At 47.6% G+C, this 61,776-nt stretch overlaps 6 protein-coding genes across 6 annotated transcripts; 5 read left to right on the forward strand and 1 right to left on the reverse strand.

Annotated features, from left to right (window-relative positions):
* Positions 1 to 10,168: 10,168 nt before the first annotated feature.
* On the forward strand, positions 10,169 to 11,155 carry PtA15_12A296 (uncharacterized protein; the record flags this gene model as incomplete). The annotated part of the gene is made up of 1 exon (XM_053161889.1): positions 10,169 to 11,155. The coding sequence occupies one exon, from the start codon at positions 10,169 to 10,171 to the stop codon at positions 11,153 to 11,155; it is 987 nt and encodes a 328-aa protein (XP_053025862.1).
* Positions 11,156 to 11,440: 285 nt separating this feature from the next.
* On the forward strand, positions 11,441 to 13,044 carry PtA15_12A297 (uncharacterized protein; the record flags this gene model as incomplete). The annotated part of the gene is made up of 8 exons (XM_053161890.1): positions 11,441 to 11,514; positions 11,607 to 11,665; positions 11,827 to 11,901; positions 11,978 to 12,131; positions 12,217 to 12,340; positions 12,493 to 12,561; positions 12,637 to 12,713; positions 12,789 to 13,044. 8 exons carry the CDS (start codon positions 11,441 to 11,443, stop codon positions 13,042 to 13,044), a joined length of 888 nt encoding a protein of 295 aa, XP_053025863.1.
* Positions 13,045 to 32,853: 19,809 nt separating this feature from the next.
* PtA15_12A298 (uncharacterized protein) lies at positions 32,854 to 33,739 on the reverse strand (the record flags this gene model as incomplete). The annotated part of the gene is made up of 3 exons (XM_053161891.1): positions 32,854 to 33,127; positions 33,187 to 33,292; positions 33,352 to 33,739. The coding sequence occupies 3 exons, from the start codon at positions 33,737 to 33,739 to the stop codon at positions 32,854 to 32,856; spliced, it is 768 nt and encodes a 255-aa protein (XP_053025864.1).
* A 64-nt stretch (positions 33,740 to 33,803) lies between these two features.
* Positions 33,804 to 35,852, forward strand: PtA15_12A299 (uncharacterized protein; the record flags this gene model as incomplete). The annotated part of the gene is made up of 4 exons (XM_053161892.1): positions 33,804 to 34,394; positions 34,599 to 34,817; positions 34,873 to 35,328; positions 35,394 to 35,852. 4 exons carry the CDS (start codon positions 33,804 to 33,806, stop codon positions 35,850 to 35,852), a joined length of 1,725 nt encoding a protein of 574 aa, XP_053025865.1.
* A 6,629-nt stretch (positions 35,853 to 42,481) lies between these two features.
* PtA15_12A300 (uncharacterized protein) lies at positions 42,482 to 43,100 on the forward strand (the record flags this gene model as incomplete). The annotated part of the gene is made up of 2 exons (XM_053161895.1): positions 42,482 to 42,503; positions 42,592 to 43,100. 2 exons carry the CDS (start codon positions 42,482 to 42,484, stop codon positions 43,098 to 43,100), a joined length of 531 nt encoding a protein of 176 aa, XP_053025866.1.
* Positions 43,101 to 57,096: 13,996 nt separating this feature from the next.
* Positions 57,097 to 58,802, forward strand: PtA15_12A301 (uncharacterized protein; the record flags this gene model as incomplete). Its single annotated transcript, XM_053161896.1, has 5 exons — positions 57,097 to 57,166; positions 57,282 to 57,596; positions 57,827 to 57,915; positions 58,056 to 58,344; positions 58,453 to 58,802. 5 exons carry the CDS (start codon positions 57,097 to 57,099, stop codon positions 58,800 to 58,802), a joined length of 1,113 nt encoding a protein of 370 aa, XP_053025867.1.
* Between the last annotated feature and the right edge of the window lie 2,974 nt (positions 58,803 to 61,776).

Genomic DNA, 61,776 nt, shown 5'->3' on the forward strand with positions numbered 1-61,776 from the left:
GTGGGGGGCTCAAACGCGCGCTTCGGTCGACGAAGGGGCCAGGTATTCTTGACTGCATTGAATTTTCTATGAAGAAGCAGCCGTCCGTCGCTAGAAATCAAATCAATGGCGTCAAAATTCCCGTTGACCCTGAAGCGTGCACCTGCTTGTTTGAAAGCTGCAATTGATAGAAGAGTCGACCTAGCTCGCTCACAGTAATAAACATTCTTAACAGCAATTGTTACCCCGTTCATCCCGCAGAATCTCAAAGTACCCGTGCCTGTGATGAATTTGCACGCGGTGTCAGTCGCTACTTTGACGGCAATAGGGTACTGAAGGGTTTTGAAGTCAAATAGGGCATACCTATCACCAGTCACGTTATCTGAGGCACCGGAGTCCCATATGACTTCTTGTCTGTCACGGTTGACAGTCATCTCGCGTAGGTTGAAGCAGTTGCCGGTGGGTTTGGCGGACAGGTTCTTGTTATTGAAAACGTATTCAGCTTCTTCAGTCTCTTCTGCAAATAAGTCGGCATTGATTTGTCTTGCGTCAACTTGTTTGGTGGTTTGGGGGGGGGGGGGGGTTGATGGTCTTTGGTTGGGACACGTGTGGCGGGCGATATGGTCCTGATGTTGTCTCAGTAGACCTGGAGTCTGGCTGTATTGGTTTGATATACGGTATCCTGTCAAAGTTGTAGGTGACAGAACAGGGTGGGAAGTTAGGCGTTGGAGCAGGACGTTGAGGAGGATAAATAGCGTTGGGGTTGTTTTTGGGTCAGCCTAAAGGCACCCCAAAAATTTACTTCATGTACACCAAAGTTTTGGTGTACCCACATGTGCACCCCAATATTACTGGGGTGTACTTCTAGAGTACCCCGATTTATTGGTGTGCAGACCTGCTTACCCCAAAAACATTGGGGTGAGGGTGTTGAAACCCCCAGACTGCTTCAATTTTTGGGGTGAAATTTAATGTACACCAAGTGAAATGGTGTACATCAGTTGCGCACCCCATCGAGGGGAGTTACTCCCCCACCCACCCGCCCGACTTGTTAGACCTGCACACATCGGTCATCAAGGGGAGCAGCACCCCTGGATGACCATTACAGACCGGTCATCAAGGGTGCTACTCCCCTTGATGACCAACAGAGACCAGTCATTGAGGGTGCTACTCCCCTGATGACCGGCACAATCCGTCATCAAGGGGAGTAGCACCCCTGGATGACCATTACAGACCGGTCATCAAGGGTGCTACTCCCCTTGATGACCAACAGAGACCAGTCATTGAGGGTGCTACTCCCCTGATGACCGGCACAATCCGTCATCAAGGGGAGTAGCACCCCTTGATGACCAACACAGACCGGTCATCAAGGGTGCTACTCCCCTCAATAACCGGCACAATCGCTCGTCGAGGGGAGCTACTCCCCTCAATGACCAACACAGACCGGTCATTGAGGGGGGTGCTGCTCCCCTCAATGTCCGGCACAATCGTTCATCTCCCCTCGATGTCCGGCACAATCATTCATCGAGGGGAGTAGCACCTCCCCACAATGGCCGGCACAGATTGGTCTTCAAGGGGAGGAATCAATGACCAATCTGTGCCGGCCATCGAGGGGAGGGAGAGTAGCTGCCCCCTTGATGACCGTTCTGTGTTGGTTATCAAGGGGAGGTGCTACTCCCCTCGATGAACAATTGTGCCGGTCATTGAGGGGAGCAGCACCCTTGATGACCGGTCTGTGTTGGTCATCAAGGGGTGCTACTCCCCTTGATGACCGATCTGTGCCGGTCATCAATGGGAGGTGCTATTCTACTTGAGGACCAATCTGTGCCGGTCATTGAGGAGAGTAGCACCCCCCTCAATGACTTGTCTGTGTTGGTCATCAAGGAGAGGTGCTACTACCCTTGATGAACGGTTGTGCCGGTCATTGAGGGAAGTAGCACCCTCAATGACCGGTCTGTGATGGTCATCAAGGGGTGCCACTCCCCTTGATGACTGTTGATAGCTGTTGATGTGTAGTCGGGCGGGTGGGTGCGGCACCCCAGATACATCTGGGGTGTTGAGTGGCTCACCCCTTTCACAGGGTGACATATTGGAGTACTGGGGGTTTGCACCTGTGAGAGTCCCGTTTGGACTCTTCACTAAAGGTTGTAAGGATGGCGCTGAGAACTCGTCTCGAGGTTTCTAGTGCCCAAGTAAGTGTGTTGCAGATGAAGGACTGGCTCAGAGAGAGAGGGGATCAGTTCTCTGCTAAGTACAACTGGAAGAAGAGAAGAGAAAAGAAGGACAAGAGAAGGAATGAAATGCTTACCTGGCTCAGAGAGAGAGGGGATCAGTTCTCTGCTGAGCCAAGGAAGGAAGAAGAACGGGCTATGTATCTATGTGTGACATGTCTTGTGGCCTTGTGAACCCCGAGGGAGGGAGGGGGTTTACAGCACCCCAGTATGATGGGGTGTTGTGGCTGTGTACACCACAGATTTCACTGGTTTTGGGGTACCCCGTGGCTCACCCCAAATTACCTGGGGTATGAGGTGCTGTACCCCATCTTCACAGGGGTGCGCAAAAGTACACCCCAAGTGGTTTGGGGTACATTTCAGCGGCACCCCTTTTTGGTGTACATGAAGTAAATTTTTGGGGTGCCTTTAGGCTGACCCTTGTTTTTCCGGCTTGTTGGACAGTTGGATGACATGTGGCCTAGCTTCTTGCAGATGTAGCAGCGGGGAATTTTGTTGAGTGCCATCACGGAGACCTCGCTTGTGTCTTGAGGTGAACTAGTTCCTGAAACGGGACCTGAAACGCTAGCATCAGCTCCGCTAGCTAGAGTCAAGTTCATTGCTGAGGCATCAGATCTTCCAGTCTCTTCCGCTAGTCTGTTTTCAATGAAGTCCGAGTCCCATAGTTGCAGCACGTTGGCGGAGGCGGCCAGTTGAAAATTTCTGGTCTCCATGAAAAGATTGACTTTTCTGTCAAGCGCGGCTCGGAGGTGGTCTTTGAGGTTTGACTGGAAGATCAGGGCAACAACGTTGTCCCAGGTAAACTCAATGCCTTGTTCAACAAAGGTTTTCGCGCACCGGTCAAAAGCTGATATCGCCTCGGCTGAGCTGCCGTAATCTGACGGGTTGATGTTCTTCAAAGTCTCCCAAGCTCGTAGGTGTTTGGCCCGGTTCACAACGCGGAATTTGACCAACAGATGATTGTACACTTCTGCGGAGCTTTTGAGCCGGATGAGTTCATACATAAGGTCGGGGTGGACTGATGAGTGGATGATCCCCCGCGCTATCTTCTCCTGATACGGATTGATGACTGCTTTTTCTTCTGGAGTATAGAAGAATTTGTCCTGGAACCGCTCAAATGCAATGACTCCAAGGGCCTCGTCCCATGCCTGGATATTTGATCCGTCGACGTTGAGGATCTGATCCGGTTTTAGCTTCTTCACAGCCGTGCTAACAATGGTTGAAATCTTTGCATCCTTGTCTAGGAGTGCCCGTTGATTAGTCCTGACGGTCTCTGTGTCACGGCGATTCATGAGTTCATTGTGTCTGGCTCGGTCCTCTTCACGTTGAAGTCGCATTTTGGCAATGAGGCTGGCCAACAGGTCAGATTGCATTGTTGGCGATCAAACTTCAGGGAGTGGGGCTTGTAATGTGGGAGAGGTTGGGAAATTCAGTTGAGGGGGGGGGGGTTCGGTTCGTCTCCAGTTTGCAGCTGAGGACCCAACCACTCAATCTTTGATCCTGGCTTGGAAGGTTGTCTCTTTGGGCAGTTCTTCTGAGAACGCTCGTCCTTTCCCTTTATCTACTTCAACCTGATTTGATGACCCCTCAGCTTTGCTGGTTGTTGAAGGTATGCGGCCCAAACAACACCAAAAATAGTCGTTGGAGGGAACTTGCGGGCCAAGAATTGTCTTCAGGGTTGTATTCTTTGGGGTTGTTTGGTCGATGGTCCGCAAAACTGGTAGTGAACCAAGTCTGTTGGCTGCTCTGGGGTTCGGAGGTGGAGCTGATTTATTGTCGGACATGGTAGGTGGTTTGGCGGGATGATTGTAGAACGGAAAGGGGAGAGAAAAGAAATACGGGGAAAAAAAAAAAAGAAAAACGGTGGAAGGGAAGATAGATGTTGAGAGATGTGGGGAAGGTTTAGAGTTTGTGGATAATTGGTCGATCCGGGTGCTTGAGGGACAAACTAACTCCACCCGTCTTTTCAGCCAATATTGCAAGACTTCAAGTTTTGTCAAACCTGGTTCTGTCTGTGTGGTTATGGGTAATTAGTCCAACCTAAACGCCTGCAGAGCGTTAGCCACACAGTACAGTCCTATGAGATTCTAGCTTTAGCCCCGCTCAGACTCTTAAGCGGTTATTACGGAGTAGGTTGACGTTGAAGATGAGGTTGGATCGGAATGATTGGAGAATGGTTGAGATAAAAGGAAAATGTGGAGGTTGTTGATTGATATGAAAACAATCGAGAGGAAAAGAAAAAAAATTGCTCGCCGGCCGACTACTGTTTCTTGCCCTGAAAGGACTACTGCTCGTCCAGAAGGGACTACTGGTGATTGACTTGTCGCTGTGCCAGTTACGTGTGGTGGTAAAAAAAAACGAGTTACCCTAGCAAGATAGGCTCATAACCTGTTGGAGTGGTAGCTCGCAGGAATGATGATTTTATTACTAATTAATAAAATCATAACTAAATACTATCTACAAAGTGTCTGTGACAGTTGTCTCTGTTGAGTACTACATACATGTCACAACATTGGGGGTATCATCCAGATTCATCAAGCAGCCCAGAATGGATTTCTTCTTGGCTAGCAGGTAAGCTCAAGCGTATTTGTTGGTGCAGGGCCAGGAATCAACATTTTGAAACATTAGATTCATTTCTTTTTTCTCTTGATCGACGGCAACCCACTTGGCTTGAATATTGTTGGCACGTTTAGCTTCTGCATTAGCATGTTTCGCTTCCATGGTATGCTTTGCCGACTGCTTCTCCAAGGAAACAAGCAGGTTCATTTTCTTCCACATGTATTCATCTTTGGTAAGTTTGCACTTGGCTCGGTGGATCCACAGAGTTCATTCCCAGTCTTTTGATCTTGGAGCTCCAGCAGCAACATTGGAGTTTAATTGCTCAGTTGGTGACAGGGTATCCATCCGGATACGTGAGAAGGCCAATCATTCTTAGCTTTGCCGCTGAGATTTTTGAATTTAGGAATGTCCTTCAGGAGGATCCACACTCAGTCGTCAGTGAAGTGCTTTTTTACTTGCTTGTGATATGTTCCTTGCACATTCATTATCCAATCATTGGGTGAGGTACCAGACGCTGGGCTCTTAGTGATTCAATTGTAAAGAGCCGAGAAATTGAGGCATGCCTCTTGCAAGGGTTTCCATCTGAGTGATGGGAGGGAAAGGGAGTGATTTGTAAATGAAGAAACTTGTTAATAAAAGAATCCAATGTGTTGGAGACAACATACCTAGTACATAAACCATCAGCATCTTGTTTGGGTCCGGGTGTAAATTGATTAAAGTCTTCCTGGACTCGGGCCCAAAAGTTGGCAGCTTTTTGATTGTTTGATGTGACTGCATCTTGAGATACTATGATCCAGCTCTTTGCGAGTTGCTCATCCTCCTAGGGGGTAAAGTTTGGGCCTCTGCACTTTGGAGGAGGTTCAGTTTGGGTTTAAGGCTGGGTCTGAGTTGCTGGGGTGGCTGGTGTCAAGTTGGAGTGTTGGGTGGTGGCTGTAGGTTGACGTGATTTTTGAGGTGGCATGTTGGAGCTGACAAGGTGTGTGGTGAAGGATGCTCCAGGGTTGTGCCGAGGGTTTGTGGATGGCTTACTGTTGAAAATTGCCTTGACTTGTGACATCTTTTGACAATCCGCGCACTCTGTACGTGCTATTACTTGCGCTCACAATCCTGCGCCACAACATGCGCAGCGATTTGCAGTTTCAATCTCATCAGTTGAAACCTACTCTTTGAACATGTCTCATGCCTCGAGATCTTTCTCACTTTCCTCATTGACTTCTCAACCTTATTCATCTGACTCAAGATTCAGCTCATCACCTTTTCAATCATCTCTGCGCCCCTCCTCACTCAAGATCAAGACGTCAAGAAATTCTCAAGAACTCGTCCACAAGTCTCCGCAAAGCTTTAGCTAGGACAGCCTTTTTAGCTTCCCACTTGGTGAGAAATGCGCCTTGCATTTACCAAATCATCTTATCATTTCTCTTCTCCTCAACCAACTAACACACTCAATCTTTCATCAGTCATTGTCTTCAGATCTTTGCGCTCTTCTTTTCTTAGTTTTATACTGTTGTCCTTATTCTATCCTCAGGGTTTGTTCTCTTTCTTCTTGTTTATCTTCCCTTAGGTTATCACAACTAATCCTTGATCTCAACAACTCATCACACCTTCAATTCTCAGTTGTTCTTTTACAGATAGCCATCTGTCTCAGGGTTTGTTTTCTTATCAAAATAGTTATCTTCTTCCTATCATGTTTTCTCATTCTTGTTCTTTTTAATTTTTGGCCTTTTTGCTCTGAAATTCAGTCCCAGGTTCTTTACTTACTTCCAGGATTAGCGGAGAGCAAAGTTACCCCTTGCTACTACTTTTCCTATTCCTAGGAGTAGTTACTCCAAGACTAACCTGACCCAATGCGGTTGAGGGGTCAGATTAGTTACGCTAATTGGAGCTAAAACCACAACCAATGCGGTTTCTCTTATGCGGTATTGGTGATTTGGGACAGGGAGCAATGCCAAAAACCACCATGCCCCACAAATTTTTCTATAGCTCCACAAACTCCCATGAATCCATCAATATTTCTTGATAATCTGAAAGCTGTGCATCTTTTCTAATTTTTGATGGACTAAAAGCAACATAGGTCCTCCTGCTTTGCTCAGAAGACTGTCTTGAAGATGGTGGACTACAAAAGCCAACCCTGAGCTCCAAGCATCTCATGAGGTTTTTTCTTACAACATGCCTTGTATCTTGAAAAAATGCACACACAGGTGGCAGGAGATAGCCAGGCTTCAGAATCTGATGAGTTTAAGTTCAAACGTGGAGGTTGATTACACAAAGAGGGCACTGCACGTGCAGGGGCCTTAGCATAAGAAACAAAGGACCATTGGCATTTCTCTCAAGTTTCACCAATAAGGCTCAAGTCCCTCCCAGGCTGACCAGCTTGGTTAAGTTAGGCCCCATTGGCCCCCCACGGCTAGCAACCCACCCGGCGCTGCCCTCCTTTATCTCTCTGTCATCAGTTTCTCATTGGAGAAGCTTCTGGGGGTCCCGGGGGAGCAGGAATTGCATGCCAAGTCCTTGTTCCTGGGCACATCCTCAAACACCTCATGGACTGATGCCCAGAGCAGCGCAGAACGCATTGTGGGCCATCAGCAGGGGGAGATCCTGTCACTGCAAAAAAAACTTGGACAACTGCTTGCAGTTGACAGGCAGGATACTCAAGCCAAGCTGCCATTGTAACTCCACACAAATGCACAAGTGTCTTTGTTGGCACAGTCAGTGTGCAAGGTGCACAGTGACTGTGCATTGAAGCTTGGGTTGAGTCAAACCTTGAGTAAGGCTGGTGTAACACCACAAGCTTCCTCAGAGTTACCGCATGTCAACTGCTCACAGTTGTCACATTTTTTTTTTGCAGTGTGTGGCCCGTGGGCCCAGCGCGGGAGCTTGGACTGTGGGGTGGAGGGCGTGCAGGACACGCTTGAGTGCTGGAATGGGGTCTCCATTAAAGCACAGCAGGAGGGTATAAGAGAAGCAGGGCATTGGAATGCATAGATTGGATGAGTCTGTGTATACAGCAGTAAGGAGGGGTGTTCAGAAGGACCTGTTGGGTTTGTCGAGGTGCTGGTGCTTTGGTTGCAGGCTGGTTTATGCATTATGCATATGTGTACACCACACGCAGGGGCTTGAGCTCCAGGTACACCACTGCTCAAAATTTTTTGAATCAGAGCGTGGGCTTGGCTGCGGGGTCAGGAACAGGTTTGGCATGACCTCTCCACCCTGCTTTTCACAACGGAGACGGTTTGACACCAGCAATGGGTCAGAACTACGTTGGTCTGCCCCATCCAACCCGCATGTCAAGCCAACACCGCCAACACAGTGTGTTGGCATGACAGCTGGGTTGATCAGGGGTCATGGATTGCCAGCCCTGCCAAGCAGGCCAACGGTGTCATTGGGTTGGGCATGCCCAATTGACTCCGTCAGCTTGATTGCCTGTCAAGTCCAAGTCCAGCAGGACTCAGCAGCAGACAAAGGCTTGTCTCATTGAGAAAGCCAACGCGGCCAGCTGGTTGGACCTGCGTTGAGCCTCAGCCATGATCAGCTGGCCGTCCGGGTTAGCTATTTTCCTTTGGTTGTTTTCGCCCGTTGTTGACACTGTGACCACGTGCGGAGCCCTCTCTGCCGGAGACAGGCCGTGCTGAATCTGGCAACATTCCAAATTACCAAAGTTCCAAACCGTCCTCTGCATCGACCATATTGCACGGCGAGGAATTTAATGACAAATCATGTGTTGCGACACCCAGACGAGCTCGTTGGGGTTGCATCCGCAGTGACTTTGCAGCTTCCGCAGTGACTGCGCGTGAATTCGTCTCGGTGTCGCACGGAAAAATCCGGCACTCAACTCTTCACCGTGTCGACTTGTCAGTTTTCACTACATACACCAAGAATCAATTCAACTTCATCTGCAACTTGGTCAGAATGTCTCGCTCTAACTCCACTCTGGCTCACACTCAAATCTAACGTTTTTCTCTTCAGCTACCCTTCTTCATCTTTCTCTCGGTCCCGAGTTCTCTACTTCTCGTATCAGTTTACTGGTAAGTGATTTCTTTCGATCTTCATCTGTCTTTCTTCCTTATTTCATTGATTTTTTCTTGTCTTCTTTTCTGACTTATTTCAAAAGCCCTCAGTCGGTCCACATGCACACTGTCATGATGGTACCTACGAGGATCTGGCTATCATTCCGGGACAGCCTCATCTGCGTTAAAACCGAAGGACTCGAGCTTGTTTATGACCTCGCGAGCGCGACAAGAACTAAATTACCGCGTTCATTGTGTGATGTCGACACATCGGACATCACCCTACATGTGGCCGAACATGCGGAGGCACTCAGTTCATACTCATCCCTTGCGGAACATGCTGAACAGCTATCACGTTGCGCCGACCCGGGGGCTCCTCTGATCGTGAAAGGTAAGCCTCCATCTTGTTTGCATCTAATATCAAACAGTTTGTCCCATTATTTGTCTCAAAACTGAGTGTTGCCCCGGAGACTCCCCTCATAGTGAAAGGTATTCCCCCGAGAATCATGCTATCGCTCAAGGGCCAGAAGATCAGCGTGCAAACAAAAGGACTCGAGCGTGTTGATGACCTCGCGCGCGCCGCAAAAAATAATTTCTCGCGTTCATTGTGTGATGTCGACACGTCGGATATTACCCTACATGTGGCCGAACACGCGGAGGCACTCAGTTCAGACTCACACCTTGCGGAACATGCTGAACAGCTATCTCGTTGCGCCGACCCGGGGACTCCTCTGATCGTAAAAGGTAAGCTTCTATCCCGTCCGCGTTTGAACTCTCGTGCCAGAAGCTCCAGGTTAAAGCTGTGCTTTTGTCCCACTCCCTGCTTGACTCTTGAACAAATAATGCGGGTAGTTCCAGTCAGCTGGAACGTTCTAGAGGACCTCGTACGCTTCTGGAAGGCTCTACCAGAAGCCACATTGGCTACCCACGGGGAGATCGAATATTTAGACCTCAAAGAAACATATATTCTCGGAGATAAAGAGCTCGGTACCCGCTTGCTTGTACGCCCAATTTACAAAGAGCTCTGCACACATTTTGAGCGTAATCGCTCTACCAAATTCAGATGGGTCGTTACCGGTACTCCCGGGATTGGAAAAACTTTTTTTTCTGCCTACTATTTGTGGATCGCTGCGTGCAACAAGAAAACTGTGGTGTGGCAGCCTTTCATAACAAAGGGTTCTGCTGTATTGACCTATTTGATGACACAAGACGGTGTTGAACGGTTATCTGAATACAGTCACAAGCTTCTCAAGGCTCACGCGGACTCCGAAACCATATACATACATCGCGGATGGCCAAGTTCCATCCCAGTCGAAAGCCTGGACTCTCCTCGTTACCTCTCCACAGGCCGACCGTTACAAACACCTTCTCAAGAATAGCGGCTCAGATCTATTGTATATGACACCTTGGAGCTACGATGAGATGAAACGTTGCAAAGCCATTCTCTATCCAGAAGAAGAAAAATTCCCCACGACGCTCATGAACCAGCTTTTCGATTGGTACGGCGGTGTGCCGCGAGATGTCTTCCAACTGACCTCTTCTGAATTCAACACCAACCCCGACGTGGACACTGTGGTGCAAAAGATGTCCAAGAAGCTGATTGACGTCATCCAATACGAAGGTCCAGTTTCCAATCTTATTCATGCACATCAGGCCAGAACTCGTGAAGAAGAATATTCGCATCGTGTGCTACACCTATGTACGCACCATACTGGAGATCTCGCTCAGTATTCCGTGGCATGGGCATCACCCCGAGTTGGGAGAGAAGTGTTTCGCTTATATGCAGAGGAAATCCGCAGAAACCTGAAAAGCTTCCGGGGTATCAACGGCTTTACGGATGGCAATGCGCGTGGAGCACAGTTTGAGGTATACGCTCACGAGTTGTTGCGAGAAGGCGGAACCTTTCAAGTCCGTCGACTTTGCGAAGATCTGTCGAGCGACCAGAACGCTGAGGTCACGTTTCCCGCAACCGAGCTTCGAGACTTCCGAACTTACGAAGACGTTGACCTGGGCACCGACGTTTATTGGCAGCTGCAAAGTAAAAATCTGGCATCAATCGATTCGTTGCGTGGACCAGCCAATTTTTTCCAAATGACAGTTTCGTCAACACATCCGATCAAGCATCATGGCCTCGCAAAAGCTCTAGACCTGGTGGACAAGTCCGAATCTCCCATAAAGCTTTACTTTGTCGTTCCATCCAATGTTTATTGGACCTTTAGATGCCAGCCACATCATAACCAAAAGGGGGCACTATTCAAGAAATCACTTGGTGAACGAGTCTGCGAAGTAGAGCAGTGGGCTTTGTTGATTCCAACTGGGTCCGAGGAGCCGGCGAGAGGCAAAGACAAGGAATACCATGCTGGAACAAAAAGGAAGTTTGTTTGAAAAGATGCACCCACCGAAAAAGATACTTGGGCTAACCCCCTCTTCCATGTGACTGCCGAGTTCTCTCGTCCTATTTCTAGCCCTAAAGGCAATCTTGTTCATCATCTGAATAAACTTATATCACTTATTTATATAATACAAGATCAAATATGAATTCCAATGCTATCTTGACACCATTCTTTAAACAGAGTGTTGTACTTTAGACAGAAAAGATTGGATCACATTTTTTTTTTCAGAAAATGATCTTTCTTTTTTTTTGTGTGAACTGCAACCAATGATAAGGCTATGACCGACCCGGGCTCATCGCACACAGTTCTTGAATCCAGGCGGGTCGATCAAGGACCGGATCGCTCTCCAAAGTACGTCCGTCCACCCATCACAGACCAGCGAGACGATGGGAGGGGAGGGAGACTGACTGCTGATGCGCTTTGCCTGCGCTTTGGTGGAAAAGTTGTGCGGGAGGCAGAGACGGCCGGGTGGAATGCGCCGGACACGACGCCCCGCTGTCGGGTGTTTGAAGGGACGAGCGGGCGCACGGGGATCAGTCTTGCCATGGTTGCCCGGGCGATGGGGTACGACGCAGGCAGGTGCTTTTCCTCTCCTCCACGCGTCCCACCCCCACACACCCACACATAAAGCTGAGCTTCGCTCTCTCGAGGGGGGACACACAGAGATCGCTTTGCCGGATGACACGGCGGTCGAGAAGGCGCAGTTGATCGAGAACATGGGCGCCACCGTCGTCAAAGGTTCGCCCCCTCCCCCCTCCTCATCGCGTCTCGCCTGATCCGTCCTGTTTTGCGAAACCCCTCCGAGGCATATTAGTCCGTCCAGTGAGCATCTCCAACCGGGCCCATTACGTGAATGTGGCGCGGGACCGGGCCCGGCAGTTTGCGGCCCAACAGGGAGAAGGAGGCGGGGCGCGGGGACTGTTCGCGGACCAATTCGAGAGCCCGATGAACTGGCGGACGCATTACCGGTGCCTCAGAGTCTCCTTTCTCCTCGCACGCTCTCCGTCGCTTATGTGCTGATGTTCGTGAGAATGTGGATGGACGAGATTGCAGGACGACGGGGCCGGAGATCTGGGCCCAGACGGCCGGAAGGGTTGTCGCCGGCGCCGGCACCGGCGGGACGATGGCCGGGGTCGGCAAGTTCCTGAAGACGAGGGACGAGCGGGTCCAGCTGGTCGTCGCGGACCCCCCCCCCCCCCCCCCCCCCCCCCCCCGGCTCTGGCCTCTTCAACAAGGTCTGTCCGCCCTCTCTCTCTCGCGGGCTCTCTGGGCCCGGACCAGCCTGCCCCTTTTGTTGATTTGTGTTCTCGCTGGCCGATGCCTGGATAGGTCAAGCATGGCGTCCTGTTCTCGGACACCGAAGTCGAAGGCAAACGGCGCCGACACCAGGTCGACACAGTTGAGCCCTCTTTCATGGCGCGTGTCTCGTATTTATATATTCATAAACCCTATCTGTTGGAAATGGAAATAAAGGTGGTTGAGGGGATCGGGTCGAACTGGATGACGGGGAACTTAGAGGAGATCATGGACGTAGTGGACGATGCGATCAAGTGAGCGGTTTTTGCTGGGCATGATCGCGGAAAGCCATGTGATTGAGCAGAGAGAGATGGCTGGGGACAACCCAGGGTGACGGACGCGGAAGCGATCTCGATGTCGCGCAAGATCCTAGAACAAGAGGGGCTCTTCCTCGGCTCGTCGTCGGAGGTGAACCTCGTGGCCAGTCACAAGCTCGCCCTGGCCCTGAACGCGGATCGAGAGGCGACCGGCGCCGAGACGCCCGGCTGGATCTGCGACTCCGGCCACCGCCATCTGTCGAAGTTCTGGAACGACCCGTTCTTGGCCCGCCACGGCTTCCTGGACTCCCCGCCGTCGCTCTCGTAGCTTCCGCTGTTTGGAGGCCAGCGGGCTCGTCGGCACGCATCGAGCCTCTAAGACTCTTGGGAGGACCCCGGCAAGCCTCTGCTGTGAACCGTCCCATGTAACCGGTAACAATACACCTTTTTTCCAAAATGATGCTCATGCACTGCAAGAAAACCTTGCGCAACTGGCTCCAGTTGCCATGCGAGTTTATCCTGTGTCACGGCTGTTGTTGCATTGGCCAAGAATTCACCAGTTGTTTTGCGCAGTCCACTGCACTGCCAGAATAATGGGCTGGGTTGAGGTTATCCCAGTTAAACTGGGATGAACTCAACCAATTTAAACTTGGTTGATCTCAACTGATGAAATATACCCCCCTTGGGTTTATATTTCATTGGATGAGATCAACCCATTTTGAATTGGTAGAGTGCATCCCAGTCAAACTGGGATGACTTCATCCCAGCCAAATATGCTGGCAGTGCTGTGCATTGAAGCTGGGTGATCAGCAACCATTGTTAAAGGCTTGCATCGCTCCAGAGGCTTCTTCAGAGCTCTTGCATGTCATCTGGTGTCAGTTGCACCAGTTTTTCTTGCAGTGATATGAACAATTTCAATTTGGTAGCAACTGGAGGACTTCCTGTCAACTTTGAATAGATCTGGAACTTCAGATTTTGCAGGGGAATCTGAGATTTGGAACTCTGGATCACTTTGGGGATCTTTGGGGACCTATGTGCATAAATTTCCTTGTGAAATCTGAAATTTGGCGGCTCAGATCTGACTTTCCAGATTGACAGGAAGTCTAAAAAACAGTAAATGGCTGGAAATCCTGCATTTTGTGGCGGGAGTGGGGATTGCATCTGTGAACATGCCCATGTAAAGTGTATCAAGGATGTGGTTTTCAAGCACAAACCCCAATTTTCCCTGCAGTAAACTTGGTTAATCTCAACTGATGAAATATACCCCCCTTGGGTTTATATTTCATTGGATGAGATCAACCCATTTTGAATTGGTAGAGTGCATCCCAGTCGAAGCCGTCTCCGCTCATTTCTCTCTAGCACACGTTTCCGGTCAGGAACTTTCTGCGGCAAGGCAATCAAGATTCCAAACTGTAGACCTCAATGGTCCCTACACCAGGGGAGAAAGTGTGGCACTCTCTAGAGTGTGCCAGGCTGTAACTTTATCATTCAAATGGTCTGAAGTCAGTTCAATGTCAGTGCACAACTTTTGTTTGATTGTTTTTATAACTCATTGGAAACTATTGCATGTAAGTATGATGAATTGATGGGTTGAATAGTTTGAACTCACAATTCACTCCTCATGAATTGTTGTTCAAATGTAGCCTATCTTACTCATAAGTCTAGATTTCATAATTCATTATCTTTCATATTGTGATCTGGCAGAACATGTCAATGACTAATGTTCAATTCACTCCCCATAAACATTGAATTTTTTCTGCCAACTGGGAGCATCTGTGATAATTACGTTCATATGGATATGTTGTGTGTTTAGGCCGTCTGGTGATCACTCATCCAAGCCATTTTGGGATGAAGTGTATATAAAGTTGTATGAAGGATTAAAGTCATGATAGTCTCTTATCTTCTTTTTTCTGGTGTGATTGGCTTTGCCCAAAAATTTTGCGGCAAAGTCTATGTGTAGTTTGAGGCATAGGAACTAGCCTGTTGGGAAGTGCAGCTCCTGCCAACAATTCTCCTGCACTGGTTTTTTGAGGAGAGTACAGCCATTCTTGAAAAGCTTGCGGGCTCGAGGCCAAAAAAAGATTTTTTTATTTCAGCCACAGGCCTGTACAGCTTCACTGTACAGGCAGTCAAAATCCCTTCGGGCGGCTGTTTGGCTTGATGAGGGTGCCGCGCTGGCCACAGGGCAGGGGAGGGGGATGCGGGGAAGGGTCCGATCAGTGTAAAATTGGTCCACAATTCCAATGGTGCAACCCTTGAGGCCCCAAAGTTAAAAACAAAGAAAGTAGTGATTTTCTTACAATCACATTACTGTATGCAGCCTGTCATACAGGGGCTATACAGGCTTTGAGGCTGAAAATAGCAGTCCAAAATTTGGGCCTACCCAACCGCAAGCTTTTTGAGAATGGCTGTAAGAACTCCTCTGGAAGACCTGTCTGTACGGGCTGGAGTTGTGACTCCCCTTGATGACTGGTACAGGTGGTCATCAAGGGAAGTAATGACTCCTCCTGATTACTGGTCTGTACCAGTCTTTGGGATGAGTTTTTAACTCCCCTCCATGACCTGTTTGAAGGGAGACTTGGAGTGATGACTGGTTTGTACCAGTAATCAGGGGTAATATAACTCCCCTTGACAACAATGGGCCTATACTATACTCTACAATAACTGGGCCTTTCTGTTATAGTATAGGTCTGGTTTTACCAACCTATACTAATAACTGTACTAGTATTGGCTCTTGGTCCAAGTGGCCCGTATAGTATTATGTTTTTTTTCTGAAACAGAAAATACAGGTATAGTAACTTTTTTTGCCCCTGGTTACCGCAATAATGCACTTAACCAGGTGTAAACATAAGGCAATGAAATGTGGGCTCCTGATGATTGTACAGGCAAACCATTCCACTTACCTGGTCCTTGTGTTAATAGCATGGGCTTATTGAGGAACACTGGGTAGCTCTTGTTCTCTGCGGCTGCAGATGTATGTGACTCCAGATGTGGTAGTTTGCTCCCTTCAACTACTTCACAATCCGTCAGCCGCCTTATGTGGCTTTGTGAGGATTTTCCCCTCTCAGGGGACTTTGCTGAGGCCAGAAAGGCTTTGGGTGCTCTGATCCCCAAGCCCAAGAAATAGATAGATTTTCATCCCTACAAAGTAGTGGTACTGGCCGCATCTGGCAAGTATAGTATTATATTTTTTTTTCTTCCCTCATTTGGATATAGTATTCTCCAAAAATAAAAAATCCTCATGTAATTGGATATAGTATTAAAAATCCATTACTGAAAATGGAAATAACAGTACTGTTATTGGACCAAAAAAAATACGATAACAATACTATACCAATATCTGTATAGTAAAGGCCCATTGTTGCCCTTGATGAACAGTACTGACCGGCCATCAAGGAGAGTTTACACCTCCCAATGACTGATCCAGCTGGTCATCAAGGAGTTGTGACTCCCTTTGATGGCCACCTGTACCGGTCATTGAGGTGGTTACACCTCCTCTTGATGACCGGTCTCGGCTGGTCATTGTCTACCCTTCCAGTTCCTCTCAATCAACGGTGGGTAGTTACAATACGCTACAATAAACGCCGTTATCTGTGTAGCGTAATGCTTGCCGTTACTGCGCTCAGGCGTTAGTGCTACTAGTAACAAGCTATTTTAACCATGAGCCCGTATTGTAACAGGCCTGATTTTTTTGGTGCGTTACTTGCGTTGCTAGTGTAACACGTTAACCGCTGGTTAACGAGATAAAGAGGGGCAAATGGCCCCCTCTGGCTAATAGATAGTCCAATATCTGCCCCTCTGTGCGGGCAGATATCATAACAGATGTCAAAAATTGAACTTCTTGGGTGTGCGACATTGTAACGCACTTCTGTTACGGTTAACGGTAATGGTAACAAGCAAAAAATTGTTACAATATTGCTACGTTACCAATAACTGTACCGTACCTACCCATTGTTGTCTCAATGACTGGTACAGACCGGTCATCAAGGCAAGGTGTAGCCCTTCTTGACGACCAGCCTGTGCTGTTTATTGGGGGGATTAACAACTCATCCAAAGGGCTGGTGCACACCAGTCATCAGGAGGAGTTGTGAATCTTCTTGATGTGGTAGAAGGAAAAGTGAAAAATCAAAAGTTTTTCCTCACACATATATTTACTCACCCTAGGCCTCAAGATACCACCAAATGGACCTCAGAAATGAATTCTATGGCCAATTTTACCCCTAGTCACCACTGGAAGCGTCACTGGAACCCCGCTGGATTGGAAGTTACACCTAGAGATGGCACTTGGGTACCCGTTTGCGGGTACCCGGCACCCGCCAGCAGGTACCCGGAACACCCGCTCAGCACCCGCCGGCGGGTGCCGAGTGCAGGTGCGGGTGTTCAGTTTTTGGGCAGGAAAAAAACGGGTACCCATGCGGGTACCCGCCCATCTTGGTGGGCCAGATGGATTGGAGGGATCTCTCCACTTGAAGAGGTGGGAGGTGTACATACCACCTCAAGCGGAGCGATCCCTCCGCCCAGAGGTGTGTACACCTCCTCAACCGGAGGGACTCCTTGACCAGAGGAGTCCCTCCGGTCAAAAAGCTTGTGCACCTCTTTGACTGGAGGGATCCCTCCGGTCAAGGAGGCACTATACCCCTGGGACTCCGGGAGATATCCCCGGGTCAGCAATTATATTGATGACCGGGAGGATTCCCTCCCGGTCATCAATATAATCAATGGCTGGGAGGACCCCTCCCAGTCATCAATATAATAAATGGCTTGATGGCTGGGAGGACTCCCTCCCAGTCATCAATATAATCGATGGCTCAATGGCTGGGAGGACTCCCTCCCGGCCATTGCGATGAGCTTGCTGAATGTGGTAATCCCTCCTGGTCAGCAAGTGTATGTATTGCTGACCGGGAGGGATTTCTCACCGGCAGTGAAGTGTATGTATTGCTGAACAGGAGGGATTTCTCACCGGCAGTGAGTGTATCAGAGCGGGTACCCGCCTCTGCACCCGGTACCCGGTATACCCGCCAAGCACACGCCGGCGGGTGCCGGGTGCGGGTGCGGGTGTTGAGATTTTGCAAAATTTCAGGCGGGTACCCGCACCCGCGGTGGGTACCCGGGTGCAAGAGGCCATCTCTAGTTACACCCTCTTGGACCCTCATGGACACGGCCAGCCCCAGTCATCAACCTGTCACACCCCTCAAGTTACCTTTCCCAAGTATATGTATACTCAGCCCCAGCCAAACACATACTCTTTTCTATCCCTCTTAAATCCACTGCATATGCAGGGGACCAACCCCATTTCCTCTGTATTTGACATGTCCCCCCTCATTTATGCACCCCTTGCAGCTGCATGCAGTCTTCTGACCCCATTTCTGCACTCCTTGCATTAGTCTGAAACCACTCATGCACCCCTTGCATGAGGTACCCCTGTATTTGACATTTCCCCGCTTTGTTTATGCACTCCTTGCATAGTATGACCTCATCTTTCATTTCTCACCCCACTTTTTGCCTGTATTTAGTATCTTCTGACACCACTTGTATGCAGCCCACCAGCTAAAATCCCTCATCCAGGGTCCCCCTTGTAGCTAAAATCCCTCACATTTGTCTATATAAGGAGCTCTCTCCTTCCCCCAGTTGTTTTTCTCTCAGTTCAGTACCCACCAGTTATACAGATATCACCCATTAGCCATTATCATCACCCTTACACTTTTATAACATACCATATCATCCCTCTTATCTGCAATAACCACTGAGCTCACTCTCATATTCTCATACTCTCATATCACTGGTTGCATATCACGCACCTGTCACAAATTACCCGGTTCCTGGTTCAACTCCCGACTAAGACATATACCCTTCTCAGTCCAGACACTCTTCTCAACTTTCTATACCACCCCCTCAAAAACCTGTGTTCAACCCCCACCGGAAGCATCGAGTCAACTTTCACCCTTTCCATCATCATAAACCCTCTCAACCCTCACATACCTGTCATCAAACAACTTCATCTGGAACTAGACCAGACCTATCACTTGATTAAAACTTGCGAAGCTTAGCTTGGTGGGTCTTGGTATCTGATAGTATAGAAGGGCAGAGTTTGCACCTCCATCATCCCCTTCTTCATTCAGCAAAAGGGTTTCACAACCACTTTTGAGTCTTACATCGATGACCTGCTGTGCCGGTTATTGAGGGGAGTTACAACTCACCCCAACAACCGGTAAAGTTGATCATTGAGAGGAGTTGTTACTCCGCTCAATGACCAGTACAGGAGTTCATTGAGGGCAGTTACAACTCTTCCCAATGGCTGGTCATCAAGATGAGTTGTAACTCCCTTTGATGAACTCCTGTGCTGGTCATTGGGGAGTTACACATCTTCTCAATGACCATTTGGCGCCAGACATTGAGGGGAGGGATAGCTGCTCTCAATGATTGTTCTGCACTGGTCATCAAGGGGAGTAACACCTCCTCTTGATGACCAACTGTACCGCTTGTCAGGATGAGTTCTAACTCCCCTTGATGAACGGTACTGACCATTCATTGAGAGGAGCTGTCACTTCCCTTGATTTCTGGAACCAAACGGTCATCAAGGGGTGCTAGTCTCTTGATGACTAGCACCTGTGCCCAGCCATTTGATTAACGTTACAGCTGGTCATTGAGATTTTCCATTCCCCTCAATGACCGGCCGTGATTGATACAATGCCATGTTGACTCTGATTTTCAGCCATGCATCAGGGTGTATGTACACCAGTTTGCAGCGGACCATGTTTGTGTCCACCCTAACATTGTGGTGGACATTTGGGTACACGCGTGGGGATCAAGATTCTATTGCGCGTGGCGCGCGCCGGAGGACATCAAGACTCAAGTTTTCAGTCCTCAAGAATTTCTCAGGTTCAATGGCGCGGCGTGGCGCAGGCTTCTTCCTTTCCCCTTCTTTTCCTTTGTTTCTGTGTTGGTGGTTTTGTTTCTCCTGTCAGTTTCTTTTCATCATGTTTTGTTTTGGCTTCTTCTTTTTCACTCTGCGCGCGTTGGTTAGGGTGTGGATGAGGAGGGTTGTTGTTTGTGTCCTTTTGTTTTGTTTTGTTTTGTTTCTGTTTCTTGTCTTGTTTGTAGCGCGCCCGTGCGCGCCAGGTTGTGATGAGCTGTCTGTTAGATGTCACCAACTCCAAGGTTTGATTTCAGTTCAAACCCAGGCTTTGGAGCGGCATGGACCCACTCTGAACCATATTTTTCAGTTTATCCATCAAAAATTCAAAGTTATTAGGCTTGGCATTTGTCTTCCCAAAGTCTCAGCTCTTTAAAGTTCATTGTCCCCGCAATGTCAATCTCCTCCAACTTCTGGTTTAGATCACATCTCCGCCGGCAGCATCCCCGGCTCCTCTCTCAACTCAAACACCGCCAACGCGCAATTCCAGCCGCCGTAAAATCATTTCCCCCAACGCTACACAACTCTCAGCTTTCCTTTTTTGACCAATCACCCCGGAGGGCATACAAATCTTTTTCCTTTTTCTTTTCCCATTCCCCTCCACCAACTGCCTACCGTCTGACACGGTAGGAGTTCCTCAACGTTTGGCCAAACATCACGGTGGACATGTCACACAAGTGACAGGGAAGTGATTCCCCTCAACAGCCCTTGAAAGCAAACTCACCAGGCTGTGTTACCCCAGGGTCCCCAGTAACAAGCAGACTGAGCACAGTCCACATCAGGTGATCAACAAGACCCTAAGGGGCTTCTAGATGGAGCTCTTCACCAAGACCCAAACACCAACCTCAATGAATACCTACATGCGCTAGTAGCACCAGGGGAGAAAGTGTGGCACTCTCTAGACAGTACCAGACCGTATGTTTCTTGACTAACCCAGACTGATGTCAGCTTTTGGAGCATGTGTAACTCAAGCTTAAATCCACATTGATGTGATGTTCAACTAAAGCTGATCTTATCTATAATTAAATATGGTTAAAAAACAGATTTTCACCTTGGCCAATTCACGACTCCAGTGCAAATCAACTTGAATTGTGTTTGAAGGATTAGTAGGCTCTAGGCTTGTGTCATGGGCTACTGTCACAAATTGTGGATGGGACAACCTTCATTCTTCTGCCGGATCCCATGAGGTAAGATCCCAAAATATAGCCACATAAGTGCCGCAGTAGACTGCAATTTGCACCAGTGCATACATTAGAATTCCAGGGAGGTTGAATTGAACCTCATAGATCCCAATATGTATTTAATAATTTCTCTTTAATGGCATCTCAAGACCTCCCAGGTTGTTGAGGCTGGCTCAATGGTGAATTCTGCCTGGAGCCAGATTGAATGGTGAAGTATGATGGTGGAAGCTTGTGGCTGTGGGCCCTGAGGCAAGAACATGTAATATTCTCTCTTGAGTCCTTGCTCTCTCACCAGCCCCTCGGTGCCATGCTCACGCAGGTGATACATCTGCTACCAACTGTTTATTTACAGTCCAGGTTAGCCCGGGGCTTGGAGGGCGGGCCTAAGGCCAGCCTCTTGGTGACTGATGAGGGCTCTCCTCCTGAGGCCAAGAGGAAATAAGGGCCTGCTGATAAAGCAGTGAGGAGATGGGGGGGTAGTGCTACACCGCCGCACTCCCCAATGGCAAACTGTCTCAACGCGCTCTAGGGGTGGGTGGGAGGTCCGAAAAATGAGGTAGTGCACGTTGAAAGTGCATGTTGATGCAGGCAATAGTATTGAGAATAGAAAGGAGGGCTATGCTGAGGTAAGAAGCTGGTGAATGCAGACAAGCTTCTAACTGGGGGGGGGGGGGGGGGGGAAGCAGGAGAGAAAGAGGCTCCTCCAGAATGGTTTGCGGCTTTGGGTCCCAGTCTTGCACCCAATATGGGTTGCTTTGCCCCCTGTCCTGCCTGGCTTCATCCGCTCGCGCGCTTGGACCAAGTCAACCTCACCTAGCGGTCCGGTCAACATCCATTAAACTGGGGTGACTTCATCCCAGCCAAATATGATGGCAGTGCTGTGCATTGAAGCTGGGTGATCAGCAACCATTTTCAAAGGCTTGCACAGCTCCACAGGCTTCTTTGGAGCTCTTGCATGTTATCTGGTGTCAGTTGCACCAGTTTTTCTTGCAGTGATATAAATAAAATTACAATTTGGTAGCAACTGGAGGACTTCCTGTCAGCTTTGAATAGATCTGGAACTTCAGATTTTGCAGGGAAATCTGAGATTTGGAACTCTGGATCACTTTGGGGATTTTTGGGGACCTATGTGCATAGATTTCCTTGTGAAATCTGAAATCTGGCAGCTCAGATCCAACTTTCCAGATTGACAGGAAGTCTAACAAACAGTAAATGGCTGGAAATCCTTCATTTTGTGGCGGGAGTGGGGATCACATCTGTGAACATGTCCATGTAAAGGGTATCAAGGATGTGGTTTTCAAGCACAAACCCCAATTTTCCCTGCAGCAAAAGCGCATCCTGGCTGAGAGCTGGTCCAACAATGAGTTGTGCTGGGGCCCTCTCCTGGGCCCTGTCGCAAACTTAACACCAGAGTGACTTATGCGGTATTGGTGATTTGGGACAGGGAGCAATGCCCAAAACCACCATGCCCCACAAATGTTGCTATAGATCCACAACCTCCCATGAAGCCATCAATATTTCTTGATAATCTGAAATCTGTGCATCTTTTCTAATTTTTGATGGACTAAAATCAACATGGTTCCTCCTGCTTTGCTCAGAATACTGTCTTGAAGATGGTGGACTGCAAAGGCCAATCCTGAGCTCCTTAAACAAGTATCTTGAGTGCAAATGTGTACCTTGCCTTGAGAAAAAAAATGACAAGACAGGTGCCTACAAAGGTGCAGGATGGTATGGATTTGCCCCAGTTTGATCCAAATCCCAAGGGAGCCCATTGAGCAAACAATGATGCCTTAGCCAGCATGAGGTTCTTTCTTACAACATGCCTTGTATCAGCTTGTATCTCTATCTCTAACAGAGAATCAACAAATTCCTGTTGTTTTTGGCCAGCATTTGCCCCTTCCCAGATACCAATGTGAGCCTGAAGTTCTGGAGCTGGGTGGGGGCACGAGGCAAAAATGCCCTCTTTTTATACCTGTTTGATGACCATTGCCCAGTCCACTGTTGTGAAGACTCTGCTTCCGCAGATGGAAGTCTTCTGATCCGCTGCTACTTAAGGTAACAGGCTCAGCCGTTTCCGACCGCTCTCGGTATCTTTTTCTCTTTATTTGCCGCTCTCGGCAGCATATTCTAGCGTTCCTGTTTGCTGCTCTCGGCCCCACCCTTATTTATAACCTTTTGCGGTCACCTTTGTTTTCGGATCCTGTTCATCCTACCTTGTATGTATATTAGATTCCCTCATCCGCGATCGGACTCCTCCAAGTCCGGCCATCCCTGATGCAATGAGACTTGCAGACCGGAAGGGACCCCGGCCCAGCTTCTGATCCGGTCAGACAAGGCGTTGATGACATATGCAAACAATTTTGTGATGTGTGTATAATAACATCCTGAACGAGGAGAGCCACGGGCTGTTCTAAGCGTGGCAGGGTCTGGGGCACACGCTGCAGGGCGCGATCCCGTCGCCGCGGCGCCAATCAACAAAACTCAAGCCAAAAGTGGCCTCGTTCTGCCCTGCGCTGGTGATGGAGCGGAACACGTTGGTGCCAAAGGTGGAGCGGGTGAAGGCAGGCGAGCAGATGTACTGAGGCTTGATGATCGCCAATCTCCCCAAAATGGTCACCAACACCGACTTTGCCAACCGCAGGGTCCGCAACACGTGATGGCTCAAGCTGAGGAACGTTCTTGAGATCATGGCGGGCAAGAGGCAGGATAAGCTCTGTGGGATCCATTGTAACCATTCCCACATACTCTCACTCTGATCCTCTCTTTTAACAGGATATTGTGCCAAAAATTTTGGCAGCAGAGTAAGCCTTTCAGGCTCTTTTGATCTACATGAGGAAGTTTATTTCTTCTTTTTTTCAATTGACACATAGTCTATATGGTGTTACAGCAAATTCATTGATTTAGATCGGAATGATGCGGCAAGCCATGGCCCTGGGGCAGTTAGTAAGCAGTTCTGAAAGAGGTCCTGAACAAAATGGAAGTTCCAAAATTTCCTGAAAATTGCCTCTCATTGAATATTTTAATATGCTTGTAGTGCTCAATCAAAATCTTGGCCTCGCCAACCGCCTTGCCAATGGGACAAAACTCCTAATCCAAGATATCCAGCCACAGGTCCTCGATCTTCAGATTTTGAAAGGTCCCACAGCGGGGGCATTTCCCGGGTTAGAAGTCATCCAAGAACCTAATCTCAAATTTGGCTTTGCTTTATCCCAATTCCAACCATAAGGGCTTTTGCTGTGACTGGCAACAAGGGTCAAGGTCAATCCTGAGAGACGGTCAGAGTATTTTTTTCCAAGGCCTGTCTTTGCTCATGTGCAGCCATATGCTGTGCATCTTGAACCTTTGCAGTATTCATTCTTAGAAAATTAAAATCACCATACATAGCTCCTTTTTTCATGGAATTGTGCTGTTACGCCCCGTTTGGACGTAGCGTTATACATCATAAAAGGGTGAATTTATGACAGGAAACCCCAGGGATTCCAAAGTTTTAGTGGCAACGGGAGGCAAACTTTGGGACGCACATCATAAATTTGCCCTGTTTATGACATATATAACGGTCAACGAAGGGTAGTTACGTTATGTTGCGTTATCCGCGCAATTTTGGTAACGTAACTACCCCCGTTACTTTACTAGTAACAGGGTCATTTCAGGCCCCGCGCGTAACGTAACGGGCCTCAAAAATGAGGCCCGTTATTGCGTTATCCCCCGGATAACGCAATAACGGACCATTTAAGGCTTTTTAGCCTCATTTTTTGCCTGTTCTCAAGGGCTCCGCGCGCCCGGATAACGCAACAAGCATAAAAAAAACCGGCTCAACATGTTCCAATAACGTAATCGCACTGTTGTTACGCGTAACACGCAGATAACAACAAAAATTTCGTTACGTTACCGTTATCTACGCGTTACGCGTAGCGTAACTACCCTTCGTTGTAACGGTGTGTCCAAATGGGGCCTTAATTAGTTTTCAATTATGCTGGACCTTATTCCATTGTATCCTTATCTGTTTGCGTAATCAAGTGAGTGATTGTGATTTGATTGAGATGGAACTTGGAGTAATCTACAGTTTTCAGAATTTCAGCTATAGGGTGCTGCTGGCTGCATGTTCAGTTTTCACCGTGCTTGACAGATTTCACAGGTGACCACTTCCTTTTTGGGTGCTGGTTCAATTGTTCTGTTGTTTTTGCCATTGGAGATTTTTTGATGGATCTCTTTTGGCAAATCTCAAAAGCTGAGACTCATTTCATGTGGCGCAGCCACAATTTCCCTAGTAGTCATGAAAAAATGCACACAAAGGTGGCAGGAGATAGCCAGGCTTCTGAATCTGATGAGTCTCAGTGCAACTGTAGAGAGTGATGACACAAAGAGGGCACCCGGAAACGGTGAAAGGCTGCGCTGTGCTACAAGAAGCACCCCTTTTAGCGCAGCCCAGCAGGTACCCGCTATGTGCCCCTCCCAAAAAGCTGTATAGCGCAGCCATAAAACGCTGCGCTACGGCTAAATTTAGCTCACTGGCACTTTTTTTCCCAGGGAAAAAGCGCAAAAATCCCCGCTTGGGCTACAATAGGGGGTTTCAAAGTTAAAAATCAGGTCGCACAGGTCCCAGGAATCAGGAAAAAAATGGACCTGGAACCTCTCCTGCGGACCTGATTTCCTTCTTCAAAAAAGGCTCCAGGAGATCAGGTCCAGGAGCAGGAAAAAGGTCAGAAACACCCCCTCAAGGGTGTTTTCATCTATCCCCGATCATGCCCGCATACCGGCCATCAAGTGTGAGCCAGCACACACTACCACGCACGCAACTCGATGACCGGTGTAAGACTCAAAAGGTGTCGTGAGACCCTTTTGCTGAATGGCGAAAGGTATGGATGAGGTGCAAACTCTGCCTTTCTGGATATCAGAAAACAAGACCACCAAGCTAAGCTTGGCAGTTTTATTCAGTGATAAGGATATGTTCAGAGATGAAGAGTATAGTTGCAGGATTGTATGGTGGAAAGTTCTGAGTGTCTAAGAACAGATGAGGAGTCTGAAATGGGCAGAAAATACTGATGACTTGGATGGGGCTTGAACCCAGGTCTGTGAGCAGAGGGTATATAAAGTGAAAAAGAGAAGGTCAAGGTTTGAAAGCTATGCTTCCACCAGGATTGGAACCCAGTACCTTGAGAGGCTTGTGAAAGGTTTTTGAAATCAACTATGAGTGTGAATTGCAAGTAACTGTGATATGTATGTGTAATAAATAACTGTGACAGGTGAGTAGATGGATGATGGGAGCCAGATGGCATGAGGGAGGAAACAACTGGCAGGCAGAGGCCTCCTTGTATAGTAAACTGAGAAGGGGTCTAACTTCTAGGGGGTTACATGAGCTTCATATGTATGCAATATCAAAACAGTGGCCAACTTGTGGTTGAGTGAAATAAAAGGAACGAAATAAAAGAAACAAAGGAATTCAATATGAGGTATTCAATATCCTATGCAAATTATCCTAGAGCTGAGTTGTGTGTGAAATCATATGTGAAATACTCTGTGAACTGTCCCGGACTAGCATGTGAAAGGTGTGATCCGTGTATCTTCTGATCCAGTGGAGATATGAAAGTGTATCCAGTTGGTGACTAAGGGTTATTTTGGCCGTAGATTCCATTTCTGCCGTCCATTTGTTGCTATCTTGAGGCGTTTAGAGAGTACAAATAAAAGTTTTAATTTTTTCTCCTACAAACACAGGAATAACGACTACACCGGTCTGGTCTGAACCGGCCATTGAGTGACACAACACTTGATGGCCGTTTGGGTCTGTACCGGCCATCAAGTGAGACAACACTTGATGGCCGTTTGGGTCTGCACCAGCCATTGAGTGACACAACACTTGATGGCCAGGTGGGTTTGTACCGGCCATTGAGTGAGACAACACTTGATGGCTGTTTGGGTCTGTACCGGCCATTGAGTGACACAACACTTGATGGCCGGTTGTGTTTGTACCAGCCATCGAGTGACACAACACTTGATGGCCGGGCGGGTTTGTACCGGCCATCGAGTGAGACAACACTCGATGGCCGGTTGGGTCTGTACTGGCCATTGAGTGACACAACACTCGATGGCCAGTCGGGTCTGTACCGGCCATCGAGTGATGTGTCACTCGATGGCCGGGTGGGGTTGTACCAGCCATCAAGTGACGCAACACGCGAGGGCTGATCAGGTCTGTGCTGGCCATCAAGTGACACAACACTTGATGCCCGGTTGGGCCTGGACCGGCCTCGCGAGGGCATTATTGAGTTTGATTTGAGTACGTCTCCGAGTTGGAGGAAGCTTGTCACACACGGTGACAGTGACATGTGGTATTCCAACAACGTTTCACACAGGGAACTGGATGGATCCGGGACCCCGGGGGCAAGGGACAAAAGGGATTTGTGCCCAAATTTTTGCAGGTTGAGAACTCCTGGGTGCAAGATCAGGAGATTTTTGCATTTGGGGGCGTTCAAAGTAGAGCCCCCAGGTTGGTGTTTTTGGCAGTGATTTTTTTTCCTGGAAATCAGACCTGATTGGGGTCCTGCGCGACCTGATTTCAACTTTGAAACCCCCTAATATAGCGCAGCGCAGCACAAAGGCGCTTTATTTGTGCTACATGTGCTTTTACGCTACAAAAGCGTAGGCCCGCAGCAGCCCCACTGCGCTACAGGTTGCTCCCAGGGGCTACAGGCGGCCTTGCTTTTATGTATGGATGGATATACATACTATGGAGGCCCTGAACCGCCAGTCTGGCCAGGTATTTTTGACAATTCCGGATATTGAATCCCTCCGCTGTGGTAGACAGAAAAGTGGAAAAATAAAAAAGTTTTTTCTATGCCACAATTACTCATACTAGGCCTCAAGATACCACCAAATGGACCCCAGAAATGGATTCTACGGCCAATTTCACCCCTAGTCCCCACTGGAACGGTCATTACAACCCCGCTGGATAAGAAGTTACACCTCTGTGGACCCCACCAAACACCTATCACACGGCCAGCCCCAGTAACCCAGCTGTCACCTGCCTCAACCCAAGTTTCACAGTAGTACACATATACACATCATAGGATACAAACATACATCTACCCATCAGGCTACACTCATTACATATTAGCTAAATACACTCCTTTATATACATAGTATGACATCATCAACACTGTTTCTGCAGCCTCAGAACCTGTCTATACACTAATTACCCCTGTATGAAAGCTCATGCAGTCTACTGTCACCTCATGCATGCGTTAGAATGTTCTTTTGTATATGCTGACATCATGTATGCACCCCTGGCATATTTAGAATGTTCTGTGGTATATTCTGGCACCATTCATGCGCCCTTGGGGGGTTATGACATCATTTGTATCTACTCTCACCAGCTAAAATCCCTCACCCTGTTGTCTAGATTAGCTGAAACCCTAACCCACAAGCCCCTTTGGGGCTTCACTTTTGTCTATAACAGGAGCTCTCTCCACCCCCAGTGGCCTGCTCCTCAGTTCCTCACCCAGAACTCACAAGTCACCCAACACTCATCCACACTCAAATCCTAAAACCCTTATAACAATAAATCAACTCTTATAACAACAATACAACCCTTATAACAAAGTAATTAAAACACTTACACGTTGCCAGTCAAACAGATTTCATCTGGAACAGACGAGACCTATCACTTAATAAAACTTGCCAACCTGAGCTTGGTGGGTCTTGTTGACTGATAACAGAAGGGCAGAGCTTGCAACTCCAATATACCCTTCACCATTCAGCAAAAGGGTTTCATTACCACTTTTTAGTCTTACAAGGGAGTCCCCAACGTGATCGTATAATAATGTTTGATCAACCATTGGTAACAAACTTCAATTCAACCCAAAGTAATCATCAAAGGATCTCAACTTTGCCGGTGAAAAGGACCAAGCCCATCAACAACTCTAGTACAGACAGTGGCATATTCATTTATTCCGTTGGACAACTAGTCAACTTTTGAACCATCCCAGGAACCAATTTCAACTCAAACCAAAAGGACCTGTCCACGGATCTTGACTTTGAGCGGCGAAAGGAATCAAATTTGTCAACAAATCAATAACACTCAACGGCATATTCAGTTATTCTGTTGGTCAACTAGTCAATTAATTTAGAACCATCAAAGGAACCAATTACAAAACTCTGAAAAGAAATTTGTAACCACCGGATCTGAAAAGAGACTCTCGAAGAAATCAGCCAGTTATAAAACCTCAAGAAGGGCAAGAGTAAGACCTGAAGAATTTGGATAACTAGGACCCTGTTAGAAGAGGGCTCCGGAATCATTTGAAGGAAGCAGCTGTTTATAAAACCTCAAGAAGGGCAAGAGTAAGACCTGAAGAATTTGGATAACTAGGACCCTGTTAGAAGAGGGCTCCGGAATCATTTGAAGGAAGCAGCTGTTTATAAAACCTCAAGAAGGGCAAGAGTAAGACCTGAAGAATTTGGATAACTAGGACCCTGTTAGAAGAGGGCTCCGGAATCATTTGAAGGAAGCAGCTGTTTATAAAACCTCAAGAAGGGCAAGAGTAAGACCTGAAGAATTTGGATAACTAGGACCCTGTTAGAAGAGGGCTCCGGAATCATTTGAAGGAAGCAGCTGTTTATAAAACCTCAAGAAGGGCAAGAGTAAGACCTGAAGAATTTGGATAACTAGGACCCTGTTAGAAGAGGGCTCCGGAATCATTTGAAGGAAGCAGCTGTTTATAAAACCTCAAGAAGGGCAAGAGTAAGACCTGAAGAATTTGGATAACTAGGACCCTGTTAGAAGAAGTTTCCCAGCACGGTAGAGTTATTTTTAATATTAAAAGAAAACCCCCCCCAATTTGCCCTGGTAAAGAAACCAGAGACCAGATTTTTGTTTCTTTTTCAGAGCACAGTAACAGTTAACAAACAATTGTTGTATTAATGAAACTACATAATCAACAAGAATCAACATGAATTTATTGTTTGGTGTACCAGATTTTGAAGATACAATTCTTCCAGAAACCACTTCAAGGAAAAGGCCTTTTATGGGAACTCCAGCTATGATTAGGAATATGGAAAATACAATGTCAACTTGGCCAAAGGCAGACAAAAGGAAAGGACGTGAGAATCAATTCAGAGATCCTGCTGAAGAAGACTTACGTGACTCAGGTGAAACTCAACCAAAACAAACCTCCTTAGCAAGAGGTTAAACTGCTTATCTAAACTCTTTTTGAATCACATTCATTTGAAAATACCGGACCTCCTTAGCAAGAGGTTAAACTGCTTATCAACACTCTTTTTGAAAACAAACCATTCATTTTTTCAAAATTCACCCTATAACATTTGAAGATGTGATCTCGACAGATACACTCTCAACTGATGTGATCTCAACTCATGTGATCTTAACAGAGGTGATCTTAACTGATGTGATCTTAACCAAGGTGATCTCAACCAGGGTGATCTTAACTGATGTGATCTTAACCAAGGTGATCTCAACCAAGGTGATCCAGATTAGGTGAATCCCTACGCCATACAAGCCATAACAACTGCTGTATGTGTGCCACAGAATGCCTCAGATAAACTTCCAATGCATATTTAATATTCAATGACTGGTACACACCGGTCATCAAGAGGGATCACACTTGATGACCGGTAGAAAACACATTGCACGGGTTAATCCTTCTCAATGCCCGGTATGTACCGGTTATTGAGTGCTTGAGTAGTGCCAATTCCTCAAGATGACTGGTATGTACCAGTCATTGAGATGCTTAAGTAGTGTAGTCCTCTCAATGACCGGTTGGACCGTTCATAGAGAGGTTGTATGTCCTCTCGATGAACGGTCTGACCGGTCATCAAGAGGTTGAATTTCCTCTTGATGAACGGTCTGACTGGCCATCAAGAGGTTTTATGTCCTCTCAATGACCTGTACAAACCAGTGATTGAGAGGGATCAACCCTTGCAATGAACGGTTTGTACCGGTCATCAAGTGTGACCGGTCATCGAGAGGTTGTTATATGTCTCCTCTCAATGACCGGTACAAACCAATCATTGGGTGGACTCAACCCTCTCAATGACCGGTTTGTACCGGTCATTGGGAGGGTTGAGTTGACTCAATGATTGGCTTGTACCGGTCATCAAGAGGGTTGAGTCCACTCAATGACCGGGTGGTACCGGTCATTGAAGAGGGTTGAGGCCACTCAAAAACTGGTACAAACCATTCATCAGAAGGTTGATCCTCTCAACAACCGGTTAGTATTGGTCATTGGATGACCGCTAATTTGGAAGGCTTGAACATAAATAAATACATACAATCACCAGACCCATTGAAGCTGTCTCAATGATAGTGATACAAGAGAGCTGGTTGTAAGAGTTTCACTCAGGTTTCACACTTACTCAAACTGAACTCATTAGACACATATGTATCTATGCTTATACATGATATTGTTGCCCGATATATCTTGTACTCCCGTTTGAAGGACTCCTCTCTCCTTTTTTTCCTCAAGCTGGACTTCACCATGGTTTTCCCTTTCTTGTCATTCCTTTGAAATACACACTCTTTTCATAGAACTTCAGGCCTTTGGCGCTCTGCTCCACTGATCACTCAGTGAAGGACTTCCAGTCCTTACACTGGTCTGATCCAGATTACATGGCTTCTCACCCAGTTCTTCCAATGTGAGCCAGGTGTCCATTTTGCTGATGGGTGGCGTGGACACAGCATTGGCCTGTATGGGTGGCCATTTGCCGTCACCATGGCGAGTTTGGTGGGTGAGCTGTCCTTTTTGGCCTGATCTCACCATAATTTTTGATTTTTTGCTCACCCCCGGCCGCTCATCTACACCCACTCTTCTGTTGAGCAAACATTTTCAGGAGCTGCCAAGGTTTGCTCCTCAGGTCGTTCCAGGCTGGCAATCCGAACATTGAGTGCTGCATTAGCAGCCCCATGTGGCTGCCCGGCGAGGTTAGGATGGAAGGGGATTTTTTAAACTGTCTGACGATCATCGATGCGGCTGACAAGAACCCAAAATCCAATGTCGCTCAAAAGAAGAACAAGAACGCGGCTGCTAAATTTAAAAAAGTTATATTTTCATTTCATTGCTACTCATACTCTCTACTCTTGCTTAAAATACAAAATATCAAAGAATTTTTTTTTGTTCTTTTATTTTTCCACTAATTAGCACCAAAAATAAATAAATAAAAGCTACTTTCTCCACCCCCAAAACAAGCGCCATAAAATAGTGTAGTGCGCTTTTTATAGCCTCAGGGCAGCGCCTTGGCGCCCGAACATGGCTAAAAAAAGCGGCTAAGCATCTGAAAAGCTACACGCTTGGGCCCAAAAGTGCCAGCGCAGCCAAAAGAGCACCAGGAAGAATAAGGTGTCAGCAGAGGAGGTCAAGCAACAAAGACTGTGCCTTTGTTCCTGCTCTGGTGCGACGACACCGAGGCCACAATGGCCCCTTTGTTTCCTGCAGGGGGCTGTGCAACGGGCGAGTCATCGGACTTCGGCTGACGCCACCTGCAGCCTCGTGCCAGTTTATTTTTCCTGGTGTATAAAATAGCGCCGCGCAGCCGGGCCCAAAAGCGCTGCGTTCTCCGCTGCGTCACGCGCAGCCACGCGCAGCCACGGCTTTTCCCCATCGGTCCAGGGGCCTCCGCATGAGAAAGGAAGGACCATTGGGATTTCTCTCAAGGTTCACCAACAGCTCCCAGGGGGAGTCAAGTTAAGCCCCGTCGGCGCCCCCCCCGGGCGCTGCCGTCCGTTGTCTTTCCATGGTCAGTTTCTCATGGGCGAAGCTCCTTGTCGGCCCCAGAACTCGCATGCCTTGTTCCTGGACACATCCTCAAACACAGCCCATGCCCTCATGAGCGCAGAACGGCTTGTGGGCCATCCGCAGGCGGAGCTCCGAAGCTGCAGTGGGCCGATAAGTCAGGCCCTCGGGGGCTCTCTGCCCCCGGGACAGCCCGGGAGGTCGGGCTGTGGGCTGGAACGGGGTCTCCCTGAATGGGGCCACAGGAGGACATATGGGAGAAGCAGGGGATAGGAATGCATAGATTGGACAAGGTATGTGGAGCAGTTTCAGAAGGACCTGTCGGGGTCGTCGGGGCGCCTGGTGCGCTTGGCGGGGGAGCTGTCGAGCTCCTCGGCGGGGTGTCTTCTGGGGGGGGAGTGGTCGTCTGAGCCCGGTCTGCGATGGTGGCGGGGGCTGGGGGAGCGGGGCGGGGCGGGGCGTGCGAAGTCGGCGATCTCGCGTGCGCGTTCCTGGTCCCTGGCGGAGGGGTGGAGCTTGCGCTCGACGCGCTGCTGGGCATGCAGCTCGCGGACGAGCGACGAGCGGGGCTCTTTCAGATGCCTGTGTGTGTGAGCCGTCAGCGGGGTGTGTGTTTGGGTGGACAGGGGGGGTGGACGGACATGAAGTTGCAGAACCCGCCCCGGTTGCATTCGCCCATGTCGTTCTGCCGGCAGCACGCTTCTCGGAAGTCGGTTACCGGGGAGAGCTCGGCGAAGAGCGGGCGTCCTATGAAGAAGTGGCTGTGAGCTGGATGTGTGTGTTTTAGAGTGGTTGTGTGTACTGACCGGCATACCAGCGCTGGTTGAAGGCGTCGACTGCGATCTGCGCCTCGTCCTCCCAGTCGTAGCGGGCATAGACGTTTCCGATGAGATGGTCGCCGACGTTGTCGCAGACGTGCATCTCGAGCAGGTTCCCGTAGCGGACGAGCTCGCAGAACACGTCCTCGTAGAAGGTCTCGAAGTAGGCGGTGAGCTCGGCCTCGGAGAGCTTGCAGTTCGGGTCGTGTGCCGGGTTCTGGTACATGTTGGCGATGACGAGGGTCTGGGAGAAGGTGGGCTTGATGTGCTTTCGGGAGCAGCGCTCGCCGTGTCTGCAGGCGCCGATCTTGAGGTAGAAGGAGCAGTTGACCTTGTCCTGCTCGGAGCCGTAGATGTTGCTGAGGTGGGAGGCCATCGTGGTGGGTGCGGGTGGAGTTCTCGAATTGAACGAGCTGACGGAGGGAAGTTGGCTGACTACCATGGCCCTCACCCGCCTGCTCGCCAACCAGCGCACCCTCGCCGCCGCCCTCGCCAGCCCAGGCCCAGCCATCGCCACCCAGAAACCATCGATCACCCTCCTCAGCAGCAGCAGCAACCCCACCAGACTCAGCCTCAGCCATGCACTCAGCCACCATCTGCCCATCACAACCCACAGCACACTCACAACCCACGCACTCAACGCAACACTCATCCTCATCCACAACACAACCACCACCACCACCACCACCATCCACCAGCCAGTCCTCATCATCAACGACTCAAACAACATTAACCACTTAAACACAATCAACAACATCAACCACTTAAACAACAACCACTTAAACAACAACAACAACAACCACTTAAACAACAACAACATCAACCACTTAAACAACAACAACAACAACCACTTAAACAACAACCACTTAAACAACAACCACTTAAACAACAACAACATCAACCACTTAAACAACAACAACATCAACCACTTAAACACAATCAACATCAACCACTTAAACAACAACAACAACAACCACTTAAACAACAACCACTTAAACACAATCAACATCAACACCCAAGCCGCTTCCGCCGCAATCACTCTCTACAACACCACCAAAGCACCCGCCGCCATCCACCGCATCCAGCACTCCGGCCTGCCCCACCTGCGCACCGCCATCGCCGCCGCCCTCGCCGCCTCGTCCCCGCTCAAGGTCCAGCTCTCGCTCTGCGAACATGCCCTCGCCCACGCCCAAGACGCCCTCGCCCTCCGCACCCGCACAGCCGAACACGCCCAGCAGACCCTGCTCGGCTACCGGCGCCAGCTCGCCCGGCTCCGGGACACCCTCCACCGCCACGCCCATCCGCCCCCAGTCGACCCCCATGCACTCCACGCCGTCAGGGCCGCCATCGACACCGAGCTCGCCCTCTGGACGCTCCCCTTCGCCGCCGACGTCGTCGCCAACAAGGCCATGGCCGTCCTCGAAGACGTCTTCCTCGCCGACCTCGAGCGCAAGGTCCGTCTCTTCCCCCTCTCTTTCTGACAAGCATCGGCTGACAGCACCTCGCTAGCTCCTCTTCCGCCAAGGCCAGGTCCACGAGCTGCGTCGGGCGGCCCACGCAGTGGTCGATGCCCTGCTCGTCGACCGCGCCCTGGCGCCCTTCCGGACCGAAGCCCTCGCCAACGCCGTCCGCCGCGCCCGCGCGGAGCCCCACGGCGCAGCGGCCGACGAGCTGGCCGCCCGCAAGCGTCTGCTAGCGGGGCCCGGCGGCCCGCTCATGCAGCTGCAGGCCGCGGCATCCCGCGTCCTCGCCCAGACCGCCGTCCTCGCCGCCGCCGGCATCGGCGTCAGCCTCGCCCCGCTGCTGCCCCTCCCCGGCTTACTCCCCGGGCCATCCGGGCTCGAGGCCGCCGCGTTCCTCGCTCTCGCCGCACTCTGGATCGGCCAGGGACGCTGGAAACGGGCCCGGGCCCGGTTCGTGTGCGCATTGGACACATGGAACGCCAGCCTCGCCGCCGCCCTGCTCGTCCGTCCTCCCCCCCCCCCCCCCCCCCCTCTCGTTAATGCTCGTTACTGACGCTGTTTGTGCAGGCCGACCACCAGCGCCTCGGCCGCGCCTTCCGCGCCCCCGTCGCCCCTGACCATCCCGAGGAGGGCGAAGACGAGCTGGTGGCCGCCGTCCAGAAACGCATCGCCGCCCAACTGGCCGTGCCCAAGGACGCCCCCGTCCTGCTGCCCGACCCCGCCGACATCGACCCCGCGGATGTCGACGCGGACGCCGAAGGCGGCGCCAGGAGGCCCCAGACCCTCGCCCAGCTCGCGAGGCTCGTCCAGGCGCAGCTCAGACATCTCGTCAAGGTCGTGCAGACGCAGGACGCGGGCGGCGCTGGCCACTCCGACGCTGGCCACTCCGACGCTGGCCACTCCGACGCTGGCCACTCCGACGCTGGCCACTCCGACGCTGGCCACTCCGACGCTGGCCACTCCGACTCTGGCCACTCCGACGCCGGACACTCCAACGCCAGCCCTTCCGACGCCGGCCCAAAATAACCACCCGACTCGCCTGTGCATCTGCCTTCTTCTGCTCTTGATGTCTGCAAAAACCTTGCGTTCTCTGGTGCACAACCGTTGTCTGGATGCGTCTGCGCTTGAGCGGCGTGTGCGTGTGTGCGTGGCTGTGAGAGAGTGAGAGTGAGTGAGTTGTGGGGCTCTCCCGGCCAGGCCGGCCAGGATGTCTCCCCCGCGTCCGCGCCACCCTCGGCCCTCTACGCGCCCTTGGCGGCCAGCTGGCGAGGACACCGTCCGGGCACAGTGTGCGCCCGCGTGTGGTTGTCCTTCGGCGAGAAAACACGCAAGCAACCGGGCCAGACGCCTGTGCAATGTCGGCTAAGGTGTGGGTGGATTGAGGAGAAGCATGCTGCAGCAGAGCGATGTGGGCACACACGCTCACCACTGCAGACCGAAAGGCGTGCGATTGCCCCTTGCTCCGGCTTGCTCCTCTCTTCTCGACAGCGCTGCTTCGATGGCCCCCGCGGCCCTGCCATCTTCCACTCAAGCAGCAGGAGTATCGCCAGAACTCTCGGCGCAGCTGGCAGGGCTGCAAGCGACAAATAGCACCGACAATATTCCAGATATGTGCGAAGCGTTTTGCAGCTGTTGCGGGCGGGTTGGAAGCCCCTCTACGAAAGAGCTATCACACCGTGTTTATCTTGTTTTTGGGGCACACTGAGCGGAGAGAGCACTTCGTGTGTAGCAGTCTCTCATCATACCTGGATCAACCTGGTATCCAGCAGAAATGTTGAGTAGAGATAGTACAGGAAATGGAGTTGATAATGCTTGTGGAAATCAGCAGGAACACGAGATATGTTTTGTATGTTTTATATGGTTTATGCGTGAGAACTGCTGAGGGATAGAATGGTGAGAGGAAACTGATAGTAGCTGTGAGCTATTCACAGTGTCTTCCCTACCCTTCAGTCAAGAGTACGATGGGCCAAGATCGCTTTGGCGTGTTAAGGGCCCACGCAGTGATGCTTGCTCCTTGATATATCGTCTGCGGTACAAAAAATGCTGGTGGGCAACTTGATTGAGATCCCAGCAATGGATCGAGCTCGGAACTCTGGGTGAGACGTGTGTTCTGGTTAGGCGTGCCTGAGTGGCATGCTGAGACTGAGGAGGGAAAACACACTCCTTGTATAGTACAATGTGAGGGATTTATTCAGCTGAGGGATTTATGTTGGTGTGACTTCTTCTGGATGTGAGGTGTTTTTGTTGCATGGTTGTTGAGGGATTTCAGCTATGTGATAAACATGTGATCTATGTATGTAACATGTGACTGATGATGTCATGTGAATATACAGGGGTACTTGTGTGCGCCTGTATAAACTACACCTTAACCAGGTACTTGTACAGTGCCCCCCATGACTTCTCAACTACCCCTACAGGGGGGTTCCAAATTTTGGAGATTTTTTTTCCAAAAATTATTTTAAAAGTGGGCTGATGCTGGGCTCTTTTTGGCCCATTTTTTGATGCAAATGTCACATTTCACCAACCAGACCTGGTAACATGCATAATAATAGTCCAAATTCATTGAAATTTCACTGGACTCGCTGCCAACAGAGCAATGAAGAAATATTCTTCACATTGCCACATTCCAAAGAGTTCACTGATGGATATGGCAATCATCAATAACTAAGGAGGTGCATATTTACATAAATACCTACACCTGTAGTATGTATGTACATAGATAATTTAGTCTCTAAATACATAATAAATATTCCATAAGTCCATAGTACATGTCTGTAACCACATACTACGGTCTTAAAACCAGCTGTTCCAAATTTTGCATCTGAAAAAAATGAAACTTTTTTTTGAGGCATTGCACAGACTTCAAAGTTATATTTTTGAGTTCTCCTACGTCTGTAGGGCTCAAAAATGTATAGTTTACATGTGATACATGTTTGGTGACTTTGAACACATTGTTCAAAGTTCAAATTTTTTTTGCAGGTGCAGGGTAGTTGAGAAGTCGTGGGGGGCACTGTACCAGATTCTAAACTATGTACTCGTGCAGCTGGATATTGGCCCGATGCCTTGGCAATATCGGGGCAATATTGCCAGCCCCTGCAAGACTTTACGTCCTAGTCAGGTCGCCACAACATTATGTCAGGCGGGTGTCAGGCACTGACAACGCCTCACTGTGCTGGAGGTGTTGGGGTGATGCCGCGGGAAGATACCCATCCCCCCCAAAAAAGCACTCGGGCACCCCCGAGGGGCCCCACTGCTGCAGGTGGGAATCAAACACACACCATGCAGGTAGGGCACCCCAGCATGCAGCTGGCCACAGCGGGCCGCATCCCTGCATTTACTACAGTGCATGTTGGTGAAGACATTGCAGCAGCACCTATGTTTGATAAGTTGCTCTTTGCGCAAGCGCACCAGCATACTCAACGCCCGTGCAGTGTGGGTGTCGCAGGGATCGCCGCTCAGATACTACCGGGATGTCACAGCAAAGCAACATCCTGGTGACATTTCTCTTGGGACAGCACGGCAACAATCAAGTTTGACCGACATCAACCCGGGCATCAAGCCAATGCCAACCTTCTCCTAACATCGCCCTGATGTCACAGGGTGTCGCACTGACATCTTGGCGACACCATTAATGTCAGGGCAATGTTAAGAATCTGTCCAATTGCACCGGTGGTGTATAGTATTTGATTATATATGTTCTATCAAAAATACATACATGGTATTCAAAATTGCATAAGATTTTTTTACATAAAATCATAAACTGCAATTTTGGCTGGGAGATGTCACTTAAAGTTTTATGCACGCTGACATCTCCCAGCCAAAATGGGTTTTATGATTTTATGTAAATTGTGACATATGCAATTTTGAATACCATAATAGTTTAATCCAAATAACTTTTGACTGAGTGGAGCTAGCCTAGTGGTTCAAGCGAGTGACTAGGAGTTGAATGACATGTGGAATCTAATTATTCAATCATACATCCAAGAGTATGCCTCCTTCTCATACAGTGATCCATGACTTGATGTAATTTGGTACTTGAAACAGATTTGGCACACCACAGCGTCTGTCAGATGGGGGGCACACAAGAACTCTTCCATCCAACCTTGAGTTTTTAGGAATTTTTGCACTTATATCTTGGCAACAATGACAAAGTAAACTTGGCACTGGTTGACACACTTTTGGACCACAATACAGTGGGTGGCAACTTGTAAACCCCCCAGAGCAGTTTTGAAAACCAATGCCAGAGGGCTCTTGGATCTTCCATCCAGGGATTTCACCCAACTAGCCCAACCTCTCTGTTTGAGCTGATGGAGTATGGCATCCTCATGCCTGAAATAGGGGTTTCACAATAAGGAAACCCAGGAAGTAGTTTGAGTGCTCACAAGCATTGTTATGAGGTTGTTTGACTTGCAGGTAATATTTTAAGCAAGTACATCACCCATGAGTAAGCAAATTTTTTGCTGCAGGATAGGAGAATTCTTGTTTTGAAAAACCCTCACCCCAGCCGTCAGATATCCAAACTGCACACCCATAACCAACTCTCCAATGCTAGTTCCTAGGGATACAGTAACAGGATCCTAGAAATCATATCAAACCAATGATTTTAGGGAGGAATGTTCTCATCTCATGCACCTGACACCATCAATGGGGGGGGGGGGGGGGGGGTGAAGCCCCTACGTTTTGCGGGGTTTCACAAAGAGTATCACAAGTCAAATTCCCCTTGAGTACTTAGTCTGAACCCGTCTTCCACGTCATAGCCGGTAGATATCCCTGATTGTACATCTCTCCCGGCTAAGTAAGCTGTTTCATCTCTCTAGTTTTTCTTTCTTTCCCCCTTTTTCATGTACTTACAGACAAGGCTGAAACCGCTGCACTAAAAGTAGTGCAGCGCAGCGGAAATGGGCTCGCTGTGCTGCACTTTTTTATAGTGATTTTCCGCTAACGCTTCAGCTTTTTGAAAACGGAGGGAAAATTCCTCTTTTTTTAGCGGACCACAAAAGCGCCTCAGAAGCGCAAAACCGCTGCGTGGTAGCGCAGCGCAGCGGCACTTCGCTAGAAAAGCGGGATTTGCAGCGGCAAATCCCGCTTTTATAATCTGGGTTCTCGCTTTGCGCGCTTTTCCGCTTTTCACACTTTATTAGTGCAGCATAGCTAATATTACTGCATGTTTGCCGCGATAGAGAGAAAATATACTCAAAAAGAAACAGAAACTAAAAAATTGACCTATACCCCCTGAGTCTTGGTCGATTTTTTTGGCTGTTTAGTCTTCTTGATGTTGGTCGGAGAAGATAACTTGGGGTTTTTTTCGGCAGCGGCCAGAACAGCCTGAAAATCTTCAAAAACCCCACCCAACTTGACCCCGCCGCGTAACCACAAGTGGCTGCTGATAGCACGTTCAATTGATTGTATCGCAAGTCCGGCCCGCCCTGATGAACAAACATCAGCGGCAGCTGAGAAGGTGCGCTCCACCGTTGCTGAGCTAGCTGCGCAAGCAAGATAATTGCGCTTGCTTTTTGAGCTGAATTAACTGCGCAGCGCCAAAAGTGCGGAAGAAGTATCAGCTAAAAAGCGGTGCAGCGCGCAAAAGCGCCCCAGTAGCGGTTGAAAGCGCACACCGCTATCGCTGCACTTTCCCGCAGCAAAAGCGCCGCTTTTTTGGCTGCGCTTACGCTATTTCATCCAAGGAAATAGCGGTGTTTCGCTGCAGAAAGCGGTAGCCCAGCGCGGGGAGGCTACCGCTTCAGCTTTTTGGGCTGGAGGGTTAGCGGCGCCCGCTGCGCTGCGCTAAAATCGCCGCTTTCTGCAGCGTAGCGCAGCTTTTCAGTCTTGTTACAGAGAGATCTCTGATTATACATCTCTCCTGGCTAGGCTATTCCCCCTCCTGCAATATACAGCCTGCAAAGTATAATCTCGCTCCAAGGTTCCCCTACCGTGGCCTCACTTGACAGCCAGTGAAGGACTCCCAATTGGAGTCCTTACAGGCGGGGGTAACAAAAATGGTGCACAGTCAAAGTTTGACAGTAGCATTAACCTGTATCAACTTTATATAGAACTAAAGTTGGGTGGATGAGAGAGAAATCCTCATTTGGAAGATCCAAGACCCTCCTGCCATCTTTTTTTGAGAATGATGTAAGTCTTGTGAATGGAGGGTCCAGCGGACCTCACCCAGAGGGCTCTGGGGCACTTGTGCGTTATGTTAACAAGCTTGACAACACCATTTGAGCAGAGGCTCCCGCCTGGAGAGCTCTCTGTAGGAGAGGCTTCCCTTTTATCTCTCTCAATTCAAGTAGAACACAACCAGGGGAAAAATGGCAAAATAGATATTGGACATGTAGACAGAATTGCAGGCTCTGTGCAACAGTGCAACAAATACAATACATGTATTGGATTTCTCTGTGAATACAAAATGACTCAGCATATTTTTATTGTATTTCCACCAAAATACAGTCTACATATAATGTACTGACCAAGCCAATCCAAACATTATTAGGGCAACATAAAATGCAAAAAATACAGTGTATTGGATTTGGTAAGCAATACAATAAAGGGGAATACAGATACACAGGTTGGATTTGTTGCACCATTGCTCTGTGCTTGTGAAGAATTGGGACCACTCATCCATCTTGTATCCAGAAAAATGATTCCTGGCAGATCCTCATTTTTTGCACTTCTCCCACCAGGGGGGGGGGGGGGGGGGGGGGCAAGCTAGGGGTGGTGGGATATGAAGATGAATATTGGCCTGGGTGCTACATGCTGTGATGTGCAGCAGCTTGGGACTCTAATGTACAGTTAATTTGTGTTTCATGTCAGGGAGCTGTGCAAGCAAAAAAGAAGATTTAAAAAAAAAACCAAAGCCATGTATAATATCAAACTCAAAGATATGAAACTGGATTCTTGTATCATCAAACCACCTGGAATACAAAAAGGCCCTTGCTTGCCCATACTTAGAAAGACACATTGTCTTGGAAACTTATTAAATTCATCCTGACATTGAAATCTCATTACAATACTCCAGTATTCTGCTGATTCTCTATCATAAGATGCTTTTCCAATTTCTGCTTGTTGCTGGATATTCCATCTCAGCTAATTATGCTACTCTTGAGGTACCAGGTAGAGCAGAAGCTGAGATTCAGGAAGCTCATGTGTGTCAATCACACACTACTCATGGTGAATGAATCCTTCTCTCAAGCACACTGCTTTACTGTTTTTCAATCTGGTTTCCTTTCTGATGCATCCCCCCCCCCCCATTCCAATCCTGCTTGCCACAAGAAAATCCATCAGATCTTCCCAGTTGTGATCCATTCCAAAAAGGATATTTGCTGGGATCCAGTTCCAAGGATCAAAATGAAAAGAAGGATCACAAGTGTTACTGGGAAAGCAGGTTGGGCTTTCACCATGAGCCCAGGAGACCCATTGCCAGGAAAGAGGACAAGAAAAGTTGGTATGATTAATACTATGTTTGAATGCTGAAATCTGTTGGTTTTGATTGTTGAAATTCTCATGTGAATTGACATACTTTTTTTCAGAGAGAGATAAGATGAAAACAAAAGTAGAACAAAAGAAAGGCAAGTTTCCAAATGTGTTTTTTTTTTTTTTGCTTGCATCACTAACCAATGAATGATAAATCAACTATCTGATTCTTTAGAAAGTTTGAAATGGCTTTGGGAAGAGTTTCTGGTACTTGAGGCACTTCAGCCCAATGTTTTCCATCAAATGTTGGCGCCTGAATTCAAGGAATTTCTTTCCAAATATCAAAATTATTTAGCAATCTTCAAGAAGCTCATGCTCTGTGACATATTTGAAGTTAATCCAACTTTTTCAACAATGAAACATTTGATTGAATTGCTTGCACAGGATCAGCCACATGTTGAATTTCTGAAAGAACTACCTGATGCTGTCTATCCAGTGATTGCAAAACAAACATCAAAGAAGAAACATGGAACTTCATTCTTGGATGAAATCCAGGAGCTCTTTAAGCATGACCTGGAAAACAAGAAAGAATCAATCTATCAGCAATGTAAGGACGTGTACCTCATAGCTGAGCCTTACCTACTCAGAACAATTGACATTTTGCTCAAGCATGGATTTTGTGATAAGGAAGATCTCAGAAGACTGTTTCAAGAAGATCAAATTCTATGGTCTCTAGCTGATAGCAGGATCCAGGCTATCTCCACAGCCCTCCCACATGCTAAAATTCAATATTCCGGCACAGATCCCACTGAAAACTGGTTTTGGCCATCAGATTTCCAGTTCCTTCAAGGTGATTATTTATGAAAGAATACTTTTTTAAGTTAAAATTGAAACTGATGGGAGATGTATTCTTTCTTTTTTTTCAATCATTAAATAAACAAGCTCTCCAAAAAAGTGATAGGGTTAGAATCAATTTTAAGCTTCATGTTAAACATTTTGAATACAGCTATGGTTGGTGTAGTGAATTTTACAAATTGCCCAGCTTCAAATTCTATTTTTTGACTGAAAAATTGGGAAACAACCACAACAATCAACTCAAATCAAATCTGAATCATCATTCACCAGGTTTGAAAAGCAAAAACAAAGAAAGTGTTGATCCTCTACATATAACCCCAAATAGTTAAAATCAAGTTGAGGTTGATGTGAAGCATCTCATAATCCTTTTGATGAAAATCTGCCCAGAAATGAATTTACAATTGGAAAATGACCATAACTACCCTATTTGGCACAAAGACACCCTGACTTTTGATATTTGTGCCATTTTGGATTTGATTGAAAGGAAATTCTCACCAGGTATTATCAAACATGTGTTGAAGAGATATAAAAAGAGTATCAGTGATGAATTTGAAAAAAATCATCAGAGAGCCATACTTTTACCAATATTTTCCGAGGAGATCACACATATATCAGAGAGAGTCTGTATACCAAAGCACTTTGAAGAAAGGTTTAAGATGCTTTTGATAGCCAAACGTATTTGTGGAATGAAACAATACACTAAATCTATATCTGCAGAAAATTACATCAGCTTCAAGCACCGCCTCCAGAGACACCCAAATAGCATTCAATCATTTTACAAAAACCAGCATGATTTGCTATTGGATATGATTGCAGAATACAAATGCACTGAAAAAATTCTTAAAAGAAAACTCAAAACAAACATAAAAAGCATACTCATCATCAGAAAGGAGCTGGAAAGAATTGGGTATGGCTCAAGAAAGCTTCAGATGAAGATTCAAGACCTTATCAAGTATCTGGAGGACAAAATGAGGTGATTTTGGATCAACCTTGCCTTTAGTCAAGTCAGGACAGCTAGTATCTTCAGTCTGTTTATATAACACAGCTAGTTTAAATGAATTGGAAACTCTTGTTCATCATCCATTTTATCATGAAAATGTGACCCTTTCTGGAAACTAGTTTTTCCTGTACCTGAAAATATAAATTGAATTCTCTTCCTCATGGTTGAAATTTCAAGGTTTTCTCCAAAAGTAGCTACATTTAACCCATCTTCTATTCCAGACAGTACAGCAACTGGCAAAAAGTGGGCTGTTGTAACAGATAGCAGCCCTTCAACCACAGTGTGCTGCCATGTAGAGCGCCCCTTGGGCTTGGGTGTGTTATTCCCCTGGTTGCTTCTCTCAAGTGAGCACGTCTCATGTGCATTCTCTAGGCCAATCCCACAGGATTCTCCTTGGGCTGTCCAATGGTCACCGGACCACAAGAAGCCCAGCCTATAGTGGTGTAGAAGTACTGGGGACCTTCACTAAAGGAAAATTCCCTAAGATCATTGAACTACCATTTCTGTATTTCATATACACCAATTGGGCCTTTCAACTGATCCATATTTCCCTTTCCCCCTTTTTATTTTTATTTCTCCTTCACTCCCACCACTCCAACTCAGTAACTCGGCTTTCCTTTTCATCTCTCAGTCCCAGAGTAGATAGGACCCATTGTTGATTCTATTTTTAGACTCCAGGTTGTATACGCTCAACCAGTTCCTTCCAACAAAGGTGTGGCTTTCCTCCTTGTGCTGCGTCTGAGTTGAAATCTAACACAGCAGTTGTGACAGCTGAAAGCAGCTGCAACCTGAGACATATCTAAGGTTTAGATTCAGGGCAACTTTAGAGACCCCCCCCCCTGACACTGCAGTCAACGCTGCAACAATTACAATACATGTATTGTATAGGCTATACATTTTATTGTATTTTCATGCAGATACATTCAATTAAGATAAATACATTTTGTATTGGTTTCACCAAACAATTCCAATGATACATATGTACAGGTTTTGGAAAAAATTACAATACAGATACATTTATTTTGATATTTTTCCACTACAATACAGTGAAATACAATTACATGTATTGTACTTGTTGCACTGTTGCTGCAGCTCACCATTCTGTTTTGGTGCCATAATCAGCTGGCAGAAAGAACGTTTCAAACAATCTCTGCACTTTTCTAGGCCTGGGATGTTGAATTTGAAGCCAATGCTGTCCACAGGGTTTCAAAAGGAGTACCACACAATTACATAATCTTATGATACATTGAGAGTGCTTCTTTTGAGCTTTCTCCTCCCTCCTAGCCAGTAGAGATCCCCAGTCCTAGAGAATAATATTTTGGACCCGTTGCTAGGTACACAGCACTGCCTTTGTGCTTTTCCATTTTTTGCCATGTTCCCAACCCCACACATTCTCTTAGGGCCATGAGATATAAACTATAAATACAATCTAATCAAAAGGGCAAATTAATGAAATAGGAGAAGCAAAAGGCTTAACTAGTCAATAATACTAGGGTTGGGCTTTAGGCACGCCAAAGATCTGTCCTCTCAATGACTGGTACAGACTGGTAATTGAGAGGGATGTATCCTCTTGATGACCGGTCTATTCCAGTCATTGAGAGGGGTGTGTCCTCTCTGTGACCGGTACAGACTGGTCATCAAGAGGGTTGTATCCTCTCCATGACTGGTCTATCCCTGTCATTGAGAGAGGTGTGTCCACTTGATGGCCGGCCTGTGCTGGTCATTGAGAGGGACATGTGTACTGCCCTCAATGGCCGGCACAGACCGGCCATCAAGGGGAGGACTGCTGGTTTTGGCGTGGCAGGGTGTTCACTCCATACCAGCCTGGAGTGCAGGGTTGTGCACTCCAAATGAGGGCTGGTTTTGGAGTGAACCATCCTCCACTCAAAGAATCTTGGAGTGGTCCGGAGTTCACACCTTTTTTGGCATGCATCTGGCAATTTTTTGGCGTGCCCAAAGCCCAAACCTAATACTATAAGGTGGGACTGGGTAGAGAATAACCATTTGGACCCGGGTGCCAGTTGGCACCTGGGTACCAGTGTATTTTTTTACCCAAAGCAGGGACCAAGTACTGCACCTGGCACCGCCCGGCGGGTGCACAGCAGGTGCCTGTTTTTTTGTGAAAAGTGGAGGGTACCCTCTTGATTGGGGGGGGGGGGGGGGGGGCGGGGGGGCTGACCCCGCGTCCTGAAGTTTGCGCCTCCTGGGAAGGAATGGACTTGTGTGTTAAGTTAGCTACATAATCCCCACCCATGCAGATGGCCAATTGGAACATTCTATTCCAATCTTAATCCAAGCTAGTTGAGCCCAGGCTAATTTAGCAACGGATGAGGATCTATGCAGATGCTCTGAGTGTTGGCGGGGGTGTTGTCAGATTGACAGTAATCTGACAGTGCAGGGGTCAATTTGCCAATGGCTTCCACCCCAAACTTAACACAAGTCCCTCCCTCAGGCCTAGCTTGAAAAGCCCAAATATCTCTATCCCCTCCCAATAATCCATGTGTAAATAAAATAACATTGTAACCAATTGGACCTCTTCAAGCCCGGATATCCCAATAGATATATCCGGTGCTAAATGCATGAACAAGTATTGCACAGGAGCCACAATTGTACATACATATTATATTCAATATAGCCTTTTCCCTATGTACATAAATATGCATATATCTCAGATTCCAGAATCTATGGATTTAACACTGCCAACTGGCTGGATTGAGTCAAAAACCCATGAGAGGGTCCATGGACCAATGATCCAAATGGATCTGCACCTGTCAAACTCTATCTCCAAAAAAACCAGGGGATGATGGACTACAAATCCCAAGCCACTGGCTATTTTTGGCCAATTGTTTCCAAAAAAAAAAAAAGGGAATACACCTGAGAAGCAAGACTACAGCTTTGTCTACTCAGAATCATCTTTGAGAAGTTCTGTTTTTTTTTAACAGAGGTTGAGTTTAAAAAATGTGAAAATCAGGCCAGTTTCTCAAATTGCTCAGGCCGCGCAGGGCCGCGCGGCCGACTTGCGTAAGCCTCACGGAGGGTGCCTTCGGGACCCCCGTTTGAGAGGCTTTGTTAAGCTCGCTTCCACCCCGCGTCAATCTGACGGGCAAAACCTTTTTTTTTTATTTTTTTAGTGCAGATTTGGTTTAACATTGCGCACTATGCATATTCATCTGGCTGACAAAAACTGCCGGGGAGTTACAACAGTATATATGTAAATAGAGAGGAGGATAACAACTGAATTTCTGTGGAGGGTTTTACTATTATTTTTATTTTAGTGAATGTTATTGAGAGATGAGAAAGGGAAAAGGCGGGAAGAAAAAGGGGGAGGAAGAGATCCAGGGGTTCGGTGAGGTTACAGTCTTGTGGAGATCATTGATGGGTTCCCTCGGCGTCCTCTACCCTGCTGAACTGGGGTAGTCTGGCCGAGGTTCGGATGAAAGCTTCTGTAGCCTTAAATGCTCTCGCGTCGTGGAGGAGGGTTCTGGCCGAAAGTTCCCTGAACCTTTCAGCGTAGAGAATCCTTCTTGCTGTGGCCCCTGCCTCGCAGAACCTAGAACAGGAAACAAGATGATGATCAACTGATTCTACGACCCCACACGTCGAGCATATCGGGTATGGAGCCCTCTTGCATTTGAACTGGAAAGCGTTTAGTGGAACGTGACCTGATTGTAACTGGTGCATAGCGGCCTGAACGGCGAAGGCCGTGCGTGGCAACCCCTGCCATATCTTCTCTTTCCGGATCAGCGAAGATCTCTCCGCTGCCACGCTGCCCTTGATGGATTCGTCGAGAAAGCCGGGGTTTCGGGCCTCCGCCGCCTTTCTATCCGCCATCTCGTTTCCTTCAATCCCTACGTGACCCGGGCACCACCGGATCACCACCTGTGTCGAAGATGGAATGGCGTCAGCTATCTCCTGAATCTGGGAAACAATGTATTGGCCCGGTTTAGGGGCCCTGGGATACTTTAGCCTTTCTATCGCGGCTTGACTTTCCGTTAATATGATAATCCGAGCGCCTGAGATTGGGAGTTGTGTCGTGTGTTCCAACTCTAGTCCAAGCCTGATTCCCACCAACTCGCATTCGAAGTTGGAAGCCGTGCCTTGTGGACCCAAGAAACAAGCCTGTACAACAATCCATCTCCTGTCACCGCCGCCGCCCCTAACCCTTCCTCCGGGTGGGCTGATCCATCTGTAAAAATAACCAAATCAGATTCAGGGTCCAATGAGTTGAGCAGAGAGGAAACCATTCTTTTAGCCTCTTGCTTGTTGACCCTGTCGATCACCAAGTCCGTTTTCCTTCCTAGTCTCCAAGGGGGGTGGGTTTCAAGGAAGAAGTTGATCTCCTCCAGCCTCTTCGTTGCCAAGGGCACCAAGGCATCGCGCGTGATGGCCGCATGCACCGGACTGGGGAAAGACCTAGCCTGCCACGCCAGTTCCGTTCTGATCTGTTGCTCAATCGCCGAAGGCCTGTGCACACATCTGGTTAGCTTCGAGAGGAAGAAGTTGTTTATCCTATTTGTGGCCGTTTGCACGATACTCCTAAAAGGCCGGTACTTATTGAGATATTTGATCGGCGTGGATTTCAACGCCCCCAAAGCAAAACGGGCCGCCGAGTGCTCAATCATCCCGAGCAGTGCAATCACCTTCTTCTTGTTGCTGGAGGTGAACCAGACTTGTACCCCGTAGAGAGCCCTGGGGACAAGCACAGCCGAGACCAGAAGCCCTCGCTCCTGCTCCCTCACCCCCCAGGACAAACTGCCTATTTTCAGAAGTTGCCCCATCGTGTCGTCAGCTTTCTTTTTCACCTGTGTTAGCTGTCTACTGAAGGTCAGCTTCTCATCTAGCCAGAGGCCTAGCCATTTGACATCCCGTTGGGGCTCCAAGACTTGACCATCAAAAACAAAAGGTAACTTAGCTGATCTAGCGTGGGTAAAAGCCATGTATTGCGCTTTCTGGCTGTCAAAGATAGCCCCATGGCTTCTGCCCCACCAAAGTGAAGCCTCCGCTAGTTTTGTGAGGCCCGTCCTGGCCCCCTCGGCAGTTTTCCCCGCCGCAAGATGGACCACATCATCTATGAAGCCCAGAGAGACTTCATCCCTGTCAAAACCAAAATCTTTAATCAGTAAATCAGAGTTGTAAAGTATGTATAAAATGACTGATAAGGGAGAACCCTGTGGGAGTCCCTTATCAATCTTAAACTCAGCTGATTCAAAGTCTGCCAGTCGCAGCTTTGTGCGGCAACCCCCCAAGAAGCGTGCAATGATCTTCCAAAGGTACGTCGGGCATCCTTTTCGCCAAAGAGAGTGCACAAGGCGTCGGGGATCAACCAATGGGTAGGCCGACTTCACGTCGAGGAAGAGGGCCAAGACCGTTTTCCCTTCCCTCCACTTCCTCTTCACCCACATTGTAAGCGCCATCAGCGCGTCGTCACACCCCTTTCCTCGACGGCCTTTGGAGTGCCCGTTGGGAATGATGGCATTGGATTCTGCCCAAAAAGTGAGACGGTCAGCAAGGACGGTCTCAAAAACCTTACTGACAGTACTAAGCAGGGCAATTGGTCAATACGCCCCTGGAACGGTGTAGTCGGGTTTTCCAAATTTCCGGATGATGACAGTAGTGGCGGTGCGCCACCCAGTGGGGAAGCAATCCTCCCTGATGCACCTGTTAAAGAGGGAAGCAAGGGGGTCAGCTATCTCGGGAGCCAAAATTGTGAGGACTTCATTTGGAATGCAATCTGGGCCTGCGGCCTTTTTTTTTGCCAGTCTACTAAGTACCCCTGCCACTTCCTCGCCCGTAATGGGGGGGTACACCACAAAAGAGGAGGGCTCCGCCGGGGGAACGTCCGACAGATCACACGTGCTCTCAACCACCAAAGTGCCGGCAAAGAGGAGCGCCGCCTGCTCCTCCTTGCTTGAGGTATGCTGCCGCTTGGGTTGCGCAGCGGGAGAACGCCTCCCCCGCTCCTTGGCTTGGTGAAATGCAGGGCCTGAAAGACCGTTGTCGCGTCGGTCAAAGCTAAAAAGTCCCGCCAGTGCTGTTGTTTGAGTCTGTTGAGGACCCAGGAAAGCCCCTATGGAACACAGTAACAAAAATGTATGAATTTTAGGTCAAAAAACAAAAAATGTACGCACCCCAGATGTATGAATGGGAAATTTGGTGGATAAGGTACTCACCCCAATTGTATGAAGTTTTTTGAGGGACAAGGGGGGTAGTAACCAAAAATGTATGAGAATGAGGATATGATGCCAGGGTTTTTTTTGCACACCCCCTCCCCCTATATTGGTCCAGCTCTTCCTGTATCAACCACATATCCCAATTGCGGCTGGTTTCTACACTTCCTTGCTGAGTTCCAGGATCTTTGTGCATCTTGAAGTAGCACATCTGCACCATTTATTCCCAGTCACCAAAGGCTTAAATATTATGGATTCTGGTGGGAATTGTGTATCCATCTCCCAGAGATTACATTCTCTTCTTCTTACAATGTCTCAAATTGATTTTCTAGAACACTAGCAGAACAAATTTTTGCAGATAAAAGCTCTCAAAAAAGCAATAGAAATGTAGATGAAGAGTAACAATCAGTTGTTGATGATAGTCTATGCAGTTTTCTACTTGAATATGAAATTTAAAATATCTTCTTCTTTCATTTTTTACCTTTGTCACTGCTCCTCTGGGTATGTAGCAGAAATGGCTACTCAAAAAAGTATTTCTGGGAGTATTTCTTCACGCCTGCGGCAAAAAAAACGTACACACAAAATTTGTATGAATTTTTTGAAAAAGCTCTGCACCTACGCACAAAACGTGTATGAATGGGCTTCAAAAATGTATGAATTTTTCAAAAATCTTGGAATTTAGGTTACTGTGTTTCATAGGGGCTTTCCAGGGTCCTGTCTGTTAACCTCTTCGCGGAACCTGTTGTTCCAATAGTTGAAACGGTCAGTATTGACCTGCGTAGGGGCCATGACTAGAAGGCGCCGGCACTTATTTCTTATTTTAACTAAGGGACCGAGGATTTCCTTATCCCACCACTTCTTGACTTTGGCGTGGTCGACTTGCTTTTGTTTTCCCTGAGCCTGCCAGGCTTCAAGCAGCCCTGAGGTCAGCCTTTCCTCTGTCTCATCAATGCTCAGTTGTGGTGAAAGAGCACTTAGCCGGTTGAGTGTGCTCCGTGCTGTCTCCCGTAACCTCTTGTGGTCCAGATCCGCCGGCCTGGGGGCCGTCATCCGGTAAACCGGTGCCGGTGGGGAGTCTTGTAGCTCCGTGATGAGCTTCTGGTGATCTGACCCGTGGTTGTCCAAGGAGGTTAGCGTCCGGAGGATCAACTGGGAGGCGCGGAAATTTGTCCACGTGAGGTTGATAGTAGTCCTCAATCCCCAACTGGAAATAAAAGTGGGGGCATCCTTTTCAGAAATCAGTCTGAACCCATGTTTGCCGCACATCTGAACTAGATACTTTGCCTCTTTATGGATGTGTGTGTAGCCCGGTGGGTTCCAAGACCGGTGGTGGAGGTTCAAGTCCATTCCAATGACCAATGCCACGCGTCGGTCGTTGGCGGCCTCCAGCCAGCTCCTGATCCGGTTGACTCCCTCGGTAGTGCCTGGTGGGTTGTAAGCGTTCAGAATCCGCATCTGGGTTCCTGTCAGCAAGGTCAACTCTAAGGCAATGAAAAACTTACCGCTGCCTCCCAGGACCTTAATGTCCTGAGAGGCAATTGACTTCCAAACGTAAGTCACCATCCGGTGCTTGTCCTTGAGATCTGTTGGTTGATGTTCTGGGCTACAAAAGGTCCACCAAGCCTCGTGGTTGGGAGGAAAGCAAGTCAGCGGATTAACCCAAGGTTCTTGAATAATAAGAGAAATCACTGAGCTTGGCTCAGTGTTGAGAATACTATAAGTTGTTGCTTGGCTATTATGGCAGTTCAACTGCACAATAGAAGAGGGCACGAAGTCTTTATTGCTAGGAACAAAAAGAGGAGTATCTACAACTGAGGAGCTAGGAACAATAGGGGTTAGTATCGGGCCTATATTATTCATTGCAAAGGTGATTCTTAGAAAGTAGCCATGCCTGTTTCACCTCACACGCCTTATCAAAAGGCGTGTGGGTTTCCCAAACTCCCTTCCCCTTGCCAGCGTCCTTACAGATCACACACAGCTTTCTGCCTGAGCTTGTTGCCTCCTGGCAGTCCCGAGTCTTGTGCTTTGCACCACATTTACCGCACTTCGGGTCCACCCGGCACCATTTGCCAAAGTGCCCCATTTGCAGGCATTTGAAGCACTGCGGCGGCAATTTCTTGAATCGTTTGGCGCTATGAAAGCACCCTCTCAAAAATAAGCCCCGCTGCTTGACTAATAGGTCAGCAGTTTCAGAATCAGTGAAAGATATAATGATAGTACCGGCCTGCCAAGGGTCCGTTGGGTCCCTGGAGCCTCCCAGCCATCAGATCCTGAAGTTTTTTTCTGATCCAAAGTTATTGTTGTCCGCAGCAATGGCAATCTTACTTGCTGCCGCGTTGACATTGAATGTCCGAGGAATTCCATGGGCCAGGACAGAGTATGTACTTGGCGACGCCTCCAAGTCGGGGTGAACCTGCTTGCTCCACTCATGTTTATTGCGCATCAGCCATTCTTTGTGTTGGCGGTTTTTCGAGTAGAAGGACACGTCCCCAGATGGCAGGAACCGGACAGCCTTAACCGTAACCTTCTCGCCCTGGACGGTGGCATTCATCTTTTCAAGGACCTTGTTTGCTTTCTGGACAACAATTTCGGCATCTACTTCCTTCAGTGGTGTGGTGCCCGCTTGGGCGTGAATGATCCTCAGGCCCGGTCAAGCCGCTGTCATCTCAGTCTTGGTTGGAGGGGGGGCGGGGCTTTTGGCTTGGCTGCAGTCGATGCGTAGGATTTGACCAGTGCGGGTTGTTTTTGCGGTAGTTGCCCTGCCTCAATGGTTGTGACGCGTCCCGGTAGCTTGCAAAGGTCCGCCATCGCGAGTTTCATCTCCTGCATGGTCTGGCGCATTTCTTCCATCATTTGTAGGATCATGCGCTTTTGCTCAGCTTTGCTGTCTAGGAGCTGTAGTAGTAAGGACATGAGCATTGTGTTCATAACCACTTTCCCATCATGGGTTTGGTTTTCTGGGCGGTCCAGAAGGGATCTGAGGAATGAAGCCAATGTGGGCTTGGTCGCTGGAGCCGCAGGGGGCGCTGGCAGACGGGTATCAAGGAGTCGTCGCGGTTCAGAGGCAGAGGTCATGACAATGTCCGGCGACGCGTTGTTGGCGGCATGCGCGTCTTGAAGGTTGTGGATTGAGTCCGAGAGGACCTGAACCAATTCAGAGCGGATACCGGGAGGGGGGTTGAGGGGGGGGGGGGGGGGGGGGTCGCCAGTGGGCATGGGGAGAGGAAGTTCTGTCAGGGGTGAGGAGTGTATTTGGGATTTGGGGGTGTGGGGGGGTAGATTTTAAAAAAATTCAACGTGGTTGCGGACAGAACTGGGTGAAACCTTAAAACGCACAACCGGTGAGTCTCTATAGTGACTACAGGACACAAGAAAGAAGGGGGGAAATAGTTGGATTTCTTTGGATAAAGAAAATACAACTATGAGAGAGATAGAGAAAGAGAAAAGAGAAACGGGACAGGATCAGGATAAGGAGATATACTAGGTTATTCTAGTGGGAATGCACGTCCACTGGCAATGCTACTCTTCAGAAGAGTGCTGCTAAGCTGTGCTAGAAAGTGCTACAGCCTCCTCTCACTAAATAAATGTGGAGGGTCTCTGGATTAGATAAGTTTAATCCAGCCACAATTTTTTAGCTTCCTTCTGGATAGTCAAGGTTCTTAAAGGGAAACCTGAGGGACAGCCCTGTAACCTAGATTTGAGGCAAAGGCCAGCAGATAAGAAGGGACAGCCCTGTGATCAAGAATGAGGCAAAGGCCAGCAGATATGGAGGGACAGCCCTGTGATCAAAAGAAGGCAAAGGCCAGCAGAAAAGAGCAGATCAAGCAAGACACAGAGTTGTACCTCTGAGATAAACAAGGTTCAGTGAAAGAGGTTACTTACTGTCAATATCCTAGGCGCCTGTGACGGTAGGTATACTGGGAGTGTTGTAAACTCTTTGGTGGTGATCCTGGGGTTATCTGGGGTGTGGTTCTGGTGTGCTGAAGTCTGTGGATCCTCCAGCTGCACGGGGGATCCTGACTTCGAAAATTTTCAAAGTTGAATGACATAATCACACATGTACATGTGGTTTGGAGCGCTCAGGCGCGACTACAAGGCGCTGCTGCGCATGCATGTCACAAACCACAAACTCTATGAAGGAGTAGAGATATTGGAAAGTGATCAGTGAACACTAGGGTCAAAATTGCATGAGAAATCAGAATCTGAAGTCAAAACAACCTTATGTCTTAAGGATAAAAATATATAAACACATTTAGGTATAAAATGGAGATAAAAGGCAGACTTTAGGCCAGCTGCGCTGGCTCTAAGGCTGACACCCGCCCACTTTGCAATATGCCAAGCGGGGGTTGGGAGTGTGCCAGGTGGGCTTGAGGATTGGCCAAGCGGGCTTTCGGCCATGCACGCTTGGCCTTTTTTTGGCCAAACTTTGGTGAGTGCCCAGACGGGCTTGCAACAGGCCCTGGAAACCCCCCATAAATGGGGGTAATGTAAAATCCAGAATTTCGTCAAAATTCATACATTTTTTGACTTGATTCATACACGTTTCATGCCTACACTCAGGGGATTTTCCAGTTTTTCATACATTTTTAATGCCTACCATTGCTGCCAAGGGGGGGGGGGGTGCAAAAAAAAAGTCTTGGGGACACCTGCAAGGTGGGGTACCAAAAGTAAGGGCCTGTGCTTCAATTTTGCAAATTTCCACTTTTCTTGTCCTCTATCCAAAAAAATAAAACAATAGAAGGGTTCAATTGTTGAAATTCTTCACTTTTGGGCTCAAGAATGCCTTCTGGTGATTTTCAGCTTGAGTTTTAAGAAGTATTGAGGGAGATAAAACTGGTGAATTTCAATTTTGATGTCCTATGCCAATGGTACAGGCCACTACAAACATTTAGGCTTTGTTTGGAGCCAATATAAATATATGTGATATAATCATTGGTTAATTCAATGAAAACTGCAAAATTCAACATAAAGCCTCCAAATATTTTTTCTAGGCAACCTGCAGTACTGGTCTCTTCAATTATGAAGTCAGATTCAACTGATTCAGCCATATTCAGTACTGTAGTACCATTACATTGCTTTTGACCAAAACAAAGCAATATAATGGTTTTACGGTGCTGAAGATGGCTGAATCAATTAAATCTGACTTCATAGTTGATGAGATCAGTCCTGCAGGTTTCCTACAAACAAAATTGGATTCTTTATGTTGAGTTTTGTGTTTTTAATTGAATTTACAAATGATTATATCACCTATATTTATATTGGCTCCAAACGGGGCCTTATTATTTCGCAAATAAAAGTCAACATGAAAAAAATAAAACCAAAATTTCACTCAGGGGAACAAACTGAGCATGCTGAGCCAAAAAAATAAAATGTCACAAACTGAGCAAAAATCATTGGACAATGTTTTGGGATGGTTTTTTTCACGGGCCTGGTGGGCCTGGAGCGGGCTTGAGCGGGCCTTGAGCGGGCCTGAGACGGGCCTGCCCCAAAAGCACATTGGGTCAGTATTAAAGGAGTTTTGCCTTGCCCTGGGAGCTGCTGGGTCTTTTGATGGGCCCAAAATCTCAACATGGGCTTTTGGTGGTCTAGAAGTATCAACCCGGGCCACTGAATAGCCCATGGGCCTTTGAATTCCCAAAAAGCCCACCATGATCCCCCACATAGCTATTGGGCTCTTGGTTGCCCATGAAGATCCCTATGGGCCAACAGATACTTCCATCATGGGATCCCATGGGCTTTTTGCCTCCTTTCTGGGCCACAAAAAGCCCATGGGGAGCTTTTTGGACCACCAAAAGCCCATGAGGATATCTGTTGGCCCATGGAGATCTTCATGGGCCACCAAAAGCCCATGAGGGTATCAGTTGGCCCATGGAGATCTTCATGGGCTACCAAGAGCCCATTAGCTATGTGGGGGCTCATGGTGGGCTTTCTGGGAATTCAAAGGCCCATGGGCTATTCAGTGGCCCAAGTTGATACTTCTAGACCACCAAAAGCCCATGTTGAGATTTTGGGCCCATCAAAAGCCCCAGAAGCTCCCAGGGCAAGGCAAAACTCCTTTAATACTGACCCAATGTGCTTTTGGGGTAGGCCCGTCTCAGGCCCGCTCAAGGCCTGCTCAAGCCCGCTCCAGGCCCGCCAGGCCCGTGAAAAAAAACCATCCCAAAACATTGTCCAATGATTTTTGCTCAGTTTGGGACATTTTATTTTTTTGGCTCAGCATGCTCAGTTTGTTCCCCTGAGTGAAATTCTGGTTTCATTTTTTTTATGTTGACTTTTATTTCTTTTTTGGGCAAAATAATAAATGTTTGTAGTGGGCCCTAAGACAAGGTGTGCTGCTGAGGGGGGGAAGGGGGCTTTTCTGGTGCACTCTCAGGAATTTCATACATCTTGGTTACTACCCTCCCTTACCCAGGAAAAATTTCATACACTTGAAGTGCTTACCATTGAGGCCAAAAAAGCCCATTCATACCATTTTTGTGCCTACCATATTGGGTTTTTGCCAAAAAATTCATACATTTTCATTACCCCCATTTATAAGGGGTTTCCAGGGTCCTGCAACACCATACATAAAATCCCCATGCGGATGGCCAATTGGAATAGCCTATGTACATATTCCGATCGTAATCCGAGCTAGTTTAGCCCAGACCAATCTAGCGACGGATGCGGATGCTCTGAAGAGCCCCGCTTCAATCCCGAAATATCCGCCCATATCCGCAGGTTTTGGAACCTCGGGCTTCAGATATCTGGCTTGATCCGCGGTCCCTTACCCCACGCGGGCTACTGGGGGTTGAAGTGCCTAGCTGAAAACTATCAGACTCGGGCAACCGCGAAAGCAAGCATGATCCTCAAGTTGGAGCTATCCTCGACCCTCGCCATCCTGGCCCTTGTCACTCATTATTTGGCAAATGGTTAGCCCCAATAAATAAACAAAAAAACCCACAACGATGACAAGATTGAGACCCGAGAAAACGATGATGATAGACTAACAGAAGGGTTTTGGTTTTGGGATCCGAATATTTCTAGCTCATAATGAACCAGAAACAGAAGACGAAATCAGGAATTATCTCGACTCACAACGTTCAATCTATCACTGCTACCCCGAAATCTTGAGTCAAGTAGAACAACGCAAATCAGCGTTTCTCAAAGCTTCGTCGACCGCCCAATTTGTGGATCAAACGGCCTCTTCAAAACTCGACACGCTCGAATTTGGCTCTTCCGCACCGGAGCTTCCACCCGATCATCAGTTTCCTGATTCTCCTTCAAACCTCATCTGCACCCAGAACCCTAGCCGGCTGTCGGCTAAAATCAACAAAATTCGTAACTCAACTTGTGTACTGTGTGCGTGGATCTACATCTTCTCTCTACTTTAATATCTCAAGATAATGTTCCAGAAAGAAGTACATCAAATCCACATATATAGGTATCTCTCCAGATAGGTCCTCCCTACACAAATCGGGACAAAAGACGAAGTACAACCAGACGAAATCACTCTGCCACTTTCTGAGTTGAAAGCACCGAAAATCAATCTGATCACTTCACTTTTTACGTTTTTCATTGCATGAAACCAGCTCCGATCGTTCGTGCTGGGCCTTATTATCACCTAGAGGGACATCCAATCAGACAGGACTTGGCTGAATGGCAAGAGGGATTACCACTTGTACGTAATTGTTTCCCCAGAGTTTTGTTCGTTCGTTTTAATGAGCAAAAACAGGTCGGAAGGAAGTAAGAATTTGCAACGGTTGACGGCAAAAATGTAACTAACACCACAATATCCAAACAACGTCCTGCGGGTTCTAGTCTTTAGACATTGGGGTGATCGATGTCACGACGTGTCAACCGGTTCAAGGAGTACTTGTAGATATTTGGCATGCAAATGCCACCGGATTCTATGCTGGCCATCCAAGTCCGCCAGAGGGTTTCGAAAAAGAGAAGCCTCAAGTTGGTGGTGCAAGGGCTGGACTGTTGCCTGCTTATCCCCGGAAGCTCTTTCATGAGCAATGGCTTCGGGGGGCTTGGCCTACGGATAAGAAAGGCGTGGTCCGCTTCAATACCATCTTCCCGGGCTATTATACTGGTCGCGCAACACGTAAGCGTTCTCACACCAAGCGAGGAGAAAAAACATTCATTACTACTGTTTCTATTTCTGGTTTATGAATCGGCAGAATGATACCGTTTTTTTTTTTTTTTGGAACAGATATTCATGCAGAGGTTCACATGGACTGGGAGGTAACTTCGAATGGAACCTTCAGATCTGAAGATGTACAATACATTGGACAGTTCTTTTTTGACGATGAGATCAACATGAGTGTAGATAAGATGTGGCCGTATACCCAAAACCCAGTCGAACATAGAACCCGGAACTGGAGAGATTCCCTGAAAGTCTTCCAAGAGTCAAGCGCCAACGGATTTCAACCGACTATGGATGTCGTGAAGGTCGGCTCCGTTATCAACCAAGGGCTCGTTGGTTTTATGACGATTGGTATCGATTTGTCCCACCGTTTTGAGCATCATTATAATCCCATGAAGTCGGATTGGGATTTTTAGAGCTTCGTCTGCACTCATACTTTTACATTAAATCTCTTCTTACTCCCTATCAGACAAATCTTGGTCGAACATTGCTCCTTTGGGTGTCGGATGGAACTTGACAAACCTCTTTTATTCCTTTATCTCGCACTGGTTTAACCCATCAATCTCATCTTTTCATCATTGTATTATATACATGTAAGAACAACATTTGGGCTTGATGCGGAAGATCGATTGCTGTTTATTTCTGGTCAATACTCAGTACTGCGAGAGTAAAGCAGAACACCTAGGCCGCATCAATATGTTCTGCATCAATTGTATCATTTCATGATAAGGATACCCCTGAAGGAGTTCAAGCCCTTGGGAGTGTTGCTATGAGGTTTATATTTTTGATAAAATGCATAGCAGCAAGTGATCAAACCAATCAATTAATCAAATTCACAGTTTTTGTAAAAAAAAAATGTTCATAAACACCTCAAAATGTGCTTTAAAGTTTTGTAAATTTCAACTGTGAACCCCCCTATTTAAAAATTGTATTCAGGGAAGGAGCATTGGTATAATTAGCAAAATGTGTGATTGGATGATGTACTTGAGATAGGTAACAAAGAAAAACAAACATTGAAGGCAGAAAATGACTTCCCATCAGCATTTAGAGAGCTCTAGATGCCCCTTGAACTCTGAAATCAAGACACCTACCAAAACAATAAACAACACATGAGAGCAATGAGCTACAGGCTTAGCAATTCACTTCCCTTTTTACTGCAAATTACAAGTTTGGGTGTGTAAATTGAGATCTGCAAGGCTCCCAGACTCAACATGAAGTCATCCAGTACTACAGTGGGTGGTTACATGTTGTGTTATCCATGCTATTTGCTCAACGTAACTACCTGTGTTATCCACCACACCTTGTTACAATACAAGTAACAGGCCGGTTAAGTGGCATATCTTTAGCGTAACGGTGTTGGAAAAAGACCCGTTACACTACATTATTGCTTGGATAACACAATAACAAGCCCTTAAGGGCCATTTTGGAGCTGAAATTGGCTTGTTATCTGGCGCGCCGCGGGCCCCAATACTGCAACAAGCAGAAAAAAATGATTCAAGCAGTGGTGCAATAATGTAGCGCACCACTGTTACAAGTAACTGTAATGATAATGGCTTAAAACCTGTTATGTTACCTTTATTGGTACTGTTACCCACCATTTGGCAGTAGTCAGATAATTCAACACTTGATGTTTCAATTCATAGATTCAAGAATTACTTCAAATCTTCTGGCACACACTTTAACAGTCACAGATAAATATGTGTGATTCCATGGAGGTAACTTTCTATTATTGCATGTCAACTGGCAGCAGTTTCTTGTTTTTTTTTTTTTTGACAGTTACAGATAAATATGTGTGATTCCATGTATGCATAACTGTCATCCCATTCATCATACCAGTATTAGGACTTATCACCAGGAAAAATAAGTTGGCAACAGACATCAGGTGACATCAAGCAACAATGTCTGTCACTTTTTTCCAGCTGTGATGCTACCACTAAAATGGCCCCTTTGTTTACTACAGGGGGATTTCCATGTGTACAACTTTGCAAATGTTGAGTATATCATTGTAATTAGGCTGATGCATCACCTGTAGTCCAGTAACAGCTTATTTTTCCTGTTGTCTATCTCTTGTCAGTAGCATCAGTTTCAGAAAATTTTCACTTGGATTTGTGGGCAATTTCAAAAAAAATAGCAACATAAAAAACGCCATTTGCATCAGTCAGGTTCAGCCATATCTATTGGTCATACCTTGGTAGTTGGTAAGTTTTCTTGGCAAGGGTTTTTCCTTGTAATACCACAGATTTTCCTTGGAAGTTGGAACACATCATATTTTCCTTGGAATAAATCAGCTTTTGAAGATGTGATTCATCTGCACTGGCAATCTTTTACCTTTGCATTAAGCCAATCAAACCCCTGAAACCTGACAAAAAACCCAGTTGAGTAAAAACATGCTTGAAGTTGCAATTATAAGTACCATATCTTCTTTTGAATGAAGCTTAGTGTCTCTCCTGAAAAAACACTATAAATTCAAAACTTTGATAATTCCAATGTTTGAAAAAACAGCAAGCCTAACCTCTGGCTGCTGGGTTTCAAAATTTTATGTACTGCACTTTCTGAAACCCAAATTCAGTCAGACTGATAAAATTAATTGTGATGACACATATGTATTTGTGTATAGGCAGATGATGTACTTAGATGTAGATAGATGACATGTACAAAATTCTTGACCCTTCTTGAGTCTGCAATAGAATGATGAGATGTTCTCTTCTCCAACAGCCAAAAACATTCACTTAAAGGCATCCACAGTGTAAAATCAACAAGTTGGAAGATATTTCTGCAACTGACCATTTCCATTCAACTATAGAGTCACTTGAAGAGATCAAGATCAAAATGAAAAATTTATTTACTTTGAAATATCTCATGATGCTTCTCCAAATAAAAGAAAGCTCATCAATGTTACTGCCAGACCCAAATCAACCCAGGTCAGAAATTGTAGATATTGATCATATGCTATCAACCAATTGGCATGAGATACAAAGATATTTGACACTTCCTCAATCTTGTGGTGAGGTTTTCAATTTTCCTGGAAATTGTGATCAACAAAAAATTCAACCCCATTCTTCTGGCACCAGCACTATGCTCATTTCTGGGGGTGACCTTACTTCCACTAGAGATGTTAATGATGCTGTTTATTTTAATTCAAGACCTACAAAGAAAAACTCTATTGCCAGGGAAATTACTTCTACACAAGGAATGATTATCAGAGGGGGGCCCACTTCTAGAGGTGAACTATTTTACAACATTAGTCCTACTTCCAGGAATGGCCCTTCTAGCAAGATATCATATTCTAGCAGCAGTCTTACTCCTAATCTTGTGTTCAATTCCAACAATAAGTATTTTCTTCTCCCTTCCAAACAAAATAAAGACATAATAGTTTCTGAAAGGGGAAAA

This window comes from Puccinia triticina, chromosome 12A (assembly GCF_026914185.1).
Source record: "Puccinia triticina chromosome 12A, complete sequence".
NCBI lineage: Eukaryota > Fungi > Basidiomycota > Pucciniomycetes > Pucciniales > Pucciniaceae > Puccinia > Puccinia triticina.